At 37.9% G+C, this 54,469-nt stretch overlaps 4 protein-coding genes and 1 long non-coding RNA gene across 7 annotated transcripts; 2 read left to right on the top strand and 3 right to left on the bottom strand.

Moving 5' to 3' along the window:
• Positions 1–11,741: 11,741 nt before the first annotated feature.
• On the bottom strand, positions 11,742–21,793 carry LOC127419458 (sorting nexin-21-like). The gene is made up of 4 exons (XM_051660847.1): positions 21,658–21,793; positions 20,549–20,828; positions 17,626–17,783; positions 11,742–14,076 (listed from the first exon to the last, which is right to left on the bottom strand). The coding sequence occupies exons 2-4, from the start codon at positions 20,808–20,810 to the stop codon at positions 13,312–13,314; spliced, it is 1,185 nt and encodes a 394-aa protein (XP_051516807.1). The 5' UTR covers positions 20,811–20,828; positions 21,658–21,793; the 3' UTR covers positions 11,742–13,311.
• Positions 21,794–22,824: 1,031 nt separating this feature from the next.
• On the top strand, positions 22,825–30,895 carry LOC127419260 (HAUS augmin-like complex subunit 8). Of its 2 annotated transcripts, XR_007893629.1 has the most exons (11): positions 22,825–22,950; positions 23,515–23,576; positions 23,654–23,712; positions 23,855–23,987; positions 24,269–24,379; positions 24,462–24,553; positions 24,640–24,798; positions 24,894–25,035; positions 25,944–26,085; positions 28,586–28,764; positions 30,748–30,895. XR_007893629.1 is itself a non-coding variant. In XM_051660523.1 (10 exons), the coding sequence occupies exons 1-10, from the start codon at positions 22,886–22,888 to the stop codon at positions 28,698–28,700; spliced, it is 1,080 nt and encodes a 359-aa protein (XP_051516483.1). In that variant the 5' UTR covers positions 22,825–22,885; the 3' UTR covers positions 28,701–29,787. The 2 variants fall into 2 exon arrangements, 1 of the variants encoding a protein (XP_051516483.1); XM_051660523.1 differs by lacking the exon at positions 30,748–30,895 and having other exon boundaries at positions 28,586–29,787.
• Positions 30,745–35,956, bottom strand: LOC127419262 (lens fiber major intrinsic protein-like). The gene is made up of 4 exons (XM_051660526.1): positions 33,158–35,956; positions 32,623–32,787; positions 32,169–32,249; positions 30,745–32,079 (listed from the first exon to the last, which is right to left on the bottom strand). The coding sequence occupies exons 1-4, from the start codon at positions 33,515–33,517 to the stop codon at positions 31,894–31,896; spliced, it is 792 nt and encodes a 263-aa protein (XP_051516486.1). The 5' UTR covers positions 33,518–35,956; the 3' UTR covers positions 30,745–31,893.
• LOC127419263 (uncharacterized) lies at positions 31,967–33,343 on the top strand. Of its 2 annotated transcripts, XR_007893631.1 has the most exons (5): positions 31,967–32,107; positions 32,201–32,334; positions 32,440–32,470; positions 32,632–32,734; positions 33,207–33,343. It is a non-coding gene; the product is annotated as an uncharacterized LOC127419263 (long non-coding RNA). The 2 variants fall into 2 exon arrangements; XR_007893630.1 differs by lacking the exon at positions 33,207–33,343 and having other exon boundaries at positions 32,201–32,338.
• Positions 35,957–36,131: 175 nt separating the features above from the next.
• Positions 36,132–45,772, bottom strand: LOC127419261 (aquaporin-4-like). The gene is made up of 6 exons (XM_051660525.1): positions 45,758–45,772; positions 44,746–44,940; positions 44,187–44,348; positions 42,783–42,947; positions 42,151–42,231; positions 36,132–37,594 (listed from the first exon to the last, which is right to left on the bottom strand). Exons 1-6 carry the CDS (start codon positions 45,770–45,772, stop codon positions 37,379–37,381), a joined length of 834 nt encoding a protein of 277 aa, XP_051516485.1. The 3' UTR covers positions 36,132–37,378.
• Between the last annotated feature and the right edge of the window lie 8,697 nt (positions 45,773–54,469).

Here is a 54,469-nt window from a genome sequence, read left to right as displayed (position 1 = left end):
AAGTGGGTTTTACAGGCTCAGGTAAGACTTTTAATTGGCCACTTCAGTGCTTTTCAACTTCACAAACTCATCAGCTTCACAAGCACGTAGTCACTTCAGCTTAACAAATACAACAGAATGAACGCAACAGCTTCAGGAGCACCGTGGCCTTCCTTGTGCCGACTCTTTCTCTCTTTCTGCTGGTGGCATGGCTGCTTATATGCCGCTCTCCCTGTGTTCACTGGAATTAGAGACAGGTGTTACACATAATCTAGCTCAGGTGCAAGCGCCTTTACCGCTTTCTCTCTCCAGACGGACGCTTGACCATGCCCCTGCTGCCACAGGGACATCTACAGGAATAGATTGTAACAGGTAGTTAAATTTTGGAATACAATTCATTTTAATTACATTAACCTTCCCAATCATTGATAAATGTAATGAAGCCCACCTGCCCACATCGCTCGAAAACCTTTTTATTAAGGGATCGAAATTAACTCTGACCAAATTAGACAAATATGCTGGGAATAAAATGCCCAAATACTTAATGCCCTGTTTGGGCCACTGGAAGGCACCCGGCTGAAAAGGTTACTGGGCAGTACGCTGTCAGAGCCAAAGCTTTAGATTTAGACCAATTAACTCTGTATCCCGAACATTTAGAAAAGGAATGAATAATTCTATCGAGGCAAGGCATAGATCTAGTGGGGTCGGAGACAAATAATAAAATATAATCTGCGTAAAGCAAAAACTTATGCGCCACACCCCCCACCACCACCCCTGGAAAATCATCTTCCCTTCTTATCGCGGCTGCTAATGGTTCCAGGGCAGGACAGAACAGTAATGGGGAAAGAGGGCAACCCTGCCAGGTGCCCCTATCAAGAGTAAATAATCTGAAATTAATCCATTCGTTTGTACCGCCGCCACCGGGTGTCTATAATGTAATCAATCCAATAAAAGTATTCCCGAACCCATATATTTCCAAAATCTTAAAAAGATAATCCCATTCTACCATATAAAACGCCTTTACAGCATCAAGTGAGATGGCAGCAACCGGAGTCTTATCATTTGCCACTGACCACATAATATTGATGAGATGCCAAATGTTATCAGAAGAGCTGTAGACCCGAATAAACCCCACCTGATCTATATGTATAAGAGATGTCATAACTTGACTTAGTCGGTTAGCCAAAATTGTTGACAATATTTTAACGTCTAGCTGGATCAGGGAAATTAGACGGTAACTCTTAAACTCGCTTGGATCTTTATCTTTTTTAAGAATCAGGCTGATCCGGGCTTGTGTCATGTTTGGTGGAAGCTTCCCATTCTTTAATGATTCTGTATTAACTTCTAGAAAAGTGGAGCCAGTTCTGTAGCATAAGATCTAAAAAACTCAGTGGCAAAGCCAACTGGCCCCGGGGACTTGCCTGTAGGCAGGGCCTTAATTACCTCATCAAGCTCCTCCAAGTTTATCTCAGAATCAAGATTTTTTGCTCAGTCGTCAGTTTAGGGAGTTCTAATGGTTCCACAAAATTTCTAATATCTTCATCAGTAGACGAAGACGTGGAACTATAGAGATCAAGATAGAATTCTTTAAAAGCATTATTAATATCAATGGCCGAGGTAAATATTTCACCACCAGCAGATTTCACTGAGGGAATGGTAGAAAAAGACTCTCTGTTTTATATGTCTAGCCAAAAGCTTCCCTGCTTTGTCCCCCGACTCAAAGTATGACTGTCTTGCCCTGAATAGCCAAAACTCCACCTTCCACGAAAAAATAGCATTATATCTGTATTTCAATCGAGTCAATTCTCTGAGACCTTCGGACGACATTCTGCGCTTTAGCACTGCCTTGGCACTTTTAATATTCCCTTCCAGCTCCACGAGTTTTCATGCCCTGGATTTTCTGATGAATGAGGCATACTGTATGATCCGGCCCCTAAGAACCGCCTTAAGTGCCTCTCAATCCACGCCCACAGAGGATACTGAGGACCAGTTGGTCTCCATATAAGCAATGATTTCAGCCTTTAACATTTGATGGCATTCAGGATTTTGCAAAAGGGATATATAAAGCGCCAACTATATGATTTATTTTTTTCCATCTGTGGCAACACCTCTAAACTCACCAGGGTGTGATCTGAGACTAAAATGTTTGAGCAATCCACAACAGATGAAATGAGGGACTTAGATATATTACAAAAAATCTATTCTAGAATAAATCTTATGGACTGATGAAAAAAAATGTATAGTCCCTACCAGATGGGTTCAAAAGTCTCCACATATCTATAAGACCAAGATTGTTACACATCGTGTGAAGCATCACTGTTGCTCAAGGGGGCTTACATACTTTTGCTTTACTATGATCAGGGACTGAGTCCATCAATAGATTAAAGTCTCCTCCCAATATTATATCATGAGGGTTGCCAGCAGCTTGCAACATCCCTTCAAGATCTATAAAAAAAAGCCCTGATCATCAGCGTTAGGTGCGCAAATATTAGCCAAAATCAAACTTTGCCCCTGAATTTCTGCTAAAACAATAATGACTCTTCCTAATTTATCTTTAATCTGTTTGAGACATTTGAATTATAGATGTTTATTTATCAATATAATGACCCCCTGCTCTTACTTGAACCAGCACTAAAGAAAACATTTCCACCCCATATCTTCCCAAATTTTTCAGCTTCCTGCGGGGAAAGATGCATTTCTTGAAGAAACACTATATCATATTTCTTTCGTTTAAGAAAAGAAATAACCTTCCTTCTTTTTATGGGGTGCCCCAACCCATTTACATTCCACGTGGAGAGAGATAATCCACTCATACTAACATTTGACATTTTGACATATTTAGAAAATAGATTGTGTGTCAAAAACAAGATTATAGAGACCACATTCCCCATTAGTGCAACAATCAAACCCCGAACTTCCCTCAGAACCAAACAAACAGAAAAAAGGAAAACATGCACATTAACCCCGCACATGACAGCGGCAATCGCCGTCAATCCCTCTAAACTCAAAGAGTCCGTGTATGCCTATGAGAGCCCCCGCGACAACTTTGCCGACGGATTTCTCAAGTCCGGTGCTTCCGTACAAATTTTGTGAGGCAAAATTACATAACAGAAAATAATCTATAAAACAAACTCCAACCAATAGGCAGAATAAACACTAAGAATGTGTAGATTCATTCACAGAACTGTCTCGAAGGTGTGTTCCTCCATAAAACAAACTCCAGCCGATAGACAGAACCAACTCAAAAAGAAACAAAAATGGCACCCAGCTTCCTCAGACAGCCAAGAGTAAGTACAGCGAGTCAATCCACTCACATGAGAAACACCCATTGTTTCTATGAAAGACAAGGCTTGCTTGGGACACATAAATACTTTGCGGCCATCCTTAGTATCTATTCTCAGCTTGGCTGGGAACATCAGAGCAAAAGCAATCTTCCGTTGATGTAAGAGTTTCTTGCATTCCTTGAATCGATCATGTTTCTCTCTTGTCAAATTTGCAAAGACCGGGAACAAGAAAATATTGTGATTCTTCCAAGAAAGCTTTCCTTTGCTCCTCGCCTCGTGCAACACAAGATCTTTATCGGATGATCTCAGAAATTTGGCCGCAATTGATCGGGCCTGTCTCCCTCAGCGGATCTGTGAGCCGGGACTCTGTGAGCTCGCTCAATTTCCAGCTTATGGCCTGTTATGTCGAGCAGACTTGGGAAGAGCTCGTCTAGGAATTTCACCATATCTCAGCCTTCCTCATGCTCAGGAATTCTAACAATTTGTGCATTATTTCGACTACTTCGGTTCTCCAAATCTTCAATTTATTCAGAAACGCATTCCAAATCTATGGTGCCTAATTCTCTCTCTGATGACTCCAGATAATCGATCCGTTCCTCGACGTCCAACACTCTTGTAACCAACTTAGAAAATATTGTTTCCATCGCAGTAATCGATCGGCGTATTACAGTAAGATCCTCTAAGTCAGCCACAACTTTCTTCAGCATCACAAACATGTTGGACAGTTGACGCTGGATTTCTCCCACAACACTGTCCGAACCGAGTCCCCGGTCTGGAGGCCCTTCAGAGGTTTCAGCTTGAGCACATAAGTGTCTATTTGTATCTCCAGAGCCCGAGAATTTTGACTTCTTTGCCATGTTGACTTCAAATAATATATATGTAGCAGGAAGTATCGAATCTCACCGGATTATGACACAAAAATAATTCAAAACTAGCAAAGTGCACAGAGTTCGCTGTTTACTCGTCTGTTCCTCGCATGGTGTCACATGACTCAACAAGCATTCATTTTTGTAACATACATTATAGGTTCAAAAGCTGGCAATGCCATCTCACAACCACTCTTTTCATGAAAAATAAATGATCTAATCCATAGTAGAAGTTGCTTATCTAAACTCGACAGAAAAAATAAACTAGCTGTGATGTAATAACTCTCTTCTATATGTGCTCCTCTCTTTCTGTACATATGTAACACACCATGAGAGTCGCATCATTTAGAGGAAAATGTTTTTAAAGCTGAAAACACAGCTGGATGGAGCATAATTCCCGAATACAGGCATTTCGAGACGTGTTTTTCTAAGTTTCAAACCTACTTTTAATTTGCAAAATTAGTTGCTGTGGACTGTTGAGCTGTCATCTTCTCGAACTTTCACACACTGAACTCGGTACGAAATGTGGTGAGGGGGCGGAGAACAGAAATAAAAAGAGCCTGTCAGTCCTCCAGGTTCTTGTGCCAGGTATATAAACCAAACAGAAAAAGATGAAGACGTGTTCAATAGTTACATGAGGGGGAATCCCAGAACTTATATTGAATACACGGTTCAGTGCATTTAATCGTGTCACCTTCGAAGTTGTATAAATAAAATAACTCGTATTATCCCAACTACCTCACTGATTTCCTGAGAAATATGTGTCTTTGTGACAACTCTCACCAAGTATGCAATGGCATACTAATCTTTTTAAAACCGCAAGAAAGTATCTGACAGAGGCCCGCGCCTGTTAGCAAATCAGAAAACTTGGAGGCATCGATCTGTAAGTTATTTGTTCAACCAACTGAGCTCTTTCAAGTTAAAGGGATATTTCACCCAAAATGAAATATATATTATATATTGATATATATTATGGTGTCAAAAAAGTTCAAGAAATATGTATATATGAACCTGTTTCCTGTTCTTTCCAAAAACAAAGCACGTGAACATGACATACTCAATTACCACTTCAGAAGCGGAAAGTAGGATAATTCCGAAAGCATGTGAACGCAGCAAAAATCCATGTCTTCTGAAGCGAAATGATAGGTTTGGGTGAGAAACGGATCAATATTTAAATCCTTTTTTACTATAAATCTTCACCTTTGACCAGCCCTGACCAGTAGGTGGCTTAATGTGGAAGTAAAATTGTAGATTCACAGAATAAAAGGACTTAAATTTTGATCTCTCACCCACACCTATCATTTCACTTCAGAAGACATGGACTTAGTCACTGGAGTCTTATGGATTACTTTTATGCTGACTTCATGTCCTTTTTGAACCTTCTGAGGTCTGCTCACCATTCACTTGCATTGTATAGACATACAGAGCTGAAATATTCTTTTAAAACAAAAGAAACTCATACACATCCAAGATGACATGAGATGACATTTTCACATTAAAAGTATTGTTCCAGGTTCATTCCTCAAACAGCATGTGGCATGATTACCACAAAAAAGTCTCATCCCTACTTTTCTGTAAAAAAAAAAAAAATTCTAGGTTACAGTATGACACTAATGGAATAACAAAAGTGAATAGGGCCAAACCATTAAAAAAAAAATTTGCCTTGTTAAAAGTATAGCTATAAGATGTAAACAATGGGTGTCAACATGATTGACATTGCTTACCAAACTTTGTGTGTAAAGTCACTTACGGCTTTGTCATGACAAACCCTGAAACGACCACAATGTCACAGCTCAAATACTACATGTTTGCATTTAATGAAATAAAAATTACTCAAGTAATTCCCATTTCTGCCTTCAACCCTCCAAAACCTGGACCCTATTCACTTCCATTGTAAGTGTGTCACTGTAACCTTTTTAGGAGGCATGTCAAAACTTTTGTGGTAATCAAATATGCCACAAATGTTGAAGGAGTGTAAGGTGTATTGAATGTGGAATACTCCTTTAATAGCAAATGCTTCGATTCAAAACCAGAAACCATCAGAAGTTCAGATTTACAGACTGAAAGCCACTAAATGGCCCTAGGCATGCTTTCTTTTTTTTAAGCATATTCTTAGTGGCATAGATGCCATAGCATCATCATGCAAAAACAGAAGTTCTCATTTAAATGCCTTCAGTCCAGCTGCATGAGCAGAAAACAGCATTTTGCATCTTGTTGCACCTAAGACTTACTCATGAGTGAGATTTTTTATTAATGTTTTTATTTATTTGACAAGGGAAGCATGTACACTCCCAATATTGGGATGCAAAGGGGGGGGAATTAAGAGTTCACAACTTTTAACAAACGCATGGTCAATAGGTGGCGACAGCTTGTCTGCATTCCTTGTCTCTGAGCATCATGTATAATGATCCGGCCGCTTTTCACTGCAGGGACAGAGAATGCATTTAGCCCAATTGCATCTCAATGTTTGATTAATTGAATGCATGGTCAAAATTTGCGGTGACCACTTTTCGGCGTTCCTCGTCTCCAGGAATCATGTATAATGATCCGGCTGGTTTTCACTGCAGGGACAGAGAACACATTTAGTCCAAAAGGCATCTCAATGTTTGATTAGGTTAATCAAAGTCAGTGTTTAAATATAAATGGCCCTTTCTAGCTCCAATTAAAGCTAGTAGTAATGGAATAAACCAAGACCACAAGAAAGCTGGACTACAATTACAAGACCCAGTTTAAGGGTTCTTCATTTCCTACCCATATATGGGGCAACACATTGATGCCCACATCCATTGCTGCAGCATTTCTCATCCCTTGGACAGTTACGGTCATCACTACAGAATTCTGCACAAACACCAATTGCATTTTTCACATCTGGGCACACCCCTGGCTTAGCTGCAACAAAATGGTGGAAAGGCATATGGGTCAGAAATAGTGTAGCCAACCCCTAAAACACTAGAAAGTAAAAAAGTTTATGCAAACCATTGAAAACACAGGAGGCACAAAGAATGAATAACCCAACAATAACGCTACTCCTATAGAAGGAACTCATTTCAAGATGAGATAAAACCAGTGTCCCAGACCCATTTAAGGGTTCTTAGTTTTCTACCTATATATGGGGCAACACATTGATGCCCACATCCATTGCTGCAGCATTTCTCATTCCTTGGACAGTTATGGTCATTACTACAGAATTCTGCACAAACCCCTCTTGCCATTTCCAAACGGGGGCACAGCCCTGGCTTAGCTGCAACAGAGTAGTATAGAACAAGTCTAAACAGTCCTCAAGTTGAATTCATAATTGCAACTTAATGATCACAATTCACATTTGTTGACTTTGCAAATTCAGCAATATTGTATTTGGAATACATTGTATAATCATCAAGTAACATCAAAAGACTGTAGATCATCTCACCTGAGGGTTCTTCAGCAACAGTTGTTGGTTGCAACCAACCAAAACAAAGAACAAGGCTACCCAAGCAAACAACTTGAACATTCATTCTCTCACCCACTGTAGCCCAACACAGACTGATACAATATGCCTAATGATATTGGAACGGCAAACTGGAATTTAAAGAGTCTTCAAGGTCCTCCAGGTGTATGCAATTTCGTATGATTGGGGAAGAGCAATTAGAGAAGAACACCTGTTGGATCAAGACATAAACCCCAAACAAGTATGGATTCAGTGTCTCCATCTTCATTATTACAAGTTTAAAACAAACCAAATGACTCTACGGTTAGGACAAAGCAATGGTTTTCATTACTTAAAATAAATTATCAAGTTCAGCAAAGACATCTTTCAGTTAGTGGGTTCAGCTGATTATTTTTAGGAGAACAATTGAATGAATTTGTGCATGAATAATCCGTTATTGAGTTATCTTTTTAAGCTGGCTACTTCAGGACTCTAAAGTATGGTCAAATCTATTTTTATTTTAATATAAAAAAAAGTGTCTAACATTGAATTTGTTTTGAAGGCAAAGGGTCCTACTTCTTATTAGGCCATTGGTTCACTGACTGATTTAACATACTCTGAAATAGATCATCATCATAGAATAACATCGTTTGAAAAACTATGATTGTATGACATTAATGTAATGTTTAAATCAATAACACTTCATTAAAGTGAGCTGATTTTATTTTACATTGATCAATTTCATATCACATTTTAAAACATGTATAATCATGGTTGCCATGGCTGATGTAGGTTCTTGCAAAGGAACTGCTTGCGAACCAGGGGCATCTCTCTCTCCATCCTTTCCCTCATGTCCCATATGCTCAATGACCGAGCAATGTGGGGTCAGTTGCTGCTCCCTTAGTGAGGTCCAGTAGTCCTCAAGGATGTCAACCAAAAAGCAGCTCAAAAGGTCATTACAATCTCAGTCTGGTTTCCATGTCGTTCAGCAGGCCATTTCCGACAGCAAAATTAGGAGAGGGGAGATAACCGGCTTGTCAGGGTTTTCCATCTACAACTCAAGCTTGCGACCAGCATTGCTTCAGCCGATAATAATTCCCAGCTTTATAACATTTATAATTGTATAATCCATGTGACAGGTTTAAAAGGGATAAATTACAAAAGATTGGAGGAAATGGTAATCACAAACTGGTGTGGTATGGTGATATTAATGCACACAATACACTGTGGGGAAGTGCAAACACTAACAATAATGGGACTGTAGTAGAAGAAATGCTAGATTGGAGAGGACTAGTTTGCATCAGTTACTGTATGGAAGGCTAAGAATAGATATTTCTCATGGACGGTATAATGCTTTAGATCTAAAACTTGTTTCAAAATTTTGGCAGGGAAACATGCCAAGAATCCCTTGAATCAAAGCACAATGGGATGTGATAATTTTCCAATTTTCCTGCTGCAAAATTGGGGTGGGTGTATCACAAGCAGTGGTGGAGAGAACTCCAAGATGGAAGTTTAAATCAGCTTCATGGGAAAAGTTTTAGTTAAAATGATGGGAATGAGTGACTCCATAGAGGAGAAATCTGAAGTCCTGTGGATTAACAAAAATAAATAATTCATAATAAGAAAGGGTTGAACAAGAGGAAATATGTACAGACTCATTATCAGCACTAACAAGCATGTCAAGTGCAGTCAACATCACAAGACATTTTGTATGAAATCCTACAGAGTCTGTTTAGATACAGCACTTAGAAATATTGGTATTATTTTCTTGGGTGCCAGCTCATGTAGGAGTTGAGAGAAATGAGGAGGTAGACCAAAGGAATAAACAGGCTCTGAGACATAGACAAAAAGATCCACAAAAAGTGTCCTTGAGTAAGAGTTCTGGGTTAGAGAATCAAAGGGTAGACATCTGTATAATATTCCAAAACAGGTTGGTGCTGAGAGGGTTAAATCTGTCAACAGATGAAAGGACATCATTATGTCTTGACTACGTATTGGACATTCTGGCTTAAATCATAATCTGAACATAACTGGAAAGCAAGAGGCTGGTGACTGTGGACAGAGGCGATGGGGACTCTGGGGGCCCTAGGGGAAAAAAAAGCAGGCCCTTCTGAATTCCTCTTCATCATGAGCAGAGCAGGAGGCTGCAATGGAAGTCCATGGAACTGCTAAATATTTAAAGTAAATAATTATATAAATAATTCAGATATCAGACAAGTTTAGCTTGAATATTCTCATTCAACATAAAAATTTTCATTGGAACAAAGAATTAGGTCAAATAATTTTTGAGACAAGGCCATATTGATATCAATAATACCACATTGTGATACGTTGAATTCACATTCAATATGTGCTTGTCTGGGGTGTTGTAAAGACTTCAGTAATGATCTTAGAGAGAAAAGAAAGCATGGAGCATTTAAGCTACCATCTTTCACTAACAAGCATTAATTTTTGTAACATACATTATAGGTTCAAAAGCTGGCAATGCCATCTCACAACCACTCTTTTCATGAAAAATAAATGATCTAATCCATAGTAGAAGTTGCTTATCTAAACTCGACAGAAAAAATAAACTAGCTGTGATGTAATAACTGTAATAAATATGTGCTCCTCTCTTTCTGTACATATGTAACACCATGAGAGTCGCATCATTTAGAGGAAAACTGAATGACAATCCAATCTTTTCTAAAGTAATGTGAAGTAAACATATGAGGATCCATAAAATTGCCTCTAAATGCACACATATTTGGACTACAACTTCTAATGGACATTGTTTACGGAAGCCTCGCAATGACAAAAAGACGAGAGCTTACTCGTTTTAATGGACGTGTGTCTTTATTACGTTTATGTCCGTAACTCTCATTTTGATTTTGCATGTCAGATGTGCACTCCTTATATAACTTAAGGAATTTCTCTTAATGTAAAATTTCTATCATAAAACAGTGATGAATATCAAATCTGGAGATTACGCCTTTCTAATGATGTATATAGTTTGTTGCGATTAAATATGAATTTTATGTAGAATAACGTGAAGTGAATGTAAACACTATCGATCGCGAATCACGCGGCCATTGGCAATCTTTTCATGAGAAGGAATAATTCAGTAAACATTACATATTCTGTACCAGTCAGCACTGTCATGCTTCTTCTCCTCCTCCTTTTTCTTTTTCCTCTTCTGACTGCCAGATTGGTACTTCGGACATCCTCTTCATGATTCCTTAATCCTCCTCTTACTTGAATTAGTAAATAAAGGGATAGGGGCCCCTCTAGGATTTTTTTTCTTCTCTAAAATGTCATTAGTCTGCTAAGCATTGGCAATCATTGCCAATCAAGTGTCGTTGCAGTAAACTACTGTTACTGCCGCCCGCGAGGGTCCCCAGAATTGGGGCCCCAGACAATTGCCTGGCTTGCCTGTCCCGTACGTCCGCCACTGACTGTGGAAACTGTGGTCATCCAGAGACAGTAGAGCATGCACTTTTCATGCTGCATATGAAAAAGAAGATTTTAACTAAGGTGAGCGTGTGCGGACACTGGACCCGCCCCTTGTATATGGACCCTTAAAGACACTTCATTTTTTACCTTTTCTGTTATTATTTAAAATAAATGACAGCAAAACACCGTTAACATTTCAAACACAGCTGGATGGAGCATAATTCCCGAATACAGGCATTTCAAGACGTGTTTTTCTAAGTCTCAAACCTACTTTTAATTTGACACAGCGACCTAAAAACACTGTTGATGACGCAACGCAACAAAAGTGAGATGCTCCAAAATCATTCATCTGATGTAAGTGAACATTGATGCATCCTTAGAAAAGCCCTTATAAAAAAATCTCTCTCGTACAGACTGACAAATGTAATTTTGCAAAATGAGTTGCTGTGGACTGTTGGGCAATAATGGGCTTATGTTCAATAATGTGGAAATAAACAATACATTGCCTTCTAAAGACACCTTTTGTATTGTCTTATCTATGCTTTACTCGTCTGCCACAATAATGTAATGCATTTTAATTATATTTATAATCTATATTTAATATGATTTAATCATTATGCATTGAATCATTGTCACTTCAGGTGCTTTCTTTGCAAATTTTTATATATGTGATTACTTCAGTTAATCACAATCTCATTTAATTAGTTTGAACAAAAATTATAATCAATTGACAACCCTAATGCAACACACAATAACATAATACATACATTTTTTTGTTTTACATTTATTTATATTGCAACACATTTAAAACATTTATAATCTACATGTAGTTATAAAAGGACAATACCAAATCCATTGCTCTCCCTTTTCAGATAATTTGCCCAGCCATGTTGTTCTTACAGTAAGCGAAACTTACTGAGAAATTTCGAGGAGAGAACATACCGTTACACAAATAACATTCCTCCATTAGCAAAGTGCGGTGCAAAAATAAAATATCTGATAGCAAAAAATAGTACAGTATATTGACCTACTGTGAATTGAATGCAAGGTTTATTTTAAAATTTCAAATAAACTACACTAAATCTAAACGTTTGAAAATTGTTTTTACTCCATATCAGAAAACATTAATTACATGCAAAAGCCCTCAAGTGTGCTGAATTACAATTTTTTTTTTTTTTTTTTTTAAATAAACCACCCTGAAAAAAAAAAAATGAAAAAAACTTGGGAAATGGCTTTGTGCTATGATTCAAATCTATCCAACAATAAATAGGAAGAAAACAAATTGTAACATAAAAAAACAGCAATGTGTAACCAGTATAGAAATAGTATCTTAATTTTGTGTGCAAAGATTTCACGATGAGAAAAAACAATTTGTATAAAATGCAAAATATGATTGGGCTCCAACATTAACTACACATTATGTGGAATTATATAGTTTTCTAAAATATAAAAATTCATGAGATCCAAAAAGGCTCTGTTTGACATATAAAGGGTTCTGAATTTGAAACCAACAACTTTTCTAAAAAAAGCTGCAAGTGTAGTGTTATTTGCATTGAAGTGTACAGCTGTGATGTGAAATTTGTGTAAGGATTATTTAAGGGATTCTGAGTTCAGTAACAAAATGTTAATGGGTTAAAACTGTTTAGCTCTGCTCCAGCGTCACAAAAACATAACATGAATAGTTACTATATGAAGGCTTCTGTTGTAGCAGTATCTGACAGTTAATTTCTTTTAAAATGTACACACCAAAAGTGGGAATTCCCTTAAATGTGAGAAAGAACTCACATCTACTGTATAAAGTCTGAATCAAAGTCAGTCAAAGGCAGTTTTTAGAGCAGCCTCGCTTTCTGTACATTTCTTACAAAGTCCATTCCACAAAATTCTCATCATCTTACCAAACAGGGTTTAATGCTATATGTGCTTTCTAGAGTAATTGATGCTAGTGGTGCTGGTTTTACTGCTATTGCTCAAATGTAGTATACAGCTACTAGGCCTATACAGTAAGGCACACATTCAACTGGGCTGAATCTATGTGAAACTCATGACAGCTGAAATTAAGACTTTAGTGGTTAAAATATTCTGGGAGTTACACCAAAACCAGATTCCCAGTTGAACATTTCATAGGATACAAATATAATAATAATGCTATAGTAAATGCTATTCAAATGTGCCCATGAATCGTGTGTTTACTTAAAATCAATTGTTCTAGGCAAATTGTGCATTACACGAGTTAGTATTAATTCCACAGGTTTCCTAAGCACTGACTGCAATGCTTTCAGAAACATCCCTCATAACAGCAAAACGTTATTTTAATAATGATCATGAACGTTCTAGACCCAGTGGCTTACAAAGTGTCTTCACATCTGCTCTTAACCCTGACCACCCCCTCACTGTCCTCAACGCTTTCTTTAATTAGCAACTCCTTCAAGCTGGGCTGATTCCCTATATCAATCCCCTGGTCCTGGATCTCCTGCAAAAGAGCTTCCCAGCGTCTTTTGTCTTTTGAGATCTTCCATGAGAGCCTAACATTCGACTGTAGGAGGGGGATGAGCAGAGGGTGCAACTGGTGCTGCTGAAAGGCTTCCTGTGAAGGCGCTAGATCCTGCAGGGCTCTGTCGCAATATTCCTGAGCCTCACTAAGTTGTTCCAAGTCCTGGAAGCAGCTGACCATTGCAGAGAGCGTGAAGAACCAATGAACCCTCTGGAAATGGTTCTGGTGCAGGAGCTGATGGCACCCCAACTTCTCCTGGAGTCTCAGAGAATTGAGGAAGGACCCCAGGGACTCTTCGTAACGGCCCACTCGCATCAGCATCTGACCAGCACGAAGATCGCCCAAGTAGAAGAATTCGAGAAAGGTGGGCGTGGTTCGGAGTTCAGGAAGGGAGTAAAGGTGGGACAAGTACTGCTCGAAAGCTCTGCTGCGCTTGGCAATGGTCTCGGCAACAAAGTTTTTGCGTAGCTTCTTGCGAGGGAAGTACACGCCCTCCATTTCATCTCCATGATGGCGACGCAGGCGGCTGTGTAGTCGTTCAAAGTCAGTGTAGCGCCGCGTGATGACAGCGGGAGTTTTGTCAAACATGCCAGAATGGATGACGTGAATTGTGTAGAGCTGTTCAAGAAAGAACACAAGTATGCAATTTATATAAAGTAAACAAATTTCTGCTTTCAACTTTTGCATTAATATAAGGGCTGCCAATTTAACACGTTAGAGCGATTAATTATATAAAAAATAATGTGTTAAAAAAACGCAATTGATCATGCCCCCGGACCATAATAAGGAATATTCGGAGCAAATCAAGCTTGAAGTACCACCTTCATGTTTTTACGAAACTCAATCAGCAGGGGGCAGTAAGCACAATTTCAGCTGAACAGGCTATAATCCATATAATTTTAGGCTTACCGGCAGCAGAAAGCACAAGATGAGGACACATTCTTGCGTATAAACACAGCAGGAGTCTCAAGATGTGTTTTTCTAAGTTTATAAACTATGTTTAACTTGACACCATATCCGAAAAATGCTTTATAAAGCTACGCAACCAAAGTGAGATGCATCAAAAACAACCGTCTGATGATTGTGTACTGTACAGTACATAGACATGTCCTTAGAAAAGCCCTCTTAATAAGTCTATCATGGACTTGACGAATTCAAATGCAAAATGGATTGCTGTGGACAGTAGGCCAATGATTAGCTTTTGTTCTGTATTATGAAAATAAACAATATTGCCTTCTAAAGCCACTTTTTGAATTGTCTTATCAGCCACAAAAATGAAATCCTTTAATTACCTGAATTACATATGTATATTAGGGCTGTTGATTTAACACGTTAATTCAGTGCGATTTATTTTATAAAAAATAATGCATTAAAAAAAATTTACGCAATTATTTATGTCCCCTGAGAGTAAAATGGATATTCCTACCATTGGAGCAATTCAAGTTTGAAGTACCACCTGTTTTGTCCAGGGGGCAGTAAGCGAAACTCCAGCTGTATAGGCAACATGCAGCTTGTATAGAGAACAAACCACACTTACAGACAGCACAAGATGAGAACACGCAGGGATCTCAAGACGTGTTTAAATTTTCAAAATACATTTAACTTGACACAGCCACCTAAAAACTGTATGTTTATGATGAGCAGCAACCAAAGTGAGACGCTCTAAAAGCGTCTGTCTGACACTTGTATACATTGACGCGTCCTTAGACAATCCCTTACAATAAATCTATCTCGGACAGATTGGCGAATTTATTTGCAAAATGGATTGCTGTGGACTGTAGGCTAATGATAACAATGCTTTACTCATCTGCCACAATAATGTAATGCATTTTAATTATCTAAATAAATTTTTTTAGAATACATATATATTTTATTTATAATTATTTAAATATAAATATTTATAATAATTAAATTATTATATATTGAAATATTATTTTTTGAGGGGCTTTCTCAGCAAATATTTATTAAATGCTACTGTGATTAATTTGATTAATTGGAATACCATGTAATTAATTAGATTACAAGCCCTAAAATAAATATATATATAATATATATTATACACATACACATAAACACACATATACACACACACCAATCAGCCTCAACATTAAAACCACCTGCCTAATATTTTGTAGGTCCCCCTCATGCCGCCAAAACAGCGCCAACCCGCATCTCAGAATAGCATACTGAGAAACTATTCTTCTCACCACAATTGTACAGAGCGGTTATCTGAGTTACCATAGACTTTGTCAGTTTGAACCAGTCTGGCCGTTCTCTGTTGACCTCTCTCATCAACAAGGCATTTCTGTCCACAGAATGGAGTATTTCTGTAACTGCTGATCTCCTGGGATTTTTACACGCAACAGTCTCTAGAATTTACTCAGAATGGTGTCAAAAACAAAAAAACATCCAGTGAGCGGCAGTTCTGTAGATGGAAATGCCTTGTTTATGAGAGAGGTCAACAGAGAATGGCCAGACTGACAAAGTCTATCGTAACTCAGATAACCGCTCTGTATAATTTTGGTGAGAAGAATATCATCTCAGAATACCATTCTGAGACAGAGCGGTTATCTGAGTCTGAGGGTTGGCGCTGTTTTGATGGCATGAGGGGGACCTACACAATATTAGGCAGGTGGTTTTAATGTTGTGGCTGATCGGTGTATATACATATATATATCTAAGCAATATCACGCGAGCAAGAGTGCGATATGGCCCTACATCACCACTGCTGTGAGTGCCGTAAGTAATCACAGCAGTGCTGATTTAGGGCCATATAGCACAATTGCGAGTATGACATTGCTTATATACAACAGTTCAATGAACAAGTAAATTAAAAAAATTAGGAAAAACTGAGTACGGTCATAAAAACGCATTTGCGCATAGAACTACTTTCTTACGCGACGGATCAGAATCTGCCATTGCTGGTTCAAACCAAATGATGCGTCCAAGCCTCCATTAGTAATTCAAAAATGTCACTTCAGAAATAGTATCACGGGGCTTGTGCTGTTTCTAACAAGTTACTGGATAAACAAGGTGTGTGTGTGTGTGTGTGTGTGTGTGTGTGTGTGTGGGTGTGTGAGAGAGAGAGAGAGAGAGAGAGAGAGAGAGAGAGAGAGAGAGAGAGAGAGAGAGAGAGAGATGGAGCATTTGATATCACCTGTTGCCACTCCCAAGCAGAGATGCTGTCAGCTTTCTGAAGATCATCTTTCTCAGTGGAAAAATAGCCATCCAAGCGGGGGTATTTCACCCTATTTTGCGGTAGCCGGTGCGCAAGAGTCATTCACTATAGAAACCGCAAACTCCTCAACCATTTTAAACAGCACATCCTCTCCAATGTGGAAATTCCAGTAAGAAGTAAGCGCCTTGAGTTGTGTAATTAATCAGTCTGTTGTGTCTCTCAGCTGTGATGAGCCGTAATGCTGAAGTTGTTCGTTTAAAGCCGTTTAAAGCTATTTCCTAGCTTTAGTAGTGTAGTAGTAATACAAGCGATCACGGAGCACTGTTGTATATAAACACTGGCTGAAGCTGATTCACTTCATGTCACCTAACTGGCTCATATTGCACACAAAAATGATCTTTTGCCACCACCTGCTGGCTAACATATGTAATGTAAAAAATTTTTTAAAAAAAAACATGTAAAGAGAGACACATACAGTAGCTCTAAACACATCTGCACTGCTCTTACACTTTAGTTTAGAATGGCACAAACACAAGAGGAGTGATACACACAGTGAAGCGTCTGAGTGATGATGGTGTGAGACCATCAGTGCTCATGGAATGTTTCTCGTCCAATCAGATTCGAGGACCGGAAGTAACTGTTTTATGTGTGTATATATATATATATATATATATATATATATATATATATATATATATATATATATGAAATATAATTATTTCAAATTATTTAATTATATATTGAATTACTGTTGTTTGGGGGCCTTTCTCTGCAAATATTTATATATGCGATTACTTTTGATTAATTAGATTAATTCATCTGTACATCATATCATTAATTTGATTAATATTAATTGATAGCTCTAATTAATATATAACCGATTTTAATAAAGTTTTTAATTTAATTCCAAACCACCAGTTCAAGTCAAAAAAATAAATGATTAAATAAAAATAATCAACATGGTTTAAAGTTGTGGTTTGTGTACTTACCACATACTTGGAATTTGTCTCATGGACAACACTGGCGTCAGTCACTTCAAAAATTAGTTTTTCAGGAATGCTACGAGTTCTTGAGCTTCGCCAGTTTTCTTGTAATTGTCTGGTGATCATATTTGAGCTTTTTGGGGAAGGACCCATGGGGCTTGTATCTATAAACCAAGAGACAAAATTAACTCAAATCAACAGTAACTCAAGTAAACTGAAATAGTTCCCATAACCAAAAAAAGGAAGTGAAATCTGTCTACAAATTGAGCATTGCACATTCTAAAAAGAAAGCTTAAAGGTATCCACTCCATCCAAAAATGACAATTCTTTCATTATTTTACACACACACATATATAAACATAGGGTGAATTTTTCAATAATTTTCATGCAGCTCTTTTCCTTACAAGGACAGTTAGGGTGCGTTCACATCATGTCACATTAAGTCCAAAGTATTTTTTTGTTGTCTGCATTGCTGATCATTCTGCACACAGTATGCTTGCCACAAATTTCGTCATCTGTGTGGTCTGCGTGGACTGTCCTTGTGCGGCCCAGATTTTCTTGACACACGGACAGTCCTCATCTGTGCGCATCGTTGGCGTATGCCCCTGCCATTGACTGTAATAAAAGCAGTAGTAGTGCACATGCGTCAAAACATGTTCGTATCCGCTCGCGGTCAAAAGTGTACAACCCCTGGCAAAAATTATGGAATCACCACACTTTGAGGATGTTCACCCAGCTTTTTTACTTCGTAGCAAATAAACAAATCACAGAAATGACACAAAACTATTTTTGTTTAATAGCTGAACATTCTGGCTTCATGAAACATCCCTCAAACAAATTAAATTACATTATTTTAATTAATGGCATATTTCTTTCCAGATCAAGTAGAGGAAAAAATTATGGAATCACCTTGTAATTTGCATTTCTGAAACAAATACCGGCACAAGTCTAAGTGCAAATTAGTCTGCAGTAAAAAGAGAGTGCTTACAGACCTTAACAAGCTGTTGGACTTGGCTAATTGAAAGGACACATGGCCCCAACACCAGAGTTGTCAATTGAAACAATGGAAAGGATTTTAAACTCAATGTAACATGGAGTGTGGCAAAAGAACAAAATGGGAAGGTTATAAAAGGAAAACATACAGGTAGACCAAGGAAGATGTCAAAGCGTCAGGATAAAAAACTCAAAGCAATATGCCTTGAAAATAGAAAATGCACAACAAAACAAATAAAAAACAAATGGGTGGAAACAAGAGTCAATGTTTGTGACAGAACTGTAAGAAATCGGCTGAATGAAATGGGATTTACATATAGAAAAGCCAAATGAAAACCAGCACTAACACCTAAACAGAAGAAAACAAGGCTACAGTGGGCTAAAGAGAAGCAATCATGGAGTGTGAATGATTGGATGAAAGTGATATTCAGTGATGAATCATGAATCTGCATTGGCCAAGGCGACGATGCTGGAACTTTTGTCTGGTGCCGTTCTATTGAAACATATAAAGGTGATTGCCTGAAGAAAACAATCAAATTTCCATACATTTCATTTATAATATGGGGTTGCATGTCAAGTAAAGGACCAGGGGAGATGGCAATCATTACCTCAACAGCCAATGCACATTGACATTTTGGACACTTTTCTCAATCCATCGATAGAAAATATGTTTGTGGTGATGAAGTCATTTTTCAGGATGATAATGCATTCTGCCACAGAGCAAAGAGTGTTAAAGCTTTTCTTCAGGAAAGGCATATCAACTCAATGACATGGCCAGCAAACAGTCCGGATCTCAATCCAATTGAACATTTATGGTGGAAATTGAAAAAATTGGTCCATGACAAGGCTCCATCCTGCAAATCTGATCTGTCAACTGCTATTCGAGAAAGTTGGAACCAGCTTGATGGAGAATATTGTTTTTCATTAATGAAGTCCATGCCTCAAATAATTCAGGCCGTCATAAAAGCCAGAGGAGCAACAAAGTACTAATTGTGATTTTTTTTTTTTTTTTTTGATGATTCCATAATTTTTTTTCCTATAATTGATCTGGAAAAAGATATGCCATTAATTAAAATAATGTAATTTAATTTGTTTGAGGGATGTTTCATGAAGCCAGAATGTTCAGCTATTTCATGTTCAGTCATTTCTGTGATTTGTTTATTTGCTACGAAGTAAAAAATCTGGGTGAACATCCTCAAAGTATGGTGATTCCATAATTTTTGCCAGGGGTTGAACACAAGATAATGCAGCCAATCTGGCACAATCCAATCCGGAACGCAGAAAAACGAAGAATACCCGGGTCTTTACTGTAATTACGAGATGACAACTCTGAGATTCTGTCAAGCTCCAAAATAAATAACTTCAAAAGAAAAAGTTGGCACACCACAGCCCCAAAAATAGAAATATTATATATTCCCACCTTGGAAAAAATATTAAATATATAAAATTTCTATTTTTGGAGCTGTGGTGTGCCAACTTTTTCTTTTGAAGCTATCTTCCCCTTTTTTTGGTCGAGCACCTACACTGAGCACTTGGATGTGTGTGCCTTTGCTTATTGTTTTGAAGCTCCAAAATAAAAAATTAAAAATTAACATTGCCCATACAATTTCAGTGATCTATTCCAAGACTTCTGAAATTATATGATAGCTTTGTACGAGGAACAGAAAGAAAATTCAGTTGGTATTCACGGATAAAGTTCCCCTCCACTGAAGCTCTGAAATATGTTATGATTAAAAATGGCTCGTAAGTAATGACAGATTGTTTTTTGTTTTTTTAAGAAGTCTGCTCCATATGCAGCTGTAGGAAGCATCTATGTGGTCTTATGTGTTACTTGAGGTAAAATTCACCAATAGAAATCCCATTCTTCAACACTGCATATTTACAGTATCACAAGTAAACAATTGTTGTAGCTATGCAGAAGTTTATTATTAACTACCTGTGCTGCTACAGGCATTATCTAGCGACTCGCCAAAAAAGTCGGAATCACTGTCCGGCCCCGATGCATCGCCTGTGTCCTCAGATTCCAGAACCCCGTCACCCTCAAAGCACAGGGTTCCACTAAGCCTGGCCGAGATGCAGTCTGTATCATCCTCAAGTTCAGAACTTTCTGGAAAGTCATCTGTTCCATTCGTCTCTGAGGATTGATCTCCTTCTTTGAATATTGTACGGCGAAGTCTGTCGAACAGTTTAGAGGCCATCCCAACCTTGCTCCAGCCCTGAGGAGAGCAAAAGTACATAATCCCACCATGCAATCCTTATTAGAATACGCTCTAAAATCGTGACATTACTTTATGCAAATGCCTGGATTTCATATAAGATTGCTCATATCACATATAACTCATATTCATATAACAAGCCTACTGAGTCCCAAGCAGTAATGGAAACACAGAAACTTCAAACCACTCATGAACTTTCACTGAGCTGTGAAACCAGAGAGCAAACCTTGAGGGAAACTGATCTGGCACATATACATGAATTATTTATCGAGGAGTTTGATAAAAGAGCCCCACAAAACAGCACTGGATTTCTGTCATTTCCATGGAAGAAACAGAAGTATTAAAACGAATAGTATAACAATTATTTATTTCCCCACGTGAATCTCCTCTCAATCTGCAGACTTGCACAAAGTTGAACAGACACAAATCATGAATAAACAGCCAGTTTCAGATTGACATTTCTAAAGCTAACTAAAGTATCTTAATATTGTACACGAGAAGCTTACATTCATCACTGCTCCTTCATTTAGACTTTTACAAACAGCTAGTAAATGGGATTTGGTGAATCATTTGCTCGCTACGTGCTAATAACATCGCGCTGAATCAGCAGCACTTCCACAAATTGTAACAAGATGAAATCTGACAATACTGGAACAAACCCATCTTTTAAATCCACCAACTTTCACATAAACTGAATTAAAAAAGTTGCCTGATATTGAGTTTGAGGTGAACTCACAGCACTTTGCTTGCTAACTTCGGCTAATCTAGCATCACTCTTTCCATATACAACATAATTAAATGTAGGAAACAAGCGAATATTTCCACTAACCTGAGTTCACGACCTCTAAACTATGATCAGCTCTTCATAGTGCCGAATAAATCATCTGACACGTGTAAACTAAGAGAAGAAGAGGTGTAAAGTTAATACGGGAGCTGTTCTCTGATCAACACAATAAGAGGGCGGATACACATGACAACTGACTGACAAATGAAAAAAAGGATTGAATAAATAAACAGGACAAATCATTTACTATTACTTTAATATAAATATATATTTCATAATACATTATTATATATGTATAATCAGTTGTGTTTAACTACTCTGGATTATTTATTTTATCATGGCCTTATTTAACATTGTTCTGTCCAGTGTTGGGTGTAATGTGTTACTGAGTAATTAACTACTGTAATTAAATTACTTTTTCATTGAAAAAATAATTTAATTACAGTTACCTCTGATTTCATTGTGTTAAATACTGTATAGACTCTAGAACTATTCTATATAAAACAATAGTGAATTTAAAATCGAAATTTAACATCTAATGTTAAAATATATGTTTTCTAATTTAACGCTGCACCCTTAAATTCTTTGGGTCCAGTTCATGAATAATTTATTTGATTTTATATGATTTATCTGAAAGAATTAAAAGAACAATTTCATGTCTATCCTTGTATTTTTCATCTGGTCGAGGTTTTAGAAAGTAATTAGTAATAAGTAATACAATTGCTTTTCAGGCAGAGTAATTATTACAGTAATCTAATTACACTGTAGAAGATGTAATTAGTAGTAAGTAATTCATTACTTTTTTAAAGTAACTTACCCAACACTGGTCCTGTCCATAAATACTGTGCTAATTTGTCCTTCTTGCATATAACATGTTTGTAGAATTACACTAATAGTTTAACAGTGTATTATTGTATACCTGCCTATATATTTCAACAGCGTTTTTACTGTCAAAACTGTCATAAAAATGTTATTGTAAAGGAGTCTTTTTATAGTAGGAAGTTTATTATAGTTAAGTGATAAATTACAGTATATATATATATATATATATATATATATATATATATATATATATATATATATATATATATATAAAGTTGGATTGAAATAAAACTAACTTGGATTATTATTTTTATTTTTCAATTACACTCCAGTGCAGGAGGGGGCGCTCAACGCAACTCATGTCGGTACGTCAAGCACAGAGGAAGAAAACAACCGCGAAAATGCTCATATAAATAGGGGAGGGGCTCAAATCATAACTTTATAAACAAACATGGCATCCAAAAAGCTTACAGCTGTGCGGAAAGTAGAGAAAACATCTTTAGGGGATTCAAAGAAGTAAGACTATAGCTAGTGTTAATCTTTTAGTTAAACTTTAGTTCTTTTTATTTAATTTGTTAGTTCAGTGTTGTCAACCTAAAGGCAGTGTTTTCAATTCAGTGTCTTTGAATGCTGTGCATATTGTATGTTTGCCATAGATAAAGCACCACAATCTTGTATTTATTGCATGTGCATACTGGTTTTGGTCATGTTGAATCAACTGATGTGTTAATGTTTCTGCATTGTGGCTCTGGTTCTTTTTCTGTCATTCAGGAGAGAACAATAAAACATGAAAATTTTACTTCGTTTAACATTAAACAAGATGGAAATGTGTGTTTGTGTGAGTGAGACAAACATGGCATGGTAAAGTGCAGTTATCAATTAAAATATAAAATAGTTAAGGCAAATAACTAACAGACTTGTATTCATTTAATAAGTGAAACTCATTCAGATGATCACAAAATAGTAGATCTGGTGGCAAATTAATCCCATTCTTTCCTCAAGTAGTTAATGATGTTCACCTGTTTTTTAAGATGCAGTTTCAAAGTATGTTGATATTAAAAGGGCCTCTGTTTTTCTTAGTTCTACCACCGACAATGAAGTCAACAGTGGAAATGACAGCGGTGCAAGGAGGAAAACCAAAAGTGAGAGCATGTAATCATGACCTTTGTTTATTCACAGCTGGAATTTGTTCTAAAGCTTTCATGTGTTTTTTTTTTAGCCTCTGGCACAATTGTGAAGTCCCGGTACATGCAAACTGAACCGAAGGCTCATGCAAAGGTAACTGGCTGCATTATAATTGGACTAGATTGTAAGTTATGTGTTCATAGTGATGTTACTGGACTTCTGTGTTGCTGTCTCTTCTTAATAATTTCATGTTAATGTGCATCAGGGTTGATGTTTGAATTTGTGTTGTACATAGAATGGTGTGCCGCAGCAATCAACCCTGGTGCCACCCAGACCTTCCTCACCCAGAGTCAGCAGCACACGGAAGCTGAGAGAAGGCATGCAGTCAAGACGTACACTGAGTACACTGGCAGACGTTAACTCTACCTGTGAGTGTGTGGCCGTGTTATACCACCATTTCAGCAGTTTTGTCAGAATAGATCGGTGTTCTCGATAATGGATATTTTTCAGTCCGTTAATAGATTTCGATTACTTTTGCCTTCATATAGTGCTTATTTAAAGGCATAGCAATAGTTTATGGGCCTTGCAGAGCACTTTCCATTTTTCCCACTTCAGCAAGGTCATTTGAGGTTATTTGGTTGTTTCAGTCTTTTGTAATACCCAACTAATCTGATGAATATGGCATTAAGCACACAATGTCTTCCAACAGTGATGACCAGCATTGTAGAATCCTTAAATTTGGGGGAAAATATCATCATGCAGTCGACTGTGTTGGATGGCCACTGCATACGTCCAGATTTGGATGTCTCTGTCATCAAAGGTGTGGTACTCATGTAGTCTTGGACAATATGATTTTTTTTTTTTCATCAGAACTACTAGTATAACAGGTCAGTATTTTTCAGATAAAGTTGTGCCGCCAAGCACAGGGGACTCCAAAAATGATGAAAGGAGCCTGGCAATGGAAACATTTTTGTTGGCCTTCCTCACTGCTAAGGTCTCACGTTATAGCTTTTATCTACTTGTCTGCCAACATGTTGGTAGTAATTAGAAGTCCTTCATTTAATTGTATTTGTTATTTAGATTGAGCATAATACTCAGAAATTGAGAGAGGAGGCGGAGAAGAATATTCTGACTGTTATGGAGAAAGAGCGGCAGTTGCACGCACAAGTGAATCGCAAGACACGGCAGTGTATGCTTCTGGAAAAGCAGAAACAAATCAACAATTTGCTGGATTTACAAGTAACTTTTTACATATTTAACTATGTATTTCTTTTTAAATCAACATCTTAACATGTCTCGTATTTGAGTTCCCCCCTTTTATTATTTATTTTTAGATTGAGTCTTTAGGCCCTATTGCTGCTGCAGCAAACAAGTTTTCAGAGGAGTACGAGTCTTTTGCCACAGCAATTGATGCCACAAGGCACAAGCTCCCTGTGAAGAATGTGCACATTGGAGAAGACACGGGGAAGTTCTTAGGTGTGTATGTTCTTTGTACAGAACCTGAAAAATGGCAACATTTCAGTTGCATGCTCCCATTGAATTGACCATATGTTTCTTTAGAGACTTGGTAAATGTCTTGATTTTCCCTCATGCATCTCCTCACACTCTGCAAAGTGGCACAAAGTTGAAAAGGCACTAGAAGTATTTTTTACGCCTAAATAAATGAACCGTACTTGTTCTGACAAATGTTTAAAATGATGCACTCTCTCATAACAAACACGCTAGCCATTTCAGAGATGTAGAAAAGGGTGTTTCTCTACGTAAGGCAGGTCGCCCCATTATGGTGGCTGCCACAATGAATTCATGACTAGCCATGTCTTGCAATAGATGAAGTTACTAATTACAAACGCTCTGCTCCTGCACTTCCGTGTTCTTTTGGCAAAAATGAAAAGAACTGCTGGCAATGTGCGCTACGCTCAAATTGAGCTAAAAAATAACCAGAAAGTGCTGTTTGTGGGGTTGAAACAACCCATTTCCAAAAGGCTTTGGGAGATTTGGGCTTTAGAAGCATTACAATATTTTTCAGATGAAAATCTAAAGTTATGCCTTTTTGTCTTTATTTTGACTGCAGTCAAAGTAACTTGTTCAATTGAAACCTGCTGTCATTAAGTTTGAATATTGAATATGATGTTATTGTCTAAAATGTCAAATGTGGCACACGTGCATCACGCTGACCTCTATTTGATGTATGTGTTTACATTGTTTCTCTCTCTGATGTAAAAAGCGCATTCAACTGATATCTGTGGGATTTTTAAAATGTATGTAGGTGTTTAGCAGATGAAACAATTGACACAGTCAGCAATTTGTGATTTCTCGATTCGCAGTAATTTTACTTTTGAACCAGTTTTTTTAAATTTAATTTTTTTTTTATTTGTCTTGCACAGACAAAGCAGTAGGATATCTGAATCGGAGTGAGCGTACCTTGCAACAGTATACGCAGGACATTCCCACAGACTGTGAGGCATCAGCAGAGTGTCTCGGAGAGATGAAGAATGCAGCACGTGAGATCAGCCAGCAGTTGACAAAGTAGGAGCGCATCCGTATAGATGAAAGGCTTAATACCTGTGTGACCATAGTTCCAAGAGCTGTACCTTTTAAACCTAGTTCACATGCAGCTCTGGGTGCTGTTGATCAGGGTTTAACAAAATGCAGAATTCAGGAATCTGCTACCTTTCAGTAAATCATTTGCAATTTGAGTTGGCTACACCACACAGGATGTGGAATTGGAACTGAATTGGAATACAGGAAGAGGAATTTATTGAATTGCAGTTGCAAAAAATTCAACTCAAGCTGGGTTTCCATCCACGTATTTTTATGCACATTGAGGGATATTGAATAAAAACTACTGGATGGAAACTCCAAGATGTGAATTAAGTCTCCAATGCTCTGAGATGGATAATTATTTCTTCGATATAATTTATGCTCATTTCTTCTGATTGAAATACATTTACTGAATAAACTCCATTTGAATTTATTAGGAACACAAGATGCGCATCAAAGTCATGTGACTGAATAATTTGTTCCTAACTGGACTGACCACCAACCAATCGTTGCATCTGAAATGTTGCTCTGATCATCCTGAAATAAGTGTCCTGAAAATCTAAAGACTTCAAAGAGTTTGCAGAGTAAATAAGACTAATACAAACCAGAACTGTGCCGAAGATCAGGTTCATTGACACTTTTGAAAAATATCTTGTAGTTCTGTTCGGTAAAGTCAAAGATGGAGGAATGCACAAACATAGCGCTCCCAGAACTTTGTGACACTGTAACTCCCAGACATGAGACTTTAGAGGTTTTTTTTTTTTTTTTTTTTTTTGTCCGTGTGCTATAAACTGCAAGTATTTTATTACAAAAAAAGGGCTACAATTTCTTCGGAAGTGACTGTTTTGTTCTTTAGAACACGTGAGATGGAAACGCGGCTTTATTCGCGCTTTTTTTTTTTTTTTTGTTTTTTTTTTGCATAAATTAAATTCGCAGCGTGGATGGAAACCTAGCTACAGTCACACAAAACTATCCCTGAAAATACTTTTTTCACAACTGATAAGATACATTGCTCTAAGTTCAATACTGTCAATTTACACAGGCATCAAATTAGATTAATTTTGCCATACAGCACCACAAAATGTCCAGCACAATGGGTGATCCTCATTTCCTTTCCTTGCTTCCTAACTCCACCCTCTCAAAGGAATCGAAGCAAGACGTGTTTGTAAAATGAAATGTCCTTGCTCGCTCGCATGTCACTTCAGAGTGCGTTTTTGCGCAGCTGCAGTACCTCTGTGCTTGCCTTTTGTTATTGAAACTTTATTAATATTCATAATAAATACAAATAATTCAAGATGCACTGAAGTATGTGACAATTTAAGGTTTATTTAAACCACAAAGGTGAAACATGAATTAAAACTGTTGAGTGAGATGTGAAGGGGGAGGAGAGTTTTTTTCGTGCATCTGGTGCTTTGACCAAAAAGTCTTCTGCATATGATGCTCTGGTGTTTCCTCGCTCAAGCATCCTCCATAAGCTTCCTCCGCCTTGATCCTCGCCTCCTTCCGATGCATTTAGAGAATTGGTACATCCTTCATGATGGCAGACATTGATCGGTTTCCGGGTCACGGGCTCGAGAACGTAGGAGCAACAAAACGAGGATGCACAATTTAGGAAATGAGAAGCACTCATTGTGTTAACTTTATAGAAAAAAATATATATATTGACACCGATCAGCCACAACATTAAAACCACCTGCCTAATATTGTGTAGGTCCCCCTCGTGCCGCCAAATCAGCCCGCATCTCAGAATAACATACTGAGATTATATTCTTCTCACCACAATTGTACAGAGCGGTTATCTGAGTTACCGTAGACTTTGTCAGTTTGAACCAGTCTGGCTATTCTCTGTTGACCTCACTCATCAACGAGGCATTTCCATCCACAGAACTGCTGATCACTGGATGTTTTTTGAGATCAACAGTTACAGAAATACTCAAACCAGCCCCTCTGGCACCAGAACTGACAAAGTCTACAGTAACTCGGATAACCTCTCTGTACAATTGTGGTGAGAATATCATCTCAGAATGCTATTCTAAGATGCGGGTTGGTGCTGTTTTGGCGGCATGAGGGGGGCCTACACAATGTTAGGCAGGTAGTTTTAATGTTGTGGCTGATTGGTGTAAGGTTTTGTGGCAAGTTATTAAATGTTCTTCCATCATGGCACTTAAAATTAACTTTGAATTTCTGTTGGTGGTATTTCAAACATTTATCATTGAATGTTTCCAAAAACACCATGATAACATGGGTAATTCATCCTACAAATTTTAATTTCTTTAATTGTTTTATTTCTGCTTCCATATACATTAAAATTTGTTACAATTCTGCATCCTGTTCGCTACCTCAATACCTTAAAAGGTATTCTCAAATCAGTTTTTGAAGTGCACAACCCTGCTGCTGATTTGTGCCAATGTACATTTTAAAATTGTATGTTGATTTTATTTAATTTTGCATGTTCTTTTCTGATACTTTTTTTTTTTTTTATTAGGACTTTCTCTGCACTGCTGGAGGTGTCTTCACTAGTAAGACATGAGAAAGTTCTAGTACAGCAATCACTGGAGGAACATCAGATGGGATGGGACACAGCACAGACTCTCTTCTGATCCTCCATGTCATGATACAAACCGAAGAATTATATTGTTGTCTTGCATTACGTCATTGTTTCAGGTTTGACATTGATTACAAATGTAGGTATCTCATGTATTCAGATTGATATCAGTGATGGTGTGGATTTAAAAATAAATAGATAAGTGGCAAATTAATTCACAAACATTTTAAAAGAAAATGCATGTAATTAACTTTTATAGATGAGAAATAGTTTTGTACTGGGTTTATTATTAACAAGGCTATGGAGTTATTTGCCTATTCATTAAGCATTACAAGTCGATTTAGTCATGTCATCACCTTGCATACTATTACATTGGAAGTGTTGCATAACTGAAGCACTGAGAGCAATCTCTCTAAAACAATTCACCTAATTTTCGAACTCTGAAATATTTCCGGTGAGTTCTGTTGGCGTTAACCCCAAGGTAAATAATCAGAGGAGAAATAACATCAGAATGTAGTGGTGTGGGTTTATGTGTCACACAACCACAGGATGTAGAGCAGAATAATATGTTAATGTTGGATGATTTTCTAACAACAATTTCTGAAGGTGATGGTTTTTAAGTCATGCTGAATGTGAGGTTGACATGTCTATGGACTATATACCAGTAATTAGAACATGTACTCTGGTAAGAAAGGAGAGAATGGTGTGTTCATTATTTTGCTAAGGTGAAATAAGGTGCTGTAAAGTTGAAGCCATAAAAGTTAGCCTGTGCATGCTGACTGAAGCTGCTTGTCTTTTGTTCCAGTTGTTTGATGACTGTCAGTTTCAGCACTCATTTTATTCCAGTGTGTAATGAAACTGCGATTTATAACCGCAAAGAGGAGGAGGAGTAGTAGTAGTAGTAAATTTTATATTATAATCATAATGACATTATTATAATGAATGATAATATCTTGTCATATATTGCAAGCTTGAAATTATAAAGCAGCATAATTTAATATTTTTGTACCACCTAAAATAACTAGAAGTGGCTTACACCGGAAGCTGTTAACACTCCAGTTTGAAAATGGCTGCGCCCAAATTTCGTTGTAAAATGAGGTCCAGCCTTTAATGCATGTGCATTACCTTGCCTGAGAAACAAATTTTTTTTTTTTTTTTTTTTTAAGTGTGATTTGAGCAAGAGAAGTATAAATTATAATAGAATTCTAGCCTTTTTTTTTTTTTCTTTTTTTTTTCCTGATTTGAAATGTTGTTGTTGAAAAGTAATCTAGACCAGTTTTTGGAGATTTCAGTTTTCTGTCCGGTAGAGCTGTACTTGCATGACTGGAAACGGCTGCCCCAAGGAATGTTTCAGGTTTAGTATCATTCGAAAGCACTTGTAACATTGACTACCACAGAAAATACTTTTAATTAAAAAGAGAAAAAAATCACGATTACAGTAAGGCACTTACAATGGAAGTGAATGGGGCCCAGCGAGTCCATAAACAATAAAATACCCCGTTTCAAAAATATAGCCACAAGATGTAAACATTATACATGGTTTTAGTGTGATAACATTGTACTAATAAGGCTGGTAAGATATTTTCTTAAAGTCATTTTAATACAGAAATTTACATCTTGTGGCTGTACTTCTGAAACAAGGTGTATTTTAACGTGGACTGGCCCCAGTCACTTTCAGCACATTACTGTAACTGCATTGTTCTTTTAAATAGCGAGGGATGAGTTTTTTTTTTTTTTTTTTTTTTTTTTGTGTGTGTGTGTGTGGTAATAAACATTATGCCACAAAAGCTGTTGTTTGAGCACAAGGGCGTCAATTTGGCTTGAACACCGAGGGGGTTGCAACGTGAAGCATTTATGCCCCTGATTGAGCATGTATTGAACTTGGAAGTACAGTGACGGAGACACAGACTGTTATACAGCGTCATCTAGTGTTTTAGTATGTTAATCTCTGCCATTTCACATGCAGCAGCTTTACCATGACAAACTGCTGGGTGTGCGCATATGATGAATAACCCTTTTTCCCTCCCCATGTATTTATTTGCATTCAAATATGATTCATACTGTTTTTAATTTTTTTTTTTTTTTTTTTTTTTTTTCCCCAGTCATGGAAGTCATCCTCAAGATTTAATGAAAGGTAACACAGACACTGTAAACTTGAAGTCATTGCAAAGACTGGCTGTGTCTTTAAAACAGATCAGTCCACGGGTGGATTGTGTGTAAGTTAAAGAATGGAATATAATTACAGACAATACAGTTTGGGGTGTCTTAGATTCCCGTTTAAAAAAAATAAATAAATACACGAGCATGGTACAAACAGGCGAGCTGTAATGATAAAAACCCAAAATAAATGCTCAGTTGACAAACACAATACACTCCCAAAAACACTTGGTCATTCACTAACTAAACACACACATACATACATGCATACCTGGGTATGTCCTCCTGAAGACCCTCACACACACACACAAAAAGACGCACTCACTTGCACACCAACGTGGACTCTCACACAGAAATAAAAAGGAGGGAAAAAAATATATAGTGTAAAACCCTGGTTAAGTTGCATGCGTCTGCATTTTGTGTTGTAGAAAACAAAATTGAAAATGTGTAATCGGGTGAAAAGCATGCCTAAATGAACTGTTCTAGCCCCTCTCACAATGAACTTCACCCACATTCAAAACCCCGCCCTCATCCCATTGGTTCTGCCACCTGGACCACTGCCTCAGCACTGCCCTGTGCCCTGCATTTCAATAACATATCAGTATATAGGAACAAACCTAGAATATTACACAGAATTTCAAGAATGTAACCGATTTTTCCCTTAATGTCCTTTTAAATGGGTCGTTCAACCAAAAATGAAAATTCTGTCATTTACTCACCCACTGTTCATGTTGTTCCAAACTATTATGACTTTCTTTATTAGGCAGAATGTTAGCCTCGGATGTAATGAAAGTGAATTGTGGCTGAGGATAACAGTCTGCCTAATATCACCTTTGGTGTTCCATGAAAAAGTCATACAAAATAAGAACAACATAAGGTGAGTAAATGATGACAATTTTCATTTTTAGACCATCCCCTGATTTTATTATCAGTAGCGTAGTAGATATGTTCCCTTATTGGTGAGTAACACCCACCCAGATTTTATTTAATGTAGCATGTTTTTTCTAGTGTGTTTTAAAGTCCGTTGGATGGGGAGGTGAGATGGTCCAGGGAGGTAGAGCCAGATTTCGGTCCACAGGTTATTTGCAGGTTTATAGGGTTTGAGTCTTGAGCTCAATGGGATCACCATGAGACTCCTGCTGGTTCTCGGCCTCTGGAGGTCGGCTGCCCTTGAGTGTGGCTAGTCGTTCAGAGAGACCCCGCATACGGGGGAATAGCATGAAATCATACAGGATGGCACCCATAGCACCACCAATCATGGGCCCCACCCAGTACACCTGTCACAGAACACGGAGAAAGCCAAAGGTAAAGAAATATTACGATAGATTCTCTCTTTCGTGACTAGATCCTGATTTGTGTTTCTTACCCAATGGTTGATGAAATTCCTTATGATAACAGCAGGAGCGAAAGACCTGGCAGGGTTCATACCTGCTCCAGTGTAGTACATCTGGTTCAAAGAGAAACAAAAGAGATATTTAAAAGGATGTTTCATCCAAAAACTACTGATCTATTTTCCATGGAGCACAAAAAGTGTATGTAAGTCACCATTCAAATTCATTACGTTTTTTTTCATACCATGAAAGTGAATTGTAAACGAGGCTGTCAGTCTCTAACATAATGCCTTTTGTTTTCCACAGAAGAAAAACAAATATGTTTGGAATGATGAGGGTGAGTAAATAAAGACAGAGGTTTAATCTTTTGATCTAAGTGTACTATACATAAAATCTTCGGTCTATTTTCTGTGAACTGCACATTTTAAAATACTTTCATACTTCAGACTATTAATAGTAATACTAAAATATTTCTCTAATCTTTCTCACCCCCATCAGGTGGCCCATGGTGATGGAAAAGCCAATGGACAGAGCGGCAGAACCCAGGCGTCCATTTTTTCGCTCATCTGTGACGGCAAAGACGCAGACCACCAGTTGCATGGTGAGGAACACCTCCACTGTGGTCGCCATGCCCAGACTCATTCCTGGCTGCAGCTGTAGGATAACACATAGACAGGGTTAGGAAAGAATTAGAACGCTGCAGCACCCCTTTCCATTAGGGCATATTAATGTAGCACTATGACTGTTCTAGGTTATGTGAGCTGAGCACTATAAATAAGGATTTGCCTCTCATTAATTAAATACTTTCCACATATCTAGCTTTAACACTTTTGCTAAAGAAGTCAAACTCAAATCATAGTGTGTTTTATTATTTTAACACACAAAGAATTGCATTTTGCTATATTTAATCCATTGATGTAAGAATACCTAAGTGTCGTCTACATTCATTTTAATGATGTAACACTTTTGAAGTGATGTCAATTTAAAGGACCAAAATCATGTTCTTGAGGCTACCTAAACTTACCGTGTTGAGTGCGAATGTGCCTCTCATGTTGTTGGGTGTAACTCCATAGAGGGCTGCGGCTCCTGCCAGTGCCCCCAGGCACTGAGCGCAAATGTAGAAGAAAGCACGGAACAGAGACATCTGAGAGCCAACTAAGTAGGCGAAGGTGACGGCCGGATTGATGTGTCCTCCGCTGATGTGGCCAATGGATTGGATCAGTGTGGCGGCAGCAAAACCGAAGCAGAGGGCAGTGTGGAAGATGTGGTACGGTCCGGAGGTCCAGCGAAGTGCTGCACCCATCCCGAAGAAAACAAAGAACATGGTGCCGAAAAACTCGGCAAACACCGCCCGCCAAAATATTACAGAGCGGAACTCCCACATAATGATTTGAGTTTTAAAACTTAAATCCTGTTTGACTTTTGCTAGTTGAGTTGAAGCTGCCACAAATGGTAAACAAAAAGGAAATAAGGGGCAAAAAATCCACCTAGCAGAGCTAGCCGTCAGTTAAGGCTGTGTGGGAACCCGTAAGTAAATGGTTGCACATGTAGCCACACACAGGTCTTCTCTGCCAGCGTTGTTTCTCTTTTGACTGCACAACACCCAGAATGCTAACAAAACATGAAGTGATGTGGTTGTGTGTATGCACGCAAGAAAATTTGGAGGGTTTTGTCAGAAATACCTGGACATTGATGCTAAAGCTACAGGGCTAATTCTAGCAATGAGACACAGAAGAGGTTACAGAGCATATCCTGCCGACATCATATAGACCTGGTCTGATGGACCATAAAGGGGCCATTGGGGGCATTTATAATGCCCTTGGGGCCCAGCGTGACGACATAATCCTCCCGAGAGGCAGAAGCTAAAGGGGGTATCCCATATCAACCACACGGCACTCACTTCTCTCTCCATTAAACTCAAAGAGAGTGAGATTAAGATGAACACCATGGGTCAGTGGGAAAGGAAAACCTATGCCACCTGAAAGAGCAAATTAAATCCACCAATGAGATTTTAGCTGTCCTATGGGAACATTCTGTTAAAGAAAATGAAATGTCTCATTCAAGTTTGCTTTCTAAAAGGATGTTGCTTCATTTAGAAAGAGGGAATACACAAAAGTGGTATACATGTAAAAGATGTCTAAAAATGGGAAACTTTATCTTTTGTCATTGATATTGAAAGAGATACAAAGTGAATTTATTTTTACAGGTTAGACAGGGGAGTTAATGCTGAATTGACTTTACACACAGGCATAGAAAACACACACCCGCACATCTGCGGAAAAATGTCACGCATCTGCACATGTGCAATGTGCCTCCATCCCTTAGGAGAGAGATATGACTGAATAGTGTTAAGGTACATGCATCAAAATTCCTGACCACAGGAAACCCATTGTGCCTCAGAGCATGAAGCTAGTGTGTAAAAACATTTAGTCTTGACTTTTGGAATTACAGAGAAAATGTCAAAATGTCAGCTTTTAATAAATAGTAAGCTAATGTTTTTTTTTTCCCGGTTTACCTCAGGTGTGCTGAGGGGCCTGCATGTGTACCGTTGCTATAGTGTTATGAATGTTGCTTATACAATTCTTAAACAAAATACAGCATATTGCAACAAATTTATTTGCTTGGAGAAGAAAATCTAAAGAGAGTAAATGATTTCGGGGTCACGTTCAGAATTAAAATGTTTGGGTTTGGTTGGGTTACACAGTCTTGAATACGGGCCAGGTTTGGACTTCAACGTAAGGTACCTATAGACCTCGAAGTAGAACACATCCATAGTTAATGAGATGAACTACACCTTTGGTTATTCTTCTAGGACACCTGTGTTAACTTGAGGGGAATTGACTTCATACATCCATTTAAAATCAACTTGGGACCAGCTGGTTAGAAGTACTTGCAAACATGGCTCAGAAAAATTTAGTTCTGAGAAAAGGCCTAGCAGAATTTTTTTGCAGATTCCAATTGGCTTTATATTTGTTTTATCTGCAATAAAAATTTAACTATTTGAAGTGTTGCTCAAAGAGTTTTCTCAGCAAACCGTCATGGGAAACCCATTGTGAAACATCATGAACATCTTTACAGTAATGTTTAATGAAATTGTTATCTCTCAGCAACTCAGGCAGTATTTAATAATGAATGATTGTGGCAAGAAAATTTGTCAGGGCTTGGATTTGATACAGTGTGATGTCACAACTCTAAACATGAAGATTGTGATAAAATGCAAGGAAAATCAGTGCAGTTTACGGATACATCATGAAGGTGCATGAATGATGTTGGTATGTTTCTGGGTGCCTCTGGTTTGTTCAGGGCAGAAGTGATTAGGCAGAGGTTTGTATTGTGCGAGTTGCAGATCGCTGGTGGCGGGGCATAGGGCCTCATAGCCAGATAAAGCCCTGGAAAATCCCTCTGTTAGGAGAGCTGACGGTGAATTAGGATAGCTGATCTCATCTGTTTTACTCATTCACTCACCCAACTACGCGTGCACACACACACATGCATACTGAACAAAACAAAATGCTGGCTGGCACTGTGTGGATGTTCTTCATTGTTTAAGTGCATATGTGTATGTATGTTATAGGACCTACAAGATTAATATGTATGTTGGAGAGTATGTGCATGTGTGTTTGCATGTGTACTGAAGTCTGAATGTGTAACAGTACAGATGGTTGCACACTTCCAAACTATCAAATGTAAAATCATTAAGACATTTTAATGCTTTTTAAATGATCATACTGTATATAGTTAGACTAGTTATATTTATACATTTATGCTAAATATTTAAATACAATAAAACATCGTGCTTATTGTAAGAACACAGGGAAACAAAGAACTGATATTAATATAACATTTTATTTTATGCCACTATTACATGTTAAGATGTGAGTTTTTTTATTTTATTTCAGAGTATATTGCAAGTCTACGAAATGTGTGATGAGCAAAATAATTTACAACTTTTTGTGTAGTGCATGCAAGGAAATGTAAAAGCATAGGTTGTTGTACATGTGCTAGTATATTCATATTCTTATTTGATATACTATACACAAGATTACATTTTGATGTTACTTAAGTGCAGGAAGAGCTTAAGAACCATTTACACATTCACTTAAAACTGAATTTTCGCTCCGAATCACAAAGTAAACAAATGTACTTATGTATATGAGACAAAAAAGAAAACAATTATAGTTTTTGCAACACCATAAATAATTGAACTAATATGAAGATATGACACTTACTGTTGGCAAACACACATGTAACACTTCAAAAGCTTTAAAACACTTTAAACTATTGTTGATAGGTTAAAGCTGTGACATTCACAATGTAATTCTGCAGTTATTTGGTTAATAGTGGGAAGAAGTGGTTAAATATTATTGAACTAAAACAGCAAGCTTGGCACTTTTATAACTATCCATGAAGGTTATGTACAAATACGTCATTCATTGTTCATAGACAGTTTAAGGTAGTTCAAAACTAGAGTACTTCAAAGTGTAAATTGCTTCTGGTCAACAATAGAAAATTCTACTATGAAAACAAAATTGTCAGAAACCTTTAGTGAAAGATTATGAAAATATTTGATTTTGATTCTCTTTGCTGGTTAGAAACCCTGATTAGTGAACAGTGCTCACTGATTTAAAATCAATGGGTTATTCTCTGCTTTTGACATTAAAACAAAAACAGTCATGCTCACAACCCTTACACACATTGAATAAGCCCATAAGAACGGATGGAAAAGTGTTCACATGCAACGCACGTTTGAAGATTGGTTTTTGTTTGCTCATTAAGCACAATCAGTGTTAGAATGTGCATGTTAACACGCTCCTTGTCACATCAGAATGTCCTCTCATAGGCTTTCACACTCCGCTTATCCCAGGGTTAATGTCATTTTTAACCCAGGATGCTCAAGCATGTTAAGCACTTATAAAGCAATTTTGACATTATTTTTAAACAGATTCATTTACAGGAACAGCTACTGTCACGCTACTGAAAAATTGTAGTTTAGTTAGCAGTGTCGCTACTTTTAGTTACTCCCAAACACTGGCAGTCCTTCTGTAGAGCAGAGATAGTGCTGAACTGCAGTGCCAAAAGTACACAGTGTAAATTTCTAATCCTCTGTCAGTGTAAATCCAACCGGAATTCTTATTCAGATGGAGAGGTTTGGTTCAGTGTGCTTGTAAGGCCTAATTTTAAACTACTTGCTGTGATGGTCTATAAAACTCTCAGAACACTGCTTACCGCCCGCCCTATCTTGAGTTTAGCTGTGCTCCAGTTTGTTGCTTTGTTTGTTTCTCATGGCGCTCTGTGTGACAGTGGACAGGGAAGATCGAGACACACTGGCTGTCTCCACTATCTCAATGTCCTTACAGGTCAAACAAGCCACCAACTTTTGCCTGGATGCGCTGGGTGCAAAGATAAACTCATGAGATACTCCAGCCATAACTGCACCTAAAATTGGCCCAATCCAGTACACCTGAAAAAGAGAGAATAGCTAAGTAAAAAGATTGACATTTTCTACTACATGGTTGAAAGCATAGTGCAAGCATAACATAAATCTTAACTCTTCATAAAAAGATTAATCTCATAAGGGCTTTTCACACTTGAAATTGTTAAACAAGTTTCATTATTAATCTTGGTTAAATGTAATCCTGGGTTATATTGTTTCATGTTTTACACTATTTATACTTTACCCTGGGTAAGTAATTAATCCTGGATATTCATGTTCTGAGGTTCCACACTGTATATTTGTAAACCCTGGGTTAACTCGTATTCACGTATTTATGAGGTCAGTAACATTGATTGGAGGAACAAAGAATGCAACAGGCTCGTGGCCTGTGTAAATAACTGCTTATCTGAGGAAACATACAACAAATACACATGTAAAAATTAATACTGTCTCTTCATCACTCCATTTATTGCCATCAGTGTTCAACATTCTCTCAGACGTTGAAACTAAATAGCATGTGAAAGTTTCTGTGACTACAAAGCACATGAATATTTAGAGAGGTCAGCACCGAGGCATTTTATGATTGGTTGTCTCTTGACATTTCACACTGTATATCTTTGTCACCACAATGCAGGGTTAACATCACCCCCTTTCAAAATTACCAGAGTAAAACGTTGCTTAACTTGGGGCTAAAAGTGGCCTTAACCCTGGGTTAAAGGAATGTTCCGGGTTCAATAAAAGTTAAGCTCAATCGACAGCATTTGTGGCATAATGTTGATTACCACACAAATTAATTTAGGCTCGTCCCTCCTTTAAAAAAAAAAAGCAAAAATCGAAGTTACAGTGAGGCACTTACAATGGAAGTGAATGGAGATCATTTTTGGAGGGTTTAAAAGCAGAAATGTGAAGCTTATAACTTTATAAAAGCACTTACATTAATTCTTCTGTTAAAACTCATGTATTATTTGAGCTGTAAAGTTGTTTAACTTAAAATTGGCTAGAACTTTACACAGAAAAGGTTATTAAGTGATTTTACCATACTAAAATCATGTTTATACACCTGCACGATATCCTTTGTCTTGTGGCTATACTTTTGAAATGGTGAGTGTATTAACATTCAAAAATTGGTCCCACTGCAACCTCGATTTTTGCTTTTTTTTTTAAAGGAGGATCGAATCTAAATACATTTTTTGTGGTAATCAATAATATGCCACAAATGATGTTGATTGATCTTAACTTGTATTGAACCTGGAACATTTCTTTAACATCACCCCGTTTCAAAATTACAAGTGTGAAATGATTCTTAACCCAGGGTTAAAAGAGATGTTAACCCAGGGTAAACATCACCCCCTTTCAAAATTACAATAGGGAAATGTTGTTTAATCTGGGGTTAAAAGTGGCCTTAACCCTGGGTTAAAAGAGATATAAGCCCAGTGTTAAGGGCAGTTTGAAAAGCCCTATTATTTGTGTTCTAGCAGTCCATTGTTCAAGTACTAATTATGTTAAGAAATTTAGAAATTACAAATAAAAGTTTTTCATATTCTCCTTTTTTTTATTATTATTATTATTATTTTTTAATATTTTCTCCCCAATTTGGAATGCCCAGTTCCCAATGCGCTCTAAGTCCTCGTGGTGGCATAGTGACTCGCCTCAATCCGGGTGGCGGAGGACGAATCTCAGTTGCCTCCGTGTCTGAGACCGTCAATATGCGCATCTTATCACATGGCTTGTTAAGTGCGTTACCACGGAGACATAGCGCGTGTGGAGGCCCACGCTGTTCTCCATGGCATCCACGCACATCTCACCATGAGCCCCACCAAGAGCAAAAACCACACATTATAGCGACCACGAGGAGGTTACCCCATTTGACTTTATCCTCCCTAGCAACCGGGCCAATTTGGTTGCTTAGGAGACCTGGCTGGAGTCACTCAGCATCTCCTGGATTGGACTCTAGGATAGGGTTGCACTAGCTGTGCATAAGTTCTGAAGTAAGTTAGGACGTAAAGTTCACACAAAGGGCTTAGTAACTACTAGTTAGTTTGTAACTAAGTCAGAGTTGAATTTGGTTGCACCACCTGTTCTTAAGGCAAGACTTAACTAGTAGGTCGTAAGCTCTCCGTAATGTAATGCATAGTCGCATAATATGATGTTGACCTGTATTGATCCAATAAACAGCCTTGAAATTTGTGCTCAGAAGTGTTAAAAAGCCGTGAATTTCAGTTTGATCTTGTTACAGTTGATGTTCAAACCTTGTTTGCTCACGTAACTGTCAGCTGTAATAAATTATATCCCCATTAAAATACGATTCGTAAAAAAAGTATATTTGATAAATAGTATATTTGCCCTGTGTAAATAACAATATATAGGAACTGTATCTAAAATAAATGAGGGGTGATAAATAAATACTAATACAACAGGCTGGAAAAATACATTTTAATATCCTATATATATATTTTGAATGTGTTGACACCGGCCGACGCATCCTGAAAACTGCACTGTTAATTCGGTTTCATGCTGAAGAGCCACTTAAAAGTTTTTTTTTTCTCTCTCTCTCATAAATGTCAACATCATAATGTACAGTGCATCCGGAAAGTATTCACAGCGCTTCACTTTTTCCACATTTTATGTTACAGCCTTATTCCAAAATGGATTAAATTCATTATTTTCCTCAATTCTACAAACAATACCCCATAATGACAACGTGAAAGAAGTTTGTTTGAAATCTTTGCAAATTTATTCAAAAAATAAATAAAATAAGTATTCACAGCCTTTGCTCAATACTTTGTTGAAGCACCTTTGGCACCAATTACAGCCTCAAGTCTTTTTGAGTATGATGCTACAAGCTTGGCACACCTATTTTTGGGCAGTTTCTCCCATTCTTCTTTGCAGGACCTCTCAAGCTCCATCAGGTTGGATGGGGAGCGTCGGTGCACAGCCATTTTCAGATCTTTCCAGAGATGTTCAATCGGGTTCAAGTCTGGGCTCTGGCTGGGCCACACAAGGACATTCACAGAGTTGTCCCGGAGCCACTCCTTTGTTATCTTGGCTGTGTGCTTAGGGTCGTTGTCCTGTTGGAAGATGAACCTTCGCCCCAGTCTGAGGTCCAGAGCGCTCTGGAGCAGGTTTTTTATCAAGGATGTCTCTGTACATTGCTGCATTCATCTTTCCCTCGATCCTGCCTAGTCTCTCAGTTCCTGCCACTGAAAAACATCCCCACAGCATGATGCTGCCACCACCATGCTTCACTGTAGGGATGGTATTGGCCAGGTGATGAGCGGTGCCTGGGTTCCTCCAGACATGATGCTTGCCATTCAGGCCAAAGAGTTCAATCTTTGTTTCTCATGGTCTGAGAGTCCTTCAGGTGCCTTTTGGCAAACTCCAGGTGGGCTGTCATGTGCCTTTTACTGAGGAGTGGCTTCGGTATGGCCACTCTACCATACAGGCCTGATTGATGGAGTGCTGTAGAGATGGTTGTTCTTCTGGAAGTTTCTCCTCTCTCCACAGAGAAACGCTGGAGCTCTGTCAGAGTGACCATCGGGTTCTTGGTCACCTCCCTGACTAAGGCCCTTCTCCCCCGATCGCTCAGTTTAGCCGGGCGGTCAGCTCTAGGAAGAGTCCTGGTGGTTCCACACTTCTTCCATTTACGGATGATGGAGGCCACTGTGCTCATTGGGACCTTCAATGCTGCAGCAATTTTTCTGTACCCTTCCCCAGATCTGTGCCTTGATACAATCCTGTCTCGGAGGTCTACAGACAATTCCTTGGACTTCATGACTTGGTTTGTGCTCTGACATGCACTGTTAACTGTGGGACCTTATATAGACAGGTGTGTGCCTTTCCAAATCATGTCCAATCAACTGAATTTACCACAGATGGACTCCAATCAAGTTGTAGAAACATCTCAAGGATGATCAGTGGAAACAGGATGCACCTGAGCACAATTTGGAGTGTCATGGCAAAGGCTGTGAATACTTATGTACATTTGAATTTTTTTTTCTTTTTTTTCCGTTTTTTATTTTTAATAAATTTGCAAAGATTTCAAACAAACTTCTTTCACGTTGTCATTATGGGGTATTGTTTGTAGAATTTTGAGGAAAAAAAAGAATTTAATCCATTTTGGAATAAGGCTGTAACATAACAAAATGTGGAAAAAGTGAAGCACTGTGAATACATTCCTGGATGCACTGTATGTCGAAATGATTGATGCCTGTCACGCAAAACATGAGCTCATTGATGTCATAAAATATCAGTCTGCTTTTTTATTCCATCCGTTATGCCTGGTTGAAGTCTGCCGTAAATATTTAGTTTATACATAGGGTTACGTAAATTTAATGGTGCAATGCTCAAATATTTAGTAGTGCGTAAATTGTGACTTAGTGCCCATTTACGCCACAACTAGTCTAATTTTAAACTTGCAGCTGGTGCAACCGGCCTCAGGGGTGGTAGTCAGCGTCAATACTCGTTGAGCTATCCAGGCCCCCCATTTTCTCCCTTCTTTAGATAGATTTGACTAGTTAACCAAGCTATTTTGAGAAAGAACTGCTTGTCAACAGAACTGATAATAATTGTATTGCGTAGCTTACCCAGTGGTGTTCCCAGTATCCAAGTATTATGGCAGGACCAAGAGAGCGAGCTGGGTTCAGGCTAGCACCTGAAAATCTTCCCTGAATCCACACACACAAACATTTTTAGCTATATTTACTATGATATATGCAAAGGGAGGACAAAATAATGGGAAAATTATATGAAAAAAAAAAAAAAAGTTATGTAACTAAAGTAGAATTAAAAATTGTTGACAAAAGATTACTGGATTGAGTGTTCCTTTATCTTTAATGTTCTTGAGAATGGCACTAGCAAAAAAAAAAGTTACATTCTTGATTTCCAAGGAAGGTCCAATGTACTGATAAAATGTAAGTCAGTTTGGGTGAAAGTGTCTACAAATAAATGTAAATGCAAACTGCATTTGATTCTGCCAATCAAAATAACCTAATAATTCTAATAATATAACAGTGAACAAAAGCATTGAAAGAGAGTGTTCATGAAAATAGCTTGTCAACAGTTTTACCGTCCCATTATAAAGGCCAGAATCAAGGCTTCAGGCTACACTATTATCCAGCAGTTTGTTATGGAAGCACACATTACATCAAACTACACATTATTTGTCATTGTTGTACCAGTAAATATACAGTAAACATACACATTTGCACACACTTACAGCAATGAATATTGCAGTGGTTACGGCAAACCCAATGGCCAAGTTTCCGGGTTCACTGCTTTCCCTCCTGCGTTGATCTTCCACAGAGAATACAGTGAAACCCAGGACAAACGTGGCTAGCATCTCCATCCCAAGAGCTTGGCCTGCATTCATTTCCACAGGGACCTGCAAAGAAGGAAATAGAATTACATTGTAATTGGTGATAACATTGAGTATGTCATGTTGAATCTCAACAGTATGAAATGGTAAATATCCAATAATTGTAAAAACATCACTAAAGAGTATAATCTTAACACAGACCCATTGATTATCATTCCATTAATCTTTTTGGGGTTTTATTCTGACGGCTGTTTGAAAAAACAGCAGTCGATGGGGCCATATTGTATTTAAAAAATAAAGAAAATACAGAAACTGAAATATGGTTCAATGAAATACAACAAATGAAATGCGGTAGAGGCTAATGTCAAAAGAAAACACAAACAGAGCATTAGCCTACCCATTTGCTTCGGCATACATCACCTTAATACATGCTTATATCATTCACAGCATTTTATGCATTTAAGCACTTGCTCAAATCACTCACAGTATTTTATGCATTTAACACATGCTTAAATCACTCACAGTATTTTACTTATTTTTAACCAGATTTTGTTTCTAAGGATATGTATTGCAGTTTAAAACAATAGAATTCTCATTACACGTTTTCACATACTATAACACATATTACAGTTGTTTGGAAAACACTCTGGGCCATAAATCATTCAATAAGATATGATTAATACTAAATTTACATACCCTGGCACGTGTGCACAAATGTGGTCAACCTCTATACGTACAATCCATATGCATCCCAAAGAATTCTCAAAGGATGAACAAAATCGGGAGCTCTCTAACATCACACATGTGTGTAACACAGCGGGCGTCGCAAAACTCTTAAAGTGGCCACGTCCAATTTATGACCAGAGTTAAATTACATTACATTTCTCCACTTGGCTACATTTTCAGATTAAAATGAGGTTTGAAGGTAACTACAGTTTTGCTAAGTAGGAAGTGTTCCAGGATCAACATCTGTTTTTGGTCATAGAACAAGATTCCTGTCCAACAAACATAGTCCCAACTCTTTCCCCAACCATAGTCGTGGGAAATAGGGGTGCTGGGGATGCCGCAGCACCCCCTGTTCAAAATCCGTTCCCGCGGCCTTGTCCCCAACCCCAACCTAGCACTAACCATAAACTACTGTACATCCTAAAATCGGGGGGAAGGTGGGTCAGAATGTTGTTCAAACCCCAACTCTTAAGTCTAACCCTAAGAATATTGGTGAAATCAAGTAGGACATGTGAGTTGGTTTAAACTCAATGCCCTTTAAAACCAACTAATCCCTTCTCTGTCATTCTTCAACTATACCTTGTTGATGTAGTTCTGTGCAGTGGACTTCAGGGGCAGGGTGAGGTAGAGTATCCCAGTTGAGAGGATGCCCCCCAAACACTGGGCTACCAGATAAACTACAGCCCTCAAGACATCTACCTTCCGTGTCGCCAAAAGTGCCACAGTTATTGCAGGATTTACCTGTAAACAAGAAAAAAGCATTAAAGAAATTGACAAAACATTCTCAAATACTCTTACTCAATATATTTACTTGCTAAAGTCAGTTTTGATTCCCAGAGAACACACAAACGGATAAAATACGTATCTCAAGTGCATTGTAAGTCGCTTTTAAGCATCTGCCAAATGAAACATAAACACTGTTTCACAGGTGTTAGAGCCTGTTCTTTTAATTTACAGCAAAATACCTATAAAGTTACATTTTCATTTATTCATTTAGCAAGATGTTTGAAAGCAACTTATATTTTTCAGTTTGTGTGTTCCCTGGATATTGAACCCATGACCTTGCTGCTGTTAGTGCCATGCTTTGCCAGTTGAACCACAGTAATAAAAAACTTGCAGATAAATCATAGTTCTTTACCTGAGCCCCACTGATTTCACCAAAGCAATATCCCAGAACCACAGTTGCCATACCAGCAGCCAGTGCTGGGTAGATGGGCCCTGGGGAGACCCCGTCCGGCCCCGGCACTAAAGAGCCCAACACGGCAGACACAAAGACCAGGGAACCCAGGATCTCTGCCAGAATCCCCTGCCAAAACTGACGGCTCCTCAGCTCCTGTTGTGTGTGAGTGAGAGAGAGAGAGAAAGAGAAAAATAATGAAAATGGATGGAAAAACCTGTGATACCATTTAGGGATGCTTGAACTCCATTAATAACAACCAAACAATTTGTACCCATATATATAAATAATACCTAAAAACATTTTTTTTTTTTTAATAATGTGCATTCTCAAGTGTGGCTGTAAAGTCTTTCATTTCAAAATATTACAAAATAAATGGTGAATCATTCTTTTATATGATGATAGTGATTTAAAGTTCTTACTGAACTATAACTAAATTTGAGTCTAATCCAGACTAGTCTAAATTTAAGTCTAAAGTCAAACTTTAAGGCAATAAAAATATCTTAATGTGAACACTTTTGCTAAACTTCATACAATGTATCTCAACACAAAATATAATTTGTTATAGACAAATTATCATTGAAACTTACATTATCTATTTTACATGATTCAGAGAAGCTAAATGACTCAGAGGTACTGCTGACAGACAACTAGTACAAAAAGAAAGAAAAAAAATATAAAAATAATATTTGGAATCAGTTCACAATAAAATACATGTATTTATCTTAGTAAAAATGCATTTATCCTCCTATTTAAGAGGAGAACATTTTTATCTGGAAAGACATTATTGAAATCTATTGACACAATTTCTCCACTACCAAAAACTACATAGATGTTACCAAAACTTTCAAGTTACTTAAAAGCCATTAATTCGCACTAAACCCTGATGATTCACAGAAACTGGATGCTAAATGCAACTGAATCGATTTAAACAAAATCCTTCAGTCAATGAATGTGCTATATTCATCCTTACCTGTCTGATTCCCATTCCAGGATGTTTTATAATCCTTCAGTCACTCTGTATGTCACTCTTGATATTTGTGTGTGTATGCCCTGTTTGTGTGTGTGTTGTGAGGGCATGAATTTGGGATGGAAGGGTGTCTTCTATCAGAAAGAGACTAATTAATTCCAGTGGAGGAGACCACAGGAGGCCCAGGCACAAAGGGATCACCCCCTCCCTTTGTCCCGGAAAATGCTGCTTATGAGCACTCGCACACTGATAAACCTTCACAGCTGGTTGCCGTGAGATATCCACACAGCATGTATAATAAACATCGACTTCAATTGGACTTGTGAAGGTTAATTCTGTACAACAACCACCAAAGGCAGCATCCTCTCCTATCTACATGCAACATGTTGCTTGATGCACTGGCTCTGTGGAGTAAATTCTTGGTTCTGTTGACTGACATGCACTTAGGGTATAAATGATGGTCTTTGAGGTTTTGGAGAGACTTGCAATTATTTTATTTATTTATTTATTTTTATTATCATTAGAGCTTTATCATTGTTACCTCTTACAATTTGTGCTTTGGTGACATCATTCTTAAATTATAAACCAATAAAAACACAGCACACATGCATTTATTATCCTCCATTTCTCTCCTTTCATCATCCAACATGTGAAGTACTGTGATCATTACCATGGTGACACCATTTGGCCTGATTCAGTTGCCATGACTCCTGTTATAATGCTGCAATGCTAGATGGCTCTTTTAAGTGGCCTGTATGACATGTTGAGCTAAACATGCAATGAGGACCTTTTATTGACCTTTAAACTGGGCATGAATTCTTGTACTCCAACAAATCTTTATTTCAGTCTAATTCATATTAAATAGATAAAATTGCTAAGTTTTGTTAAAACTTTTTTTAATTTATCTATCTATCTATCTCTCTATCCATCCATCCGTCTGTCTGTCTATCCAGCCATCCATCCATCATCTGTCTGTCTGTCTGTCTGTCTGTCTATCTATCTATCTGTCTATCCATCCATCTATCATCTGTCTGTCTATCCATCCATCCATCCATCCATCATCTGTCTGTCTGTCTATCTATCTATCTGTCTATCCATCCATCTATCATCTGTCTGTCTGTTTATCTATCTATCTGTCTGTCTATCCATCCAGCTATCATCTGTCTGTCTGTCTGCCTGTCTATCATCCATCCGTATGTCTGTCTGTCTGTCCATCCGTCCATCCATCCATCTGTCTGTCTTTCTATCTATAAACAGATATAGGGCTCACTCTGCTTTTTACATCACATCCATTCAAATGTTTAATTCGTATAATGTTTCCTTATGTCTAGTGCTTGTGCAGCGCATCACGCGAAGATACGCATGACTGCAGTTACAGCTTCAGCCACTGGATAGCCAGACTGAAAGCATAGCAGACAAAAATGTTTATCTCCTGACACAAATTTTCTTGTTTTCTTCTGTTCTGGCAAAATGGTTTTCAGTAGATTTCAATTTGATTGGCTGAGGGGCTGATTGCAGGTCAGTGTTAAAGTTCAACTTCTTGGACTAGATCAAGGTCAGCAATGACCTTGAGGTGTCAGGGGAGCAGGGAGTCCATGTGCACCCCTCCCTTAATCAACCAGTGCTGGGGGTTTGTGGAGTATGATCCCCTCTTTTGTGTGCATAAACCCTATATATGCCAGTGAGGGGACTTGATTCTGTAGAAACTTGCCTGCATGATTTTTTCCCCAAACGCAGAAGGCTGACACCAACAGTTTACACACATGCATATACACACACAGAGGACTGAACTGCACAAAGTGCATCACACACGATGAAACTGCCAGCTAGGAGGTGGGTAAAAGAGAGAGGGCAAAGAGAGACATCTACAGTGGCCACAAAAATATTTGGACACTTAAGTCACACTTAAAAATGAATGTCATTGAATTAGATTGTCTAACCATCAGCAAACAAATGATGCTAGAAATTTTCAGCTGTCAACTGTTGTCAAGGTGATTTTGAGTGGATGTATGAATTCAGTACCCCCCAGGTTCACACAGGAGTACTAGCAGAGCAATCACTGCTGTAGTTCATCACATTCACTATAAACATATGAACATGTTCCACTAATGTTTGACAACCAGAAAGTATCCAAATACATTTCGTCTTACAGTTTTTCCTCAATCGCTTTGGCTCAATTCTCAAATGAGAATTATTTTTTTCAAAACATTAATTTCTAATTAATCTCTGAACAGTTAGTTTCTTGTTCACACCAGATTTGAATTTCTTATTCATTTAAGCAAATTGCACATGTTATGGCACATATACTTTCATTTTGTGTTGGAGCACTGCATGTTTGTAGTTTATTATATATTCTTTTATATATAATATATATATAAATAAATATATTTTTTTTTAAAAACATTCATTTTGGTGGCATTGGCGAATTTACTGACACAATAACTAGGTTTCCAAGCATGAATTAAATGTTTTGGGTGAGTTACTACATTTTGCATAACTGCAATAGAGTTGTGATGTCCCATAAAACAGTTGCACAATTGCACTTAGAGAATGTTAAGACTGTTTCAAAAAATTAGCCAAAGTGATTGAGAAAAACTGTAATTATATTAACAATAACAATATTCATTCTGTTATATTTAATTTTAATGTTCTGAAAATCTATTGTTTAATCCTTTGAAATCTTACAAATATATTTTGGTGAAATGTTTTGTTTGAAAAGTGTGCAATCTTTCTTTAAAATAAATGCCACTTGTAATTGATATACAGATATATCTAATGCAGTAAAGTTCACACATTTTGAAGTGTGGCTTAAGTGTCCTAATATTTTTAAGAGGGACTGTTGTATGGATCATCCATGTGCAAAAAAAAAAAAAAAAAAAAAAAAAAAAAAAGAAACCTTAAATATAGGGCTCAAGTTACAGTATATGTTATTATAGAAAAATGCAAACCCAAGAGTCGAATTCTGAGAATATGTTTCAGTCAGCTGTCTCTGAGATTCACATACCAGAACCCAACATCAAAACTATAATTTGCATTAAACAGTAAATTGGACCATAAATCAAGGGATTTGTCTGCATATATTGTACAGATTTAAAAAGCTAACACTTGGAGGTCACATGACGCCATGCAAGAAGTAGACGTGTGAGTGACGAGCTCTGTGCATTTAGCTAAATTTTTGATTATTTTCATGTTATAATTTGGTGAAATTTGATACACCCAGTTATACATTTGCTCTTTGAGGCAAAACATGGTAAAGAAGTCAAAATCCTCGGGCTCTGGAGACATTAAAAGACACTTACGTGTTCAGAATGAAAGTCCCGACAGGCTTACAGACCGGGGACTCGATTTGGATGGCGCGGCGGGAGAGGAGATCCAGCGTCAGTTGTCCAACATGTCGGTGATGTTGACGAAGGTTCTTGCTGACTTGGAGGATCTCGCTGTAATAAGTCGATCGATTACGGCGATGGAAATAACATTCTCTGAGTTGTTTACAAGAGTGACTGATGTTGAGAGACGAATCGATTTTCTGGAATCTTCGGAGAGGGAATTAACCGCTAATCCGCCCGCGACCAAAGTTGATTTGGAACGTGTTCTTGAAAAGCTTGAAGATCTTGAGAATAGAAGCCGCAGGAATAACATTGAAATTGTTGGAATTCTTGAGCACGAGGAGGGCAGAGATATGGTGAAATTTCTAGACAAGCTTTTCCCGAGTCTGCTCGACATAACAGGCCACAAGCTGGAAATCGAGCGAGCTCACAGTCCCAGCTCGCAGATTTGCTGTGGAGGAGACAGGCCCCGATCGATTCTAGCCAGATTTCTGAGATCATCCGATAAAGATCTGGTGTTGTGCCAGGCGAGGAGCAAAGGGAAGCTTTCTTGGAAGAACCATAATATTTTCTTGTTCCTGGACTTTGCGAACTCGACAAGAGAGAAACGCGATCGGTTCAGGGAATGTATCTCTTACATCAGAAAAAGATCTTGTTTGCTCTGATGTTTCCAGCCAAACTGAGAATAGAAACGAAAGTCGGTCGCAAAGTATTTACATGTCCAAATCAGGCAATGTCTTTTATTGAATCAATGAGCGAGTAAACTGCATTGGCTCCACCGAGGGGCTGGAGCTTGTTTTGTGAATAACACTTTCCTTAAAAAAACTTTTGCATTGACAAATGCCAGTTTAAGAGTGGACACTACGGATGACCGCAAAATATCTACATGGTCACACAAAGGATGTCTTTTATAAAGCTGACGGATTGTGTAAGTCATGGTATATACTTTAATGCGGCCTCCAAGTGAATTGACTCGACCATCCGGGGAACCGGGATACCGGTGTTGTTTCTTTTTGTATTGGTTCCGCCTAGCGGCTGGAGCTTGTTCTATTGAATAACACTCCTTTGGAACAGCTGTGGATTAATCTGTTTGTTCTTCATGCTTATTCCTCCTGCTGGCTGGAGTTTGTTTTGTTGAGTATTTTTATGGGACATTGGAATGATCAACGTCATCTGTTGAACTCATAACAGCCGGCTCACTGAACATTCGTTTGTCTGTCCGAGGAATCTGAACAGTTTTATATCAGCTGGAATTTGTTTTGTGGAAGATCACATCTTTGAGACAGTTCTGTGAATGAATCTACATGTTCTTTGTGTTCATTCTTCCTACTGGCTGGGGTTTATTTTATAAAGTATTTTCTGTTATGTAATTTTGCCTCACAAATTTGTGAGGCAAAATTGTGCAATCCGATAGCAAAGTTGTCATGGGGGCTCATGGGCGTTCATGGAGTTTGGAGGGATTGTCGCCGGTTGGCGCTTTCGTGCGTGGGGTTGATGCGCACGTTTTTCTTTTTTCTGTTTGTTTTGTTCGGGGGGAAGTTCGGGGTTTAATTGTTTCACTAATGGGGAATGTGGTCTGTATAATTTTGTTTTTGACACACAATTTATTTTTTCTTCTATATCAAAATGTCAAATGTTAATAGGGTGTACTATCTCTCTCCACATGGAATGTAAATGGGTTAGGGCACCCCATAAAAAGAAGGAAGGTTATTACTTTTCTTAAACGTAAGAAATATGATATAGTGTTTCTTCAAGAAATGCATCTCTCCCCGCAGGAAGCTGAAAAATTTGGGAAGATATGGGGTGGACATGTTTTTTTTTAGTGCTGGCTCAAGTAAGAGCAAGGGAGTCATTATACTGATTAATAAACATCTACAATTCAAATGTCTCAAACAGACTAAAGATAAATTATGGAGAGTCATTATAGTTTTAACTGAAATTCAAGGGCAAAGGTTGATTTTGGCTAATATTTACGCACCTAACGCTGATGATCAGGGCTTTTTTATAGATCTTGAAGGGATGTTGCAAGCTGCTGGCACCCCTCATGATATAATATTGGGAGGAGACTTTAATCTTTTGATGGACTCAGTCCTTGATCACAGTGAAGCAAAAGTGTGTAAACCCCCTAGAGCAACATTGACTCTTCACAGGATGTGTAAAAATCTTGGTCTTACAGATATTTGGAGACTTTTGAACCCATCTGGTAGGGACTATACATTTTTTTCATCAGTCCATAAGATTTATTCTAGAATAGATTTTTTTTTTGGGGGGGGGGTCCAAGTCCCTCATTTCCTCTTTTGTTGATTGCTCAATTGGAAATATCTTAGTCTCAGATCATGCTCTGGTGAGTTTAGAGGTGTTGCCATATACAGAAGAAAGAAATCATATAGTTGGCACCTTAATATGTCCCTTTTGCAAAATCCTGATTTCCAACAAATGTTAAAGACTGAAATCAACGTTTATATGGAGACCAATTAGTCCTCAGTATCCTCTGTGCGCGTGGTTTGGGAGGCACTTAAGGCGGTTCTTAGGGGTCGGATCATACAGTATGCCTCATTCATTAAAAAATCCAAAGCACAAGAACTTGTGGAGTTGGAAGGAAATATTAAAAGTGCAGAGGCAGAGCTGAAGCACCGTATGTCATCTGATGGCCTCAGAGAATTGACCCGATTGAAATATAGATATAATACTATTTTGTTGCGGAAAGTGGAGTTTTGGTTATTCAGGGCAAGACAGTCATACTTTGAGTCGGGGGACAAAGCAGGAAAACTTTTGGCTAGATATATAAAGCAGAGAGAGTCTTTCTCTACCATTCCCTCAGTGAAATCTGCTGGTGGTGAAATATTTACCTCGACCATTGATATTAATGATGCTTTTAAAGAATTCTATTTTGATCCCTATAGTTCCAGGTCTTCGTCCACTGATGAAGATACTAGGAACTTTGTGGAACCATTAGATCTCCCTAAACTGATGACTGTGCAAAAAAACTCTCTTGATTCTGAGATAAACTTAGAGGAGCTTGATGAGGTAATTAAGGCCTCGCCTACAGGCAAGTCCCCGGGGCCTGACGGCTTTTCCTCTGAGTTTTTTAGATCTTATGCTACAGAACTGGCTCCACATTTGTTAGAAGTTTATACAGAATCATTAAAGAATGGAAAGCTTCCTCCAACCATGACACAAGCCCAGATCAGTCTGATTCTTAAAAAGGACAAAGATCCAAGCGAGTGTAAAAGTTACCACCCAATTTCCCTGATCCAGTTAGATGTAAAAATGTTGTCCAAAATTCTGGCTAATCGATTAAGTAAAGTTATGACATCACTTATACATATAGATCAGGTGGGGTTTATTCGAGGCCATAGCTCTTCTGATAATATTAGGCATCTCATCAATATCATGTGGTCAGTAGCGAATGATCAATCTTCGGTCGCTGCCATCTCTCTTGACGCTGAAAAGGCGTTTGATATGGTAGAATGGGATTATCTTTTTAAGATTTTGGAAAGATATGGGTTCGGGAGTACATTTATTGGTTGGATTAAGTTACTTTATAGACATCCTGTAGCAACGGTGCAAACAAATGGGTTAATTTCAGATTATTTTACTCTGGATAGGGGCACCTGGCAGGGTTGCCCTCTTTCCCCATTATTGTTCTGTCTTGCCCTGGAACCATTAGCAGCCACAATAAGAAAGGAGGATGATTTTCCAGGGGTGACGGTGGGAGGTGTGGCACATAAGCTTCTGCTTTATGCAGATGATATTTTATTATACGTCTCTGACCCTACTAGATCTATGCCTTGCCTCCACAGAATTATTAACTCCTTTTCCAAATTCTCAGGATACAAAGTCAGTTGGTCTAAATCCGAAGCTTTGGCTTTGACAGCGTACTGTCCAGTAACGGCCTTCCAGCCGGGTGCCTTCCAGTGGCCCAAACAGGGCATTAAGTATTTGGAGATTTTATTCCCAGCAAATTTGTCTGATTTAGTCAGAGTTAATTTTGATCCCTTAATAAAAAGGTTTTTGAATGATGTGGACAGGTGGGCTTCATTACATTTATCGATGATTGGGAAGGTCAATGTTATTAAAATGAATTGTATTCCAAAATTCAACTACTTACTGCAGTCTCTCCCTGTAGATGTCCCTCTCTCTTATTTCAAGCAATTTGATAGCATAGCGAAGTCCTTCATTTGGAATGGTAAGCATCCCAGGTTACATTTCAATAAGTTACATAGGCTGATTGACAAAGGTAGGTTACGCCTACCGATGATTTTTTTTACCGAAGGGTTATAAAGGGTTTTAAGTTGATTCCTAATGTATAATTTTGTGGTTAAATTTATTTTTGTCTGTCTTGGAATCAATAAAAAAAAAGCTAACACTTGGTACCAAAAAGAGATTTTTAGAACCCAAACATTATGCATCCAGACTTCTCTCCATCCAAAAAGACGTAAGCAAAACAAAACGAAACTGGAATAGCGAATTCCATTCTAGGACAACCCCAGTATTTTCCTGAGAGAAAGGGGCATGCTCCTGGTCTCCGGTACAGAGAACAGGCCCAGCTGGGATAGACACACCAGGTGCTGCAGACACAGAGCTTCAGGGTGCAGAGCGCAATACAAAGCGTGCAGGAACACACTAAGCACCTGCTGTTAGTAGGCGTGTCCACTGACAGTAATGAAGGTGACTTTGATACAGCAGATACACAAAAACAGCCATACACAACAACAAAACAACAGTTTATATGACAAACTCTATTTGCTGTCATACAAACACATTCACTCTCTGTTTAGCTCGAGCTATATAAACAAACAAAAACAGTTTGCTCATGATGTTTTGTGTCATTACTTTCCTAAATCCCTCTCCCTAAAATGCTACCTACACTTTTTAAGTTTACTAAAATGTAGCCGGTGGGTTGTAAAGAAACAACACAGGATATAAAAATATCTCTTTGGTGTTCTGATGGCTGTTAAAAAAAAGATCATTTCCTTTTATTTATATATATATATATATATATATATATATATATATATATATATATATATATACATACATTGACTACTGTTTTTTTTTTTTTTTTACTTTTTTCAAACTCCGGTTCTTAAAGGGGCCATGTCCAATTTATGACTAGAGTTACAGTAAATTACATTAAATTTCTTTGCTTGGCTACACAAATAAACCACTTTCCAGACACTATAAATATGGTTTACAAAACGTTAAGACACAAATTTGGAACAAAAAGGTGTTGAAGCAGAAACAATTCTTAGAAATGTTAGATGAAGTATTATCCAATATGAAATTAACATAGCATGGAAAGTAGTTTAAAACACACCAAATGTAAATTTATCAATGAACCAACATTTTGTGCAAAACTACACGCACAGAGCACTTTATTAGGTAC

Source organism: Myxocyprinus asiaticus, chromosome 28, assembly GCF_019703515.2.
Source record: "Myxocyprinus asiaticus isolate MX2 ecotype Aquarium Trade chromosome 28, UBuf_Myxa_2, whole genome shotgun sequence".
In the NCBI taxonomy this organism is placed as follows: Eukaryota; Metazoa; Chordata; class Actinopteri; order Cypriniformes; family Catostomidae; genus Myxocyprinus; species Myxocyprinus asiaticus.
Note: the sequence above shows the minus strand (reverse complement) of the source record. Positions and strands in the feature narration are given on the sequence as shown.

Excerpts from the sequence above, each read along its gene's own strand:
- LOC127419261 (XM_051660525.1), bottom strand. Across the intron at positions 44,349-44,745 it reads GTGAAATCAGTGGGGCTCAG|GTAAATCCTGCAATAACTGT; the intron begins GTAAAGAACTAT and ends TCTTGTTTACAG. Across the intron at positions 37,595-42,150 it reads GATACTGGGAACACCACTGG|GTGTACTGGATTGGGCCAAT; the intron begins GTAAGCTACGCA and ends TCTCTTTTTCAG.
- LOC127419260 (XM_051660523.1), top strand. The coding sequence starts at position 22,886 with ATGGCATCCAAAAAGCTTACAGCTGTGCGGAAAGTAGAGAAAACATCT. Across the intron at positions 23,713-23,854 it reads AACCGAAGGCTCATGCAAAG|AATGGTGTGCCGCAGCAATC; the intron begins GTAACTGGCTGC and ends TGTTGTACATAG. Across the intron at positions 23,988-24,268 it reads GGCAGACGTTAACTCTACCT|TGATGACCAGCATTGTAGAA; the intron begins GTGAGTGTGTGG and ends GTCTTCCAACAG.
- LOC127419262 (XM_051660526.1), bottom strand. The coding sequence starts at position 33,517 with ATGTGGGAGTTCCGCTCTGTAATATTTTGGCGGGCGGTGTTTGCCGAG. Across the intron at positions 32,788-33,157 it reads GCACATTCGCACTCAACACG|CTGCAGCCAGGAATGAGTCT; the intron begins GTAAGTTTAGGT and ends GTTATCCTACAG. Across the intron at positions 32,080-32,168 it reads GGAATTTCATCAACCATTGG|GTGTACTGGGTGGGGCCCAT; the intron begins GTAAGAAACACA and ends GTTCTGTGACAG.
- LOC127419458 (XM_051660847.1), bottom strand. The coding sequence starts at position 20,810 with ATGGCCTCTAAACTGTTCGACAGACTTCGCCGTACAATATTCAAAGAA. Across the intron at positions 17,784-20,548 it reads TAATGCCTGTAGCAGCACAG|ATACAAGCCCCATGGGTCCT; the intron begins GTAGTTAATAAT and ends CTTGGTTTATAG. Across the intron at positions 14,077-17,625 it reads AGACAAATTCCAAGTATGTG|CTCTACACAATTCACGTCAT; the intron begins GTAAGTACACAA and ends TTTCTTGAACAG.